The sequence below is a fragment of the Helianthus annuus genome, chromosome 13 (genome assembly GCF_002127325.2).
Source record: "Helianthus annuus cultivar XRQ/B chromosome 13, HanXRQr2.0-SUNRISE, whole genome shotgun sequence".
In the NCBI taxonomy this organism is placed as follows: Eukaryota; Viridiplantae; Streptophyta; class Magnoliopsida; order Asterales; family Asteraceae; genus Helianthus; species Helianthus annuus.
In genome coordinates this window covers 88,758,391-88,816,657 of record NC_035445.2, presented here as the reverse complement: position 1 = coordinate 88,816,657, position 58,267 = coordinate 88,758,391, and the positions used below count along the sequence as shown (strand labels likewise).

The window sequence follows — 58,267 nt, the reverse complement described above, 5'->3', positions numbered from 1 at the left end:
TCTTTCGCGGGGCGCGAGCTAGTTAACTTGCCGGCCACACAAGTCTGCCACGTGTCTAGTGACTCGGTAGGGCTAGGCCTTTGACTCGACAAGCCTATGGCCGCCTTTTAGGCTCTCGCGGGCCGCGAAGGCCTTAACCAAATCACTCGCGAGGCGCGAAAGAGTGTCCGATCAGCCTATAAACGGAGGGCTCGAGCTCATTTGTTCAGTCGTTCAGAAATCAAATTCTCTCTCAATATTTTGTAGGTAGAAATTATACCCGGGCATAATACCCACTATAAAGCGAAGCTCTACCTCGTTGTAAGTACTATAACCCTGCTATTACCCAACACAATCGATTTAGGATTCCGTAACGCATGTCGGCTCTGCCCGACTCAGTCGTTGGAATTCTGTCTCGTGTTACACTCGATTGATCTAGGGCTTCGTAATGCATGTCAAGGCTCTGCCTGACTTAGTCATTGGAGTTCTGTCTCGAGTTGTAGGGTTAATGTAATTTGGGTTATTTTACTAACACGTGTGCATTGTTTAATTTTAATAGATAATAACCAGGAGAATCACCAGGAAGCTATAGTAGTATCACCTAAGTCAACAATGTAAGTACATTCACTTTTCTCACTATTTGAGAGTACATTTTTGTGAGTCAAAATACTTTACCAAAACATCAAATGTTTTCAAATACAATTACAATGATTATGTCTTTGTAATTCTACAATTGCTGCCAGTATTATGGGGTTTGTATACAGTACTTGATAACCTTCACAATTGGGCACGGGTATCCAATGTGTGATATGACCATAGTCACAGATCCGTCGAGTGACACGTATTGACCGAGTAATTGTGTAGATATAAACATTGTAATCGCCCTTAATACTGTAATGTGTAAATAACCGATGCTTTACAAAATGGAATGTACTTGCCTGCTGATAAAATGTTTTTAAAACGCGTTTCAGGTAACACAATATGAAAGCCAACAGAAGCCAGCTGGAGAGCACTGAAGGCTTGGAAAAGTGGCTATAAAAGTTATCTAAATAAAAAGGAGTTTTTGTTTTCAATAAATAGGGTTTATCCCTATAAATGTACTGTCAAATCAACTTGGGTTTTACCGCAATGATTTACTAATATAAAAAGTCTGGTGTTTAACTCTAATAAAAATATTTCCTAACTACGGTCCTGATGTATTCCGCTCCCGGGGTAGGGGTCGGGGGTTGCGACAAACGGGTTGAGGGTAACGCTGCGTGGAAGGGGCCTACCACATTTCGCATTAATAACTTACTTAATTATCCTTCAATAATCCGACCTTGCGGACTGTATTCCTGTTGACTAAGACTAATAGGTTGAGGGTAACGCTGCCTGGAAGGGGGCATACTACTATAACTTAAAGACAAACTCTTAAAATGCCCAAAGTGCGGAAATCATTAAAAGGATATATAAAAGAGGACTTGGAACCAAGTGATTCCTTCTTGTCTATTTGTTTTTTCTTATATTTTATTTTTGCTTTTTATTTTGTCTTTTTATTGTTTTGAAACCTTTTTATTAAAGTTTGCTTAGATTAGATGTTAATGATAAGCTGGTATTAAAAGCTCTTGTGTCCTTGGACGACCACGGTATCTTGCCATCACTATACTACGTCCGCGATGGGTGCACTTGCAATAACGTGTGTGTAGAGTGATATTAGTATATCGTGTTTTATACACCCACATCCATGTCAGCCACCTTAGCGATTCTTTCCAAAATCTTTAACGGCCTAACATAACGTGGGTTGAGCTTGCCTTGTTTCCCAAAACAAACCACACCCTTCCAAGGTGAGACTTTCAATAGCACCTGGTCGCCCACGGCGTCCAAGGGTTTCCTATGCCTATCGTCGTAGCTTTTTTTTTTTACGATCACGAGCTGCCACCATACGATTTTTGATTTGAACAATCTTCTCAGTAGTTTCGAGTATGAGTTCTAGACCCGTGATTTGGTTGTCTCCAACCTCAGCCCAACAAAGAGGAGATCTACATTTTCATCCGTACAACGCCTCGAACGGAGCTGCCTGAGTGCTAGGGTGGTTACTGTTGTTGTAGGAAAACTCTACCAAAGGCAGATGTCTTTCCCAACTGTTACCAAAATCGATCACACATGCTCGCAGCATGTCCTAAAGCGTCTGGATGGTTCGTTCACTTTGACCATCCGTTTGAGGATGATAGGCGGTGCTCATGTCTAGATGTGAGCCGAATGATTTGTGCATAGCTTACCACTAATCGGACGCGTAACGTGGACTGCGATCAGAGATGACGGAAGTCGGCACCCCGTGCCTAGAAACTACTTCCTTCAAGTAGATGCTGGCAAGTCATGAAAACTTGTCAGTTTCCTTTATCGCAAGGAAGTGTGCAGATTTGGTCAGACGGTCAACGATCACCCAAGTGGTATCGTTTCCGTTTTGAGTTTTGGGTAAATCGGTGCTGAAATCCATGGAAATTTGTTTCCATTTCCACATGGGTAGCTCTGGTTCCAGACGATTTTTGGTATTCCACTTTTGACTTTCGTGCAAGTCAAGCATATGCTCACATATGTCGCTATGTTAGCTTTCATGTTCGGCCACCAGTACAAGATTTTCAGATCCTGATACATCATATTAAAACCCAGATGAACGGAGTATCGAGACTTGTGTGCTTCGTCCAACACAAGTTCTCTTAGATTACCATGAAAAGGGACCCATATTCGCTCCATGAAATAGCGAATACCGTCAGACTTGGCTACAAGTTGCTTCTCCATGCCCCGCATGGATTCAGCTTGAAGGTTCTCGTCCTTGAATCTAAAGAACATTACAAATATATGTAACATGTATAATAAGTTATGTGTTTTCCATACACGAGTCTCGTTTCAAAATTTAAAATGTATCGTGTTCACGTATATATATATATATATATATACATATATATAGTGTAAAATACAATATTACTTAACATACCAGCGTACGCTGTAAAATTACACATTTTGAAAACATAATCACACCTGTTGAAGGAATGAAGTCTTTCGAGTATGTGAAGTCTTCCGAGTTTGTGTGATATCCGTGATTTATGTTTTCAACATGCGGGATTTATGGGTTTCAACATGCGAGATTTCGTTTTTGAGGTTTATAACGTGCAGAATTCTCATCGCGTATGCATCGTATGTTAAGGCCCATTGGACGTTAACAAACTCCTATATATATATATATATATATATATATATATATATACACATATAGGATGAGGATCATGACAGAACAGTAATTATTACGAGAACAAAAAGAGCAACTGTAAATCACTAAATTTTGGGATTTAAGTTTCATGTTTTTTAAATTTTATGTTTCTTACATCTGTATGTGTATTATATATACATAAAAACCATATATTTTTACCTACACGTATCCAACATACATGTAGGTAATTTAACGTACACATAACCTACATATGTGTAGGTTATATAAAAACTGAAAAAATTCCATATTTTGTTTTGATTTATCGCGTGAAAAACAATAAATCTTACATTGGTAATATTTACATTTACTTTTTAGGTTTTCATGGTTGGAAAAATGGGTAATTTATTGTGTTTTGCATGTTCTCGCAATATGTAGTTTATTGTATAGAACCTTCCCCTATACATATATATACATGGCAATGAACCCCTTTTACTGCGAGAACCAATGTGAACACAACCAAAACTACTTAAAAACACACATTTTTTTTTAATTTTTCGTTAACAATCGCAACTTTTTATTTATAATAAATTTTTTGTTGTTGTTAAAGTCACGATTTAAGTAAAAGAAATAATTTTTTTAGCATTTAGTTGTGTGATTTAGCTTTAGTGTTTAGTATTTAGCATTTAGCTTGGGTGGGGTGGGTGGGCGGTTTAGGTTTTTGGGGGGTGGGGGTTTAGGTTTTTTTAGGTTTTTGTGGGTGGGGTGGTGGTTAGGTTTTTTAGGTTTTGGGGGGGTGGGGTTTAGGTGTTTTTTTTTTTTTTTTTTTTTTTTTTTTTTTTTTTTTTTTTTTTGGGGGAAGGAGGGTTGTGTTTAGGTTTCTGGGTAATCATAGTATGGGTTTATTTTGTTGTGTACTAAAACCAATTCAAGATTTGCGGACTACTATATTGTAATGGACTTTTAAATAAAACAACATATAATAACTTTAATTTCTAAAATAACTAAGCCCAAAACATTGATAATATAACAATCCAGTTGTTAATTACAAGGCCATATAAATTATATAGATAATAAACTCAAATAATACTAGGATTAGTTTGAATTCGCATTCCCGCGTCACATAACTCGTTTAATCTCTAATAGTACTTCGTTGATGAACAAGTTATTTCAATACCCTAAAATACATGTCGGTAACACTAAAATTACTAACATATTTCCACTGACACATATCATATAGTAATCCATTCAGAGTAGCATGTTTGGACCAATTATAATGTGATTAACTGTTCTTACACATAAATGGAATATATACAATACATCTCGAGCATCTTCTCATCTATGCTACTTAAATAATTCACATCTCAAAGGTTAAAAAAATGCTAGAGGAACAAAAGTACTAGTAATTTAGAACCTTTGTTGAAACAACACAATCCATCATCTACGTTGTGTTGGGAATATTAATCACCCTTTAAGACCATTTATGTCTAAAATATGTTCTATCAGCGCTTTATTAAGCTTTATGTTATGAAGTCCTTGTGAATTACATACGTTGCATCTCAGATATTTACAAGCATTTATTATTATTAAAGAAGAGTTGGTCAAAGAATTTGTTTAAATTCTACCACAATCTTTTGTGGTAGCTTTCAAGGCACAAATCAGGATACAGAAGCCTCTTTCCCAGCTTTGAAGAGACTTTGAAGAATATTGATAAAGAGCTTTTTTAGTTTCTTGTCTTTTGTATGTTTTACCTCTATTCATTATACCTTAATCCTACGCTGGATCTATATACTAGAGCATCTCCAATTGTTGTTGGACAATGTACACTACAACAATCAAAGCCTATAGCGACAACATTTGTCATCGCTACAAGTGCATATGTCGCTGCGATAGGCTGTTGCAACGACAATGCTTCGCTATAGGGGCGTTCAATATCAGATTATCCAGTTTCGGATAATATCCAAATGTTTCGGATAGTGAAGATTAATATCCGAATCCGTACGAAATTTTCGGATATCCGATTTTCAGATATCCGAAATTTCGGATACGGATTCGGATATCCAAACAGATATTTAGGGGGTGTTTGGGATTGCGTTTTCAACCTGATTATTTGATTATTGTGTTTTGAAATCGTAAAAAATCTATTTTGAGTGTTTGGTAAAAAATTAATAAAAAGTGATTTTTTACGTTTTGTAGAGTTCAAAACGTGATAATCCATAAGTAGGTCACCCCTTGCTGCAGGAAAACGTGATAATCCAAAAACTGATTTTTTACGTTTTCACTTATTTATTTTTTTGAAATATATATACTTGCCAAACACTCAAATAGTTGATTATCTGATTATTGTGATATCAAACAACATAATCAAATCCAAACAATGTTGATTATCTGATTATTGTGATATCAAACAACATAATCAAATCCAAACACTATCTTTCTGCAGCACGTTTTGTTACAGCTAATTATCTGATTATGATTATTCAAAACGCATAATATATTTTCAAAACTCAACCCCAAACACCCCCTTAAACTTATAGAAAAAAAATCCTTTCGTACATACATTAAAACTAAACCTCTATTCGATTTTCTAAATTTTTAACATTCAAAACAAAAAAAAATCATTAATAAAACATACGAAACCCATTATTTACTACTTTATTACTATTTTTTATTATATTTCAAAATAAATATAGTACTCATATACTATATATACATTTTAGAAAATATTCAGTTTTCAGATATCGAATAATCCGATTATCCAATTTTAAAAATCCATATCAGAACCCAAATCCAAAAATTCGGATTATCTAGTTTTCGGATATCCGAAATTCGGATATTCTAGATACGGATTTTCGCATATTTCGGATTCAGTTTTGGATCCATATTTTTTTGAACACCCCTACTTCGCTAACAAGGTCGTCGTCACTAAGTTGTGGTTAAACGGTGAACAGGGTTGTCGCTATAGGTTATGCTTATAGTGACAAGGCGTCCATAATGTTTTTAAATGTTATTTTATTTTTGAAATCCAAACTCACAAAGCGGACAAGTTGCATTGTTGAAGACATGGACTTGTCCGTTCCAGAATTTTAAGGGTGGATCCCCTTGCAATCTTAAACGTTTTTAAAATTAAAAAAATGGGTAAATTGGTTTAATATTTAAAGAGTTAAATGTCATTTTAGTTTCCATGGTTTGGGTCATTTTACAAGTTTAGTTCAAAGGTTTCAAATAGTGGTTCCTGAAAAGTTTCACTGTTATCATTTTAGTACACTAAATTAACTTTATCCATTTTTCTGTTAACGAGAAAGATAATTCAGTCATTTTAAGTTAATATTTTTAGCGTTAGAAATCTATTGTTAGATTTGTTACTTAGGTTTTAGTTATGGGTGATGTGGTGGGTTTAGTAATAGGTAATTTTAATACTTAGTATAAATTTTGAAAATAATTTATAGTATATCTCAATAAAAGTTTTATATGTATTATATATAAATATAATAAACAAAAATGTATAATTTTATTGGAATTTCAAATCAAACCGAATTTGAAATTATAAATTCGTATTCGATTTACTTGATTCGAATTGCATCGAATTCGAATTCTTATAATCAAAATGAATATTTGATAATTGAATCGAATTTCGAATTTTTTGAATTTGAAACCAATTCTAAACAGCCCTAACTGCTATCAGATATCTTGAAATCAAACAATAAAAATATACATTGTATTATATTATATTATATAGATTAACAAAACACAACCATGAACTTGGTTAAGATATATCTTTTTAATTTTGTTTTCAATTTCACTATTTATATTATATATAATATAATTTTTTAACCCACTTAGTTTTAAAGGGATTTGATTTTTGTCACTTCGAAAGCTAACATTAAAAAAAAAAAAAAAAAAAAAAAACTTAATAGGCAATTGTGTTTAATTTTTTCTTTAACATTCTGGTTTTTTTATTAAAAACGTAATTGTATCCAAAATATAGTATTTCTTTGATATCCTAAGTTATATAGAGTATTTGTATGATAAATCACGAATTTATCATTTTAATAGAGACAACTTTAGTATAATGAAATCAAATAACCCTTTAAACTATACCAAGCACATTTGGGTTATGTGAGACAACATCTATTGTAAATAACACTGCAATCTATATTGAGCACATTTGAGTTATGTGAGACAACCTTTATGTACTAAACTATAATACACACAATTTTTTATGGAACTGAACGGAAATGAGCCGATACCACCCGCCGCATTGCGCTAAAAATCTCACTAGTCATCATACAAAAAAATAAAAATACTAACATATTCTCAAATACACAGGAAGCTAGGGGCAGTAAAACATTAAGTAGATTCACCTTCAATGGCTTTCAAAGGAATGGTAAGTAAACCAAACCCCTACATGGAGTCATATAGAAGAAAGCATTAAAAATACCAGATTTACTACGCTTACAATACTCATTGTCATTCTCTTTGCAGGGTTTCTTGGTGGTAATCTTGTTGAGCTTTTGTTACGTTTTGTTTAGCCCGGAAAATGCAAGTGCGGCTACTTTCGACGTAACATCTTTGTTGGTTCAGTTCTGTTTGTGCATGAAGGAAAACAAATAAATCATACCTGTCACAGCAGATAGTGCAGAGGAGAATCCTGTGAGAGATTTCGACATGCCTGTCATCTTGATTTGGTTCCTCCTTAGGGTGCTGACTGATGATGGTGACTTAGAAAACCGAAAAGGGTATCGGTTAGGAGAGGAGGTTTCGTGATGATGTTATGGCTTATGGGGTGTGAATTGTGAAACTGAGTAACCCTTAAACCTCCACCTTATTCTCCTTATATAAGCACCCAGGAGGAAACCTAATTAGTTACTAAGGGTAATATGGTCCATCAACAATTACCAACTAATTAAATAATAGGTTCTAATATATTTTGATCTCTATAATGTAAATGATTAAGATGGCTATAGATTAAATATTAAACATAATAATATTTAATCTTACATTCTCCCACTTAGCCGAGTAATCATTTACTATGAGTATTAGATAAGCCTGATCAGGAGTTAACACTCATTTTAGCCTTAAACAAGTACTATAGCAGAAAAATACAGCCGTTGAATCATTATACGACTCAGGACCCCCATTAATCATACTATAGCCTTAATTTAAAACCTAATCATCATGATCAAAATACGCGTAACCCCTTTGTTTGATTTGTAACTTTTATTTGTCTATATGCCATTATACCGGTTGAACATATTCTAACAGACATACAAAATCAAACTTGAGGAAAATTAACTAATACTTAGTCATTCATAGTACGATATGCGGTTGCGCATGGCCATTAATTAATACCCGTCTATGAGCTCTCTTAATAAGACTTATGGGTAATAGCCCTTCAGTTATAGGATCCTTAAGCATATCATGAATGTATTCGATACAAAACTTAGTTTCCTCAATTCGTTCATAAACGAATAATTAATTGCGTATCGAAACTTAATGCAGCACCTCTTGAACTGTTACTGTTCAAGGAGTTATGGTAGCTGACTTTATCACACTAATTCTTCAAAACATTATATGGAGTTAATAAACTTATGAGTCCACTGATTAAATTTCAACAACATTTAGTGACCATGTTATGTCATTATAACTTAGGTTGTTAATATCAGTGCATTATGACTCCTCCATGAAATAGGTTTTGTCTGCCGACATAAAGATATACCCGAAACTGCATTTTTATAATCTTTGAATATCTCAAAGTTAGAGTAATAAACCGGTTTTAATTCTCACTTCTTCTTTAAATTGTAGTCTCTCGTTTCTTTTAAAGATATTGTAATACTCCATTAGATGCTACACATTAATCTAGACATATCTAGTGTGTTGCAATATGAGTAATATCTAAACGAGTATAGACTTAAACTTACATAAGGCTTCTAATTAATGAAGCGTAAATAAATAATCTCATTTATCCTATTATCCTCTAAAGGAGAGCAATATTGATTGTTACATATGTAAGGACCCATTTAATGTTAAACTTATGGAACGAAACTAATATCCCATTGGGTCTATCTCAGTATGTTATGATATCAATCACGTAAGAGATATCTCTGAGTTTTATTATATCAAAGTTTGTGTTAACAATGCTTTGACTTATGTAACATATGCTTGTCAAAGAATGTCATCTATATAGACAAGTTTATTTTAGTTGCTCCCACTCATCTTGAGGTAGGTACATTAATCCACTTGATTCTTGATGAAAATAATTACGTTAGCTTTTCATCACATTATGATGTTTGCATTAACCCATACATGGATATTATTGGCTTACAAATAAAGTGTTCTTTAACCTTCAGTTTGAAACTTTAGGTTGTTATCTAATGAACATGTAAATGTGTCAGCCATTTATTAGGGAAAATCGTTTTAATGTTTATCTAATGTAGCTTAAAACTATTATAAGCTACTAGAACAGTAATGATCCTCAAAGAAATCTTTTGTTAGATATGCTATAAAGAGTCTTTAATAACTTATCTCTTCCTGAGTACAACCTTTGACAATCAATCATGCTTTTGAGTGTCTTAACGCTTATATTAGGATTTGGTTTAGTCATGAACACTCTTAGGTAACTTAATCAAATCCCAACCGTTATAAGAACACACAAAATCAGTTTTACTAGAAAACTGTTTTATTCCATTCAAATGATTGATTTACACTAATGGCTTAATTTGAAGAGATAGGATCAGTAAGCATTTCCAAAATCCATTTCAACTTCAATTAGGGAGGTTATGTAATCATCAAAGTTAGTAGGCTTTTAAACCTAGATGACCTCCTGAGTTGATTATTGGGTTCATTAGAAGTTTCAATTTTATGAATTAGCTCTTGGTTAGGTTGCTATCATTTTCATTCTAAGTTTGTAAGAGTTGGTGCAGTATAGTGTACAAGAGGTGTAATCGGAGTTAAATTTGGAGTGAATTTAATGACACTCTTCCCCCCGCCTCTTGTATTCCTTGCAAGTCATAATAAGGACTTTGACTGCTCCCACTAACCTTAGAAATCTTTTAGGAACTCAGCATGCGTAGGGTCAATACTTAACGACCAACAAATTCTAATAGAGAAAACAAATTAATGACATTAGTCATTGTAGTTTCTCTTGTTGAGGATTATGTTAGTTTAGGTAAGAAATCTAAGTGCGCCCACAATTAAGCAACAATGAAACTTTTGTAAGAGTAGCATTAGATTTAAGGAGATAAGGTTTGATTGAACAGTGTCGTGATGGAGCGATGTCTTGTACAAGAGGTGGAAATTTAAAATTTTCAATCCCCCATCTCTTGCAACTATTGCAAGTTATTATTAAGACACTTAATGCTCCCACTAATCTTTAATATCTCTAGAATGCTACAAGAGAAGTTTCAATGAGCTACGTGACGTGGGAACCTATCACATATACGTTAGACTTTATTTGATTTCTTTAATGTCCAGATATCATAAGAAACTTTAAGGACATATTTAATAGAAATCTTATAAAGTATATGTATGAATAAATTTCTTCTAAGACCGTGGGCCATATGTGACAAAATTTAGATACAAGTTGATAGTCTGTTAAATGATAAATGAATTATGTCTGAATATTCCATTTGGAATAAGCTCCACGAATGTCAATGAATGACTTATGATGGACCCATATTTATTCCTTAAGCCAAGTAATATTTAGGGCTGTAACGTCATGATTTAGAATCACTGAAAATGAGATTAGGTAAAAAAATCATCCTCATTAACCATGTTATGATTTCTCATGAATTTTGGTTCTAATGGATGAAATTTATAAGTCTCATTTTCCTTTTGTCAAATTCTCATTTGCATGATGACAAAGTTGTGAAAAAGTAAGGTATCATCTAGTTTCATCACAGTAATGTTTCTATCCAGATATTTAGAACAAATAAGATGAGAATTTAAGATAAGTGTGACTTTATGTTGACTATGCAAACCTCACAACCTTCATAACATTGCTTAATTATGATACTATATTCTGATTAATCAGAATATATAAGGTATCGAAAAGCGTTGTTGGAAGACTGTTCATTATGGTTCTTATAGTCTTAGCATTTAATTTTGTCACTAACTCTCATGTTAGTTATTTGTCGAGTTCTGGTAAGGAAACGTATGGAACTAGAGTCAACTAATCATGTGTTAATTGGAATATTAAAATTATCAGACTTAAATATCATTAGTAAGTTACTATCTAATCAATTTATCCAACTGCTCTTTAGAATAATGGATAGTCTCGTTGCTTATGCCTAGTCTAATGACATAATTATGCAGTGAGATTTTCCCTTGAAGAACCTTAACGTTGGGATTAGCACTTGTAATTTGTCTATGGACTTTAGAACAATCCTCTCTTAAGGTTTTAGTGGTTTTAAGGTGAATAACATCTTATTTTCCAGTTTCAAACATTTATTTTCTATGTACATATGTTGCTTATCAACACACTCGTTATACTTTGGTACTTTTGAGTGTTATAGCTGATTTATAATGCATCAAATTGTACAAATGAAAACTTAGTATGTAATGTACTGGAAAATGTACTTATTTCCATGCGTAAGCCCTTAACTTTATGGGTCATGGTATTGTACATTATAATATATTCACATATACCACTTAACCATATAATTTATAATTAGTTAAATGAAGACATGCACCTTAGGAGTTCTTGTAATTATTCCACAATTATAGATTAGTCTTAGGAAAAATTAATCTGGAATAACTTTAGTGATAGCAATTATTTTAGATAGTTCTTGATTATCATAAGAGACATCATGTTCGATTTATCCTAATCATCATGCTCTACTTTTCTTCTGTAGTGCCTTATCAGAAGAGAGCAATAAGGTTATCTTGTCTTAAGAGATAATCAAGGATTTAATTTAAGAGCTAATTCTTATAGAAACTTTAAATAAAGCAAAACATTTTAGGCTTAGGAATTAGAGTGGATGAGATATAGATTTATAGAAGAAAAATTATAGTGAGTAAAATTATGGGTACTAAGAATAAGGCAGACAAAATGATCACAAAAATTAATTGAGGATCATTAATATAAGGATCATTATGTGAAGAGGTTGTGATACGTCTATTACTAACATCAAAATAATAGACTACTTAAAGTTCTACTTAAACGAAGACAAAACAGCTTTGGCCAGAAGTGTAATCATTTAAGCATATGTGCAAAGTGGTTGTAACAAATCAGCTTTGGCCAGAAATTGAGACAAACACTTTAGTTATGCACTTGTTGAGTATGCCATCTATGAATGAATTAAATCAGCTTTGGCCAGAAATTAAGACATTCATGCTTATGATGCACACACAACATAGCTTTCGTAATACTTGGATGATAAGTAGATGCATCAAGTCAGCTTTGGCCAGAAATGATGCATCAGAAGCTCATTCAAGTAAAGCCATTTTGGTTTTGTAAAACATTATTTGATCCTCATTAATTAACTAAATAATTACAAAAACCAATAATTTAATAGCAAACCACCCGTTAGCGCGGATCGAACTAATGAGATTTTTCTTTAGTTCACATTTAAACAGCTTAAAATAATGAGATTTCGAGTCGCAACCACGATTTCGACTAATGACGTTATGGTTGCGAGTCGCAACTACTGTTTCGACTAGTCACGTTATGGTTGCGAGTCGCAACTACGGTTTCGACTACTCACGTTATGGTTGCGAGTCGCAACTACGGTTTCGACTACTCACGTTATGGTTGCGAGTCATGACGTTATGGTTGCGAGTAGCAACCTCATGGTCTCGACTAATGACGTTATGGTTGCGAGTAGCAACCTCATGGTTGCGAGTAGCAACCTCATGGTTGCGAGTAGCAACCTCATGGTTGCGAGTAGCAACCTCGTGGTCTCGAGTAGCAACCTTATGGTTGCGAGTAGCAACCTCATGTTCTCGAAACTTCCTGTTACAGCTGTTAATTGTGATGACATAACTGAAAATTCGAAATCTAAGGGATTATGGGATATTATTTCCTGTTTTAAAGTGATCTAATTTTATCAACATATTTCGAAAATAATAACTGTTTATCTAATAACAGTTTCGAATAAAAATTAAAAGATAAAATTAGATCAAACATGGAAAAAACACCCATTAATCCTAAATCATTCCAAATCATAACAGAATTTTCGAATTTTCACATGAACATGATGAACCCTAATCATAAAAAATAAAATTCTGGAACCCGAAACCTGAATTTTAATAGTTTTACTAAACAGATTTCGGCTAAAATTATAATCCAGTTAATTCGGTGAACAAAACAATTAATCTTTTCATCGAAATCATGATTTCGAGTCGATTCTTATGACTCGAAACCGGCTGTTAAGGTCATACGGTTTTTAAAGAAAAATTCCGTTTTCCAAGTTTCAATCCCAGAATTATGGATACGAAAACAGAACTGACTAATCAACATATGCTCTGATACCACATGTTGGTTCAGTTCTGTTTGTGCATGAAGGAAAACAAATAAATCATACCTGTCACAGCAGATAGTGCAGAGGAGAATCCTGTGAGAGATTTCGACATGCCTGTCATCTTGATTTGGTTCCTCCTTAGGGTGCTGACTGATGATGGTGACTTAGAAAACCGAAAAGGGTATCGGTTAGGAGAGGAGGTTTCGTGATGATGTTATGGCTTATGGGGTGTGAATTGTGAAACTGAGTAACCCTTAAACCTCCACCTTATTCTCCTTATATAAGCACCCAGGAGGAAACCTAATTAGTTACTAAGGGTAATATGGTCCATCAACAATTACCAACTAATTAAATAATAGGTTCTAATATATTTTGATCTCTATAATGTAAATGATTAAGATGGCTATAGATTAAATATTAAACATAATAATATTTAATCTTACAATCTTATGGTGCAAAAGGCGATGGGACTACAGACGACTCTCAAGTAAACCATGGTTCCACGCAAAAGAACAACATTTTAACCAGTTATTAGCTGTTTTGTAATTAATTATGTGCATCTTTGCAGGCATTCCTTCAAGCATGGGCTGACTTATGTGGTGATGCTTCTGGAGACCCAACGTTAATCATACCATCAGGCATGACATTTTTAATAAGCCCGCTGAAATTCGTTGGTTCGTCATGCAAATCCCCTAATATAAATATCAAGGTAAAATCAGACTCCATTTAAGATTATATCATATAATTAAGGGTGTTTGTTATTCGGTTTCAAACCAATTAAATCTAAATTCAAATCAACATTTAAGATTATATCATAAAATTAAGGGTGTTTGTTATTCGGTTTCAAACCAATTAAATTAAAATCAAATAAAAGTTGTAATTTAAATTAAACCAGACATAATTATATAATCAGTTTTTAGTTCGGTTATGAACTGAAATCAAATTTACAGTTGTTTTCGGCTACTAAAATCTGAATTCGGTTCTAGCCAAATAACAAATAGTGGTATAGATAACGGTATATATGTAGCCCAAGTCCCCAATTAATCCGAACCGGACAAGACTAACACGTGGGCTTCTGAAGTAACCCGTTCCTACTATATTTGTTAGCATAATAAAGAATATAAAGAAGTTTATTTTAAATGTGAAGTTTGCCCGTTAACTAGTAAGTTCGTAGCCGAACTATATAATTTCTCTTTCATTGTTCTTTACATTTTTCATCATACAATAAACTCTTGCCACTTTTGCTACTTTTCCTCTGTACATGTTGTCCTTCAACACTAATTGTTATAACAAGCCACACCAAAAATGATTAAAATTTTTCGGTATATACTTGAACAAAACTAGTCTCACTATAAATAACACTTAATCTAGTAAGCAAACTAACTCTTAATCAATAAACTTAAAACATTTAAAGTCATGGTGAGAAAATTCTCATCCATGAGAAAACTCGAGAAAACTCTCATCTATGAGAAAACTAAAAAAACTCCATATTACATATATGCAAGATATATTGTATCTACGTAGTATACGATATAGTGCATATATGATATAGTATGGGGTTTTTTGGTTTTTTCACGAAAAAAGAGTTTTCTCGTGAAGTTGTCCTTTAAACTTGAAATTCAAACTCTATCTTTTTGTTCTTCCGATTTTGGATTCTTGGCTCCAATCTTTTCCACCCTTGAAACTCTATCGGAATTATGCCAACGATATAAGTCCAACATTATTTAGCCCAATCCCATAAGAAATTATGGTAAAAATAAATTAAAAATTATATTCAGGTTATTCTGTTGGAGCGAAAATCAAAAATGAACTCAGTAACGATCCTCAAACCAAAATCGGCGAACACCCCTAAATTGTTTATAACTTCTATAGAATCTGAACATGTTATTTTTCTTTTTTGACTGGTAGCTTTTGGGCGCTATCACGGCCCCAAAAACACTCGATGGATGGACAGATTGTATACAGAGACGGTTTTGGATATATTTTGTATCTGTTAAAGGACTCACCATTGAAGGACCTGGCCAATTTGATGGGCAGGGCTTGGCCTGGTGGGGAATAAAGGTTAAGTTTCTTATTCGAGTTTGGTTTCATTAATATCACATCAAGTAATTAGCATAAAAAGATCTGGACTCATTGTTTCTTCATGCAGGAGAAAACTGAAACTTGTGATCGTCCAACAGTAAGATATCTGCCTTTCCCATTTTAGTGTTGAATTATAATGAATGTTATTAGAGATAAACTTGAAAAGAATTGTCATTTAAAGCATTTGTTATGATTTTTTTATTCTCAATAGGAGAATGTATCTGATTAGGTTTCTTTTTATTTATCTGGAATTATAACCTTATAGATACTCATTATACATTTTAGGCTTTACATTTTATCGGGTGCCCGGGTCTTCGTCTGAAAGACACAACACATATTAACAGCCCATCTCTTCATATTAGTATTAAGGAATGCCAAGATGCTGATATCGGAAATCTTCAAATCATAGCACCCGAAAACAGCCCCAATACTGATGGGATTGACATCAGTGCTTCCTCACATGTTAATATCCATGACTCTAGTATTCAAACTGGTACAGAATTTATACGTCTTACTTAATAGCGACTAACATTCATCTATGATCGATGTACTGTTTAATTATTGCGAGACACATAAATAGGTGACGATTGTGTGGCTATCAATGGTGGCGTTGTTGATATTAATGTGACAAATGTGTTCTGTGGACCTGGTCATGGCATAAGGTACCAAAATCTTTTTAGCTTGATCATCATTTTAACACAAATTAGATTGAATACATATGTTAGCGGAGTTTATTATCTATTATAAAAGCTGGTGTTGTATATACCCGGCTCTATAACTTGATCCATTCTATTGATCCTTCACACATGACCCGTATGTTGGACCCATGACTCAATAACGTGCCGACCCGTGACCCGTAAACGAACCGATTAACCCAACAATTTCCTGCTATTCAATACGTATCATGATATTAGGAATCAAGACAGTACCGATTAACCCGAAAGTTTTTAAGCTTGTCTGAATTATTTCATGGTTTAGAGCATCTAACGATCCTTGGTACCAATGTATGTGTTTTGGCAGCATCGGAAGCCTTGGGGAAAATGGGGGTCATGACACCGTTGAACAAGTACTAGTACAAAACTGTAACATCACAGGAACGAAAAATGGATTACGAATCAAGACAGTACCGGTAATATTACATATAATTTGATACATCACTCTAATAAATTTTAAAACACCATTTTATATAATTTCTTTCTTTGTATCGTAGAATGGGACCGGGTATGCTAAGGGGATCCGATTTCAGGACATTAATCTTGTTAATGTCAAAAATCCAATCATAATTGATCAACATTACTGCCCCCATTCTGAAAATGTTGTTTGCCCACTACAGGTAAGTCTTGTATTCTATAACAACAATCTAGTTCTTAGTTCGTAATGGACATGTAATTATTTATTCTTAACTGTATTAGCCATCGGAATTAGAAGCAGTACAAGTGAGCGACGTGACATATACGAATATATACGGATCTTCAGCATCAAAGCTTGGGATTATTTTCAATTGCAGTGAGATACACAAATGCACTAATATCGTGACAAACAACATACATATTACTGGAGGTGAAGATCTTGCTTACTGCAAAAACACTCAAGGAGAATTTGTTGATACCACTCCAAATATCAGCTGTGATTAGATTCAGGCTGCCACATACATCGGAGTAGTTACAGATTTTTGATTTTATAAAGCTAGCTAGTTACTTTGAGAAATAAGTTGTTTAGAGATTAAAGCTTTAAAAGCTTCTAAAAACTGAGAAACTTTGGACAACAGAAATGAAAAATACATATATATCTCTTTAGATATTATCACAGAGGAATATAAAGGCCTTTTCCAATCTCTTCTCCAATTACTAGAAGTAAGTGTTTGTTCAAAATCTGGTAAAAGTAAATTCAGTTAAAAGGATACATAACTCTGCCTAATAATTATATATATAATATGTGAGGTTGGTGATCATTTCAGAACCACTAATATGTAATATGTTGAGAACCTCATAACGCATTTTATCTATTGTTTTGAATATGATACACAAGACAGGTATGTTGTTGGTATAATCTTGATGTTTCGGACTGTTTATGGGTCACGGTTTAGCACTACGGGTTTGACGTGTCATGGGTGAGAAGTTGTATATGATTTGACCGACTTTTTAGAGATTGAATGGTGTCGTTGGTGTGATGCAAAAGAAATGGAGAACGTGGGTTAATTTAATGCACGTTAGCCGTAATGTTAGAATTAGGTTGTTTGTTATTTACTATTTAAATTCATGTATGCATAGGTTTCTGTGTAACCGATTATTCATTCTAATAGAACAGTCCGTTCATATATCTTCTTCCAATTATACACATTTTATACGTAAGTATTTGTGTGTGAATTAGAGTGTGTAGTGAGTGGGGCCTGAACCAACATATGTAACCATATGTGTTTCTCTCTCCACTACTTTTGATTATTTTGCAACGTAATTAACCAGTAATTAGACAATGAAATTGCCTACGTCAAAACTGGGCTTTAGCCACATTTTTTCCAAAACCGCCCTGCCACACATATGAGAAAATGTGTGACTAAAGGTCATTTATAATATTTTAAAATACTTCTAGCCACACAATTTATTATTAACGTGACAATTGTATACCGGTTCGAAACCTTTAGCCACATTTTTAAGAAAATGTGTGACAGTTACTAGCATGTCTAGCCACAGCTTAAAAAATGTGGCCAAATATAACCTATTGTCACGGTATTTGTTTAATTTTTTAATTAATGTGACGGAAACACATTTTTTTTAAAACCTTTAGTCACACTTTTTATAAAAAAATATGACAATCACTAGCCACGATAGAAAAGTGTGGCCAAATATTACTAACCATCATAATAGGTTTTTAATGATATGGCTAAATGATGATTTATATAAACCACTTAAAGAGTATTGGTTATTTAGTCACTTATAAGTTTTTTTAAGTGGCTAAACATTATCAACTGTGACCGTAAAAAAATGTGGCTATACTTATTCTATAGTCACACTTTAATTTATTTAGTTTACGTGACCAACCTTTTCACTTCTTTACCCCCTCCATTTCTCCTTCCCCAACCATGTTCTGTGTTTCAACAAAGCTACCCAGTCTCTCTTTCATCAAAAACCCTAATCCCCAAATCCCAGTTTCACCCAAAATTCAATATAATAAGCCATTTATTCGATGCGATATAACAAGGTCTAAATGAGCATATGCCAATCGGAGAAAAGGAAGCTTAAATCAATATAACATATTAAGCCATTTATCCGAGGTCCGTTTCGAGGTGTCTGAATGGTGGTAATTCGGTTGTTGTTTCTGGTGGTGGTGATAGTGTGAATTTGTTCTAAGAGGCGTGGGAGGTCTGTGTCTAAGAGAAATTACGGTGATGATGTTGGTAGTGCAGCAAGGGTTGTTTCGGATAGTGATTGAGGAATATGCGGTCTATTTCGGTTGTTCAGCATCAGATTAGTGGCTCCGAGGTATAATTTGATACTTAATTAGTTAATTGTATTCTGTTGCCATGTTTGTAGAGTGTTTACATGAAGTGTTAGTGAAATTAAGTGTGTTTGTTTAGTGCTTTTGGTTTAATGATTAAGAATAATGCTAAGTTTATAAGAGAATTTCATGAAACTAGACCTTATTGAAGGATTAGTGAGATACTGGATTTTTTATTAGAATTTCAAGATTAGGATTTTGTTTTTGTTTGCTACCATGTTTCCAGTTTTAATCAAGGTTAGGTTTTTATGTTGTTTTTGAAGTTTATATGGTTGAATTATGTTCTGTTAATGGTGACTTTCAGTTTTATAGGCTTTTTAAACTTGGTGTTCTTGTGATATATCTGTAGCATGATTTTGATCATCATTTTCTTTTGGAAAAATCTACAGTTATCATAAAAACCGAAGGCAATCGCTACTTCTGCGAGTTCTTCTGTTAGTGAAAGAGAAGTTGTTCTCAAAAAGCCTGTTAAATCTACTTCTCAAAACGGGTTCGGGTCAAAACGGGTCAATTCCAATAAAGGGTTGTTCTCTAGGAAGAATTCTCCCGGTTCGTTTTATTGCCATTAGGGGTGCAAACGAGCCGAGCTACTCGAGCTCGGCTCGAAAAAAAACTCGAACGAGCCGAGCTTAAACGAGCTCGAGCTCGAGCCCGAGCCTAAAAACAAGCTCGTTTAGTAAACGAGCCCGAGCCCGAGCTTCGCTTATCGAGCTCGAGCCGGCTCGCGAGCCTAATCGAGCTTTCTATTTATATATATTTTTTATTAATATATTAAACATATATTTATATAATAATAATTACCATTTATATAAATATAAAAAATAACTAAATTATATATATAATAATAATAATAATTATTATTAATATAAATTAATTAAAAATTACTAAACGAGCCGAGCTCGAGCTTGAAGAATTACATTCGACCCGAGCTCGAGCTTCAGAAATAAAGCTCGAATCGAGCCGAGCTCGAGCTCGAGCTTTCATATGTTAAACGAGCTCGAGCTCGAGCCTGGTCGAGCTCGGGCTCGTCTCGGCTCGTTTGCACCCCAGGGGTCCGGGTCGGAATGGGTTTCGGGTCGGAACGGGTTTCGGGTCGGAACGGGTTTCGGGTCGGGTCGAGTCAGTTTTTCTTTTAAGACAGTCAAGAGATAAGCATTCAAAGGGAAAACAATGCCACAAACATTAACTCTGCACAAATATTATTAGTTTAAATGTATAATCTTCGTTACAGATAGTGACATATGTTTTGAAATTGTGACGAGTACTACAAAATTTGAATGTCAGATCACGAGTCATCCAAATTGGCTTTAACCGGTGTCGTTTTACGCCTTAGGTTAACCCAAATTGGCTTTAACCGGTGTCGTATTAATAAATGTTTAAGCGCAATTGATCAGGATCAAGTGATTTCATAAATGTTTTGCGACTCGGTAGACCGTTCCTTTCATGTAACTTGGCCTATACAAAGTACACAGAAATTTCTTTTAAATCTCAGATAGGTGCGTTTCATGGCAAGGTGGTTTAGAGTACGCGGGGATCAGCTTGGGAACCAAAGTCATGGATTCGGATGGCCTTATGGCCCCGTAAGACACCCTTCACTCATTATTATTACTTTCAGTTTATTATTTATTAACTCTATTAATATTTATTTTCTTCATGCATGTTAAATTTTTAATTGCAGGTGGCGTTAGTTACACCATTCAGTTTTAGTTTTCCTGTAAAGATCCCGGCAGTCCAGCTGATGGGAGCTCTTTACATGGGCATCAAACTGGTCCTTAGAGTTGATAAAAAACAGTGAGTTTTTAAGGCACATAAATAACTAATATTTATACCTGGGGATCATCTATATAGGTTTGCGTCTGTTCTCATTCTTTTTGTTTATGTATTTAACAATATGTTCGTACTGTACTGTTTGGCAACAATGTTTTTATCACAATAATGACCTAAATATTTAAACGAAACCATTTACCAAAACCGCAAAATGTTTTGACCCGTTGGACCCATTTGAAAGCATTTGGAATAAAACAAAAACAAAATGGGTTAAAATCGACAACTCTACATTCTCGATTGTTTATAGGTTGTATATAAGTTACTTAGCTGAGGTGAAACAAGTGTCTTGAACATCCACTACCAACATATTAGGCTGCAGAAAAAAGATGAGATTTGACTTTCTTAGGTCAAATATGGTATTGCTAATTTGACCTTATTTGACCACATGGTAATGCAGGTGAAAACTAACTTCAATGCACCAAAATTTGAATGTCAGATCATGAGTCACCAAAACAGTATTATATGCATTCTTTTTATAGGTATGCAGAGTATTTGCAGCATGATCGCAGCCGATCTGCAGCATGTTCGCAGCCGGCAAACGATTAAGCGGCCAATTTAGGGGTGCAAACGAGCCGAGCTACTCGTGAGCTACTCGAGCTCGGCTCGAAAAAAAACTCGAACGAGCCGAGCTTAAACGAGCTCGAGCTCGAGCCCGAGCCTAAAAACAAGCTCGTTTAGTAAACGAGCCCGAGCCCGAGCTTCGCTTATCGAGCTCGAGCCGGCTCGCGAGCCTAATCGAGCTTTCTATTTATATATATTTTTTATTATTATATTAAACATATATTTATATAATAATAATTACCATTTATATAAATATAAAAGATAACTAAATTATATATATTATAATAATAATTATTATTATTATTAATATAAATTAATTAAAAATTACTAAACGAGTCGAGCCCGAGCCGAGCTCGAGCTTGAAGAATTACATTAAAAATTACTAAACGGGTCGGGTGGTTTTGATAACGGGTCAAAATGACTATTTCATGTGTCATGCTAGTAAAAGTTACGATGGGTTGGGTGGTTTTGATAATGCGTCAAAGAAACAATTCCGGCCGGTACCTAGCACTGATGTGCAATTCTTTAGATACCAGATTTGAGGACAGATGTGTAATAATCTTGATTCACTTTTTTTTTGCAGTCTGTACCAAAGATTGGTATCAGGGTACTGGTACCAAGCACTGATGAAGGTGGAGAAATGGCTATCATCTCTGCGGCAGCTAGATATCACAGCTTGAGAATATGCTGAAGCAGAAAACTTTTACTATGTTTGTTTTTTGCACCAGTTGTTAATCTTTTCTATGATCTGTGATGTAAGTTTGACAGCTGGATATTACAAAATTTGACAGTAATGAGCCGAGCCCGAGCAAGGTCAGCTCGCTCATTAGTTGGCCCGCTTAAATTAAAGTCCAAATTTGACTAAGTGACCCACATCCTAGCTCATTGTCGCAGCCTGGGAATGGAGGCAAAAAGGAGAAGATAATTTATGCAGTTTTTTTGCTAACTTGTCGGAAGCTTTGGCGAAACAGAAACGAGAGTATTTTCGATAAAAAGTTCACTTCAGTAGCGATCTTGGTCGATGACATAAAGGTTGAATCCTTTCGATAAAAAGTTCACTTCAGTATCGAGTGATTGTTTAAAAACCTACTAGATCTGGTCTGTATTATGTAACATGACTACATATATGTTTTATGGTTAAACGTCTACTGAAGTTATGTTCAGCTGCTGGAGTTTGTACCTGAAATTTCCGGATACAAACTTTATAGTGGGACCTAGGGAAACTGAATTTAACAAGAGGCATTTAGCAACCAGGTTAGTCTCAACCCGAACCAACCCGGAACCATTTTAACCCGACAAAATTGCCCCTTGATGTACATTCTCTTTAAAAAAAACTTTATTTTAACTAACCTGACCCGATCCGACCCGAAACCTGTTCTGACCATTCAGACAACTGTAGGCAAAGGTTCTAATATTATCATTCAAAACATTAAAATTCAGCATTTTTACATATTATTCACTAAATAAGAAACAAAGAAAATGACTAATGTAATGATAACAATGACATGCTTCAATCGGCATTACGTAAAACTATACCGTTACAGTCGGTTCTGTAATAATCATCGCGGGATTCATTACCCATGTCAAGTGGATCTACACGTGGCAATATATTATCATTGTGAGGAAAAATTACAGTACTAAATTCCTCATCAACGTCGTCATACGAATCTCTATAGTTTTTGGGAGGTGTCATAAAGACAATAGACATTTTTTTATCCAGCTGGTCTTTAACATAAAACACCTGTCGTGCTTGTGAGGCCAAAATGAACGGATCATCCTTGTGGCCTAATCTGTTAAGTTCAACCAACGTGTAACCAAGACTATCTTGTTTGACCCCGTTTCTATTTTCAACCCAGTCGCACAAGAAAAGAGGAATTCTTTTAATATGATAATCTAGTACCCAGATCTCTCGTAATACCCCATAATAGAAGTTTTTTCTGTAGGTTACTACTTCTTTAGAAATGTGCATGTCAGTTGCCTCTACACCAACCCCACTGTTTTGGTAAACTCCACCGTCACGAGCTTTTGTACGAAATGTATATCCATTGATTTCATATACATCGTATTTTAATACGTTGCTGTGTGCTCCATGTGAAATCCACTTTACGGTTTCTGATATACTTTCAGTGGAAACCGCTAACTCTTTTTCAACCTAAATTTCATTACTAGGATGAGATTCACCTTGCACAAACTACAATAAAGGAAAAACTAATATTATGCTAAAATTTAAATTACCTTGTTACGTAACCAGTGACCAAACGTTGTGTTATGCTCTTTCTCCAGCCACGCTTGTGGTTTACCACCATGTCGGTTTTTCAAAAAGGTCATGTGTTGTCTACAAGTACATAAATTAGTATCATATTTGATAGATTCTAATGTAAAAAAAAAAAACATGTTAGTTATACTTACTCAATATAAGGCACAATTTCCGGCGTATTTTGCAAAACATAGAAATGTGCTTTCAAGAAGAGTTCCGGAGAAACCAGAACTGGTTTACCGGCTGACAAAGGATTTCCTTCCCCGTTATCATTTTCAGATGTCTTATACTTATATGGTGGAATGCCAATAGTCTTCATGTTTTTTTGGTATTCGCTGAAAAACTCAATTGTTTCTTCTGCAATATTCTCCTCAGCAATGCATCCTTCTGGATAAGTTTTGTTTCGCACATGCCCTTTAATAACCTTCATGCACCTTTCAAAGGGATACATCCACCGAAAGCATATTGGCCCGCATAATTTTACCTCCCTAGTAAGGTGCACAGTTAAATGAATCATAATATCGAAAAAGGATGGGGGAAAATATTTCTCGAGCAGACACAGTGTCACACAAAGCTCTTCTTGCAACTTATCTAGTTCTTCTACCCTGATTTCTTTGCTACATATTGATTTGAAAAAAAAGCAAAACCTGATAATAGCATATCTTGTGGGTTCCGGCATGATAGACCGTATTGCAATGGGCAAAAACTGTTGCATAAGCATATGATAATCATGTGATTTAAGTCCCACAAGTTTCCTATCCTTTCGATTCACCAAACTAGAAAAATTAGAACAATACCCTTGTGGAACCCTTAAGTTGTATAATGTTTCAAAAAACTTGTCTTTTTCATCTTTCGTTAATGTGTAACATGCTGCAGGAAGTATTGTTTTGTTGCCTTGTTTTTTAGCCTGCAACTCTTGTTTTAACCCAAAATGCGCCAGATCCAATCGAGCATTCAATCCATCTTTCGTCTTTCCTGGAACGTTTAGCAATGTTCCGACAATACTCTCAGCCACATTCTTTTCAATGTGCATGAAATCAATACAATGTTGGACACAATTATACCGCCAATACCTAAGTCGTCGATACCATATGTTGAATTTCTTCCAATAGGTCGGTTCTTTATGTCCGGAATTTGAACTATCACACTCTTTTGATGTGTTCCTTTTTCTCTTAATTGTCTTCCCCCCTCTTCCAGTAGAAGTTTCTAGGATTCCTGATACTTTATCCTTAAATCCTTTCCCCCATATATTCTTAACGTATTTAACCTCGCTGAATATTTCTTCCCCGGTCATAGGATTTGTAGTAGTTCCCCATTCTTGTTTTCCATTGAACGCCTTCGTTTGCTTTCTGAAAGGATGGTTATATGGTAGATATCTTCTGTGACCAGCATAACTCTGCTTGGATGAGAAAGGAAGTCTACAACATTGAGTTTCTTTTCGACACACTACACAACCATGGAATCCACTATAAGGGCAGCCACATAGTGTACCAAGAGCAGGGTAATCATTAATCGTCCATAAAACAACTGCACGTAGGATAAATTTTTCTTGTGCATAGGCGTCATATGTTTCAACTCCTTCTTCAAATAAGAGTTGTAGATCATCAATCAAAGGATCCAAAAACACATCAATATCGTTTCCAGGCGTTCCCGATATTAGTACCGAAAGCATGATAAACCTTCTTTTCATACACAACCAAGGCGGAAGGTTGTAAATGACAGCTAAAACCGGCCAAACACTATGATTTCTATTACCTCTATTTACGTCAACCCCATCTGTGGAAATGCCAAGCCGAAGATTTCTTGGATCGTCAGCAATTTCGGGAAATTGGTTATCTATGGCTTGCCATGCAGGTGAATCTGATGGGTGGCGTAAAACACCGGGTTTTTTGGAACTGGTGGCGTGCCATAATAAATCTTTTGCTATACTCTTAGCTTGAAAGAGTCGTTTCAATCGTGGTATTATGGGAAAGTACCACATTACCTTTGCAGGAATATTTTCATACATTATTTTAGTGTTCTCATCCACCTTCCACCTTGACTTCCCACAAGTTGGACATACAACCAAGTCTTTGTACTCCTTCCTGTAAAGAATGCAGTCGTTGATGCATACATGTATCCTTGTATATCCTGAACCCATTGCCTTCATTGTCTTTTTTGCCTCATATGTATTGTTAACCATTTCGTTACCTTCAGGTAGCATCTTTTTCAACAAAACTAGAAGTTCAGTAAAGCACTTATCTGAGACTCCATGCTTACTCTTCAAGTTGACTAGTTGAACTAGTGCGGACAACTTTGTGAAGTTAGGACATCCTTTATAAAGGGGCTTCTCAGCATCAACAAGTAGTTCCTGAAGCTTCTCATAGTCCTCTGTGAAATTATCTTCTGTGGCATTTACCATTTCTATTGTTTCCGTGGCATCTGTTGGAATTTCGGTGTCAAAATACTCTGTATGAAGCACATTTTTAACTGGCTCATCTTTTTCTCCATGTTTTATCCACCTTGTATAATTTGGATCAATTCCCTTATTGAACAAGTGATGATCCACTTCATCCAAAGGAAGAGAGTAGTGGTTTAAACAATTTATACATGGACATGGAATTTTTGTTTTTTGTTTAGTTTTTTTTGGGTCGATGTTCGTCGACATCTTCAAATTGCGAACTGCGTAATCTAGAAATGCTGCAACTCCATCCATATATGGTTTTTTGGTTCTATCGGTTAACATCCAAGACTTATCCATCCTTTAATCACGACCTGGTACATAAGCATAGTAGAGTAAAAACACATTAGAATAAAAATACGACAAGGTATGTAGAGAAACATCATATAATACACGCATCCTTATGATTGTCAAATTTTATTGCCTGATCACCGACCAAGCAATAAATACAGGGTTGTATTAAATTAAAGAATAGTAAGGTTCCATAGTTCAACAAATCGTAGTTCAACACATCATATATCTATTGAATATGTTTAAACAATATTTATTAAAGAACATGCATAAATTAGTTGAACACCTTTCAAAATTGTGGAACAACAGCCTTGTAGTTTCGTATGATGCAGCCTTCTTTTCGTAACAACAGGGTTTGTATATATGCAGCCTTCAAAATTGTCGAACATGCAGCCTTCTTTTCGTAACAGCAGGGTTCGTATATATGCAACCTTCAAAATTGTCGAACACTAGGGTTACGTATGATGCAGCCTTGTAGTTCCATATTACTTCAAAATTGGTTATTTTTAAATAAAAAGGACGATGAAAGTTGGTTTTTTATAAATTAAAAACGGATTATTTTTCAAGCTGATGGAGTGGTGGAGTGGTTCTGGTGCGTGTGAAGCAATCAAGGGGTCGTAGGTTCGATCCTCGTTTATGCCTGGATTTTAGGCTATTTTTTTGAAATTTTAGTTCTTGTATTTTGCAGTTAAATTGTTCAAATTATCTTTTTTTTCTTGTTGGTCAAGAGACCTGGCAAACGGGTCGGTTCGGGTCAGGTCGGGTCATGGGTTATAACGGGTTCGGGTCAAAACGGGTCAATTCCAATAAAGGGTTGTTTTATGGCCGCTTAATCGTTTGCCGGCCCGATGAAGGAAAGATCATCATTTAACAGTTTACCAGCTACAAGTCGAATATTAATAAATTACTTATGATTTTTATGGCCGCTAGGGGTGCAAACGAGCCGAGCCGAGCCCGAGCTCGACCAGGCTCAGGCTCGAGCTCGAGCTCGTTTAACATATGAAAGCTCGAGCTCGAGCTCGGCTCGATTCGAGCTTTATTTCTGAAGCTCGAGCTCGGCTCGAATTTAATTTTTCAAGCTCGAGCTCGGCTCGGGCTCGACTCGTTTAGTAATTTTTAATTAATTTATATTAATAATAATAATAATAATAATAATTATTATAATATATATAATTTAGTTATTTTTTATATTTATATAAATGGTAATTATTATTATATAAATATATGTTTAATATATTAATAAAAAATATATATAAATAGAAAGCTCGATTAGGCTCGCGAGCCGGCTCGAGCTCGATAAGCGAAGCTCGGGCTCGGGCTCGTTTACTAAACGAGCTTGTTTTTAGGCTCGGGCTCGAGCTCGAGCTCGTTTAAGCTCGGCTCGTTCGAGTTTTTTTTCGAGCCGAGCTCGAGTAGCTCACGAGTAGCTCGGCTCGTTTGCACCCCTAAATTGGCCGCTTAATCGTTTGCCGGCTGCGAACATGCTGCAGATCGGCTGCGATCATGCTGCAAATACTCTGCATACCTATAAAAAGAATGCATATAATACTGTTTTGGTGACTCATGATCTGACATTCAAATTTTGGTGCATTGAAGTTAGTTTTCACCTGCATTACCATGTGGTCAAATAAGGTCAAATTAGCAATACCATATTTGACCTAAGAAAGTCAAATCTCATCTTTTTTCTGCAGCCTAATATGTTGGTAGTGGATGTTCAAGACACTTGTTTCACCTCAGCTAAGTAACTTATATACAACCTATAAACAATCGAGAATGTAGAGTTGTCGATTTTAACCCATTTTGTTTTTGTTTTATTCCAAATGCTTTCAAATGGGTCCAACGGGTCAAAACATTTTGCGGTTTTGGTAAATGGTTTCGTTTAAATATTTAGGTCATTATTGTGATAAAAACATTGTTGCCAAACAGTACAGTACGAACATATTGTTAAATACATAAACAAAAAGAATGAGAACAGACGCAAACCTATATAGATGATCCCCAGGTATAAATATTAGTTATTTATGTGCCTTAAAAACTCACTGTTTTTTATCAACTCTAAGGACCAGTTTGATGCCCATGTAAAGAGCTCCCATCAGCTGGACTGCCGGGATCTTTACAGGAAAACTAAAACTGAATGGTGTAACTAACGCCACCTGCAATTAAAAATTTAACATGCATGAAGAAAATAAATATTAATAGAGTTAATAAATAATAAACTGAAAGTAATAATAATGAGTGAAGGGTGTCTTACGGGGCCATAAGGCCATCCGAATCCATGACTTTGGTTCCCAAGCTGATCCCCGCGTACTCTAAACCACCTTGCCATGAAACGCACCTATCTGAGATTTAAAAGAAATTTCTGTGTACTTTGTATAGGCCAAGTTACATGAAAGGAACGGTCTACCGAGTCGCAAAACATTTATGAAATCACTTGATCCTGATCAATTGCGCTTAAACATTTATTAATACGACACCGGTTAAAGCCAATTTGGGTTAACCTAAGGCGTAAAACGACACCGGTTAAAGCCAATTTGGATGACTCGTGATCTGACATTCAAATTTTGTAGTACTCGTCACAATTTCAAAACATATGTCACTATCTGTAACGAAGATTATACATTTAAACTAATAATATTTGTGCAGAGTTAATGTTTGTGGCATTGTTTTCCCTTTGAATGCTTATCTCTTGACTGTCTTAAAAGAAAAACTGACTCGACCCGACCCGAAACCCGTTCCGACCCGAAACCCGTTCCGACCCGAAACCCATTCCGACCCGAAACCCGTTCCGACCCGAAACCCGTTCCGAACCGAAACCCGTTCCGACCCGGACCCCTGGGGGCCCGGACCCGTTTTGACCCAGACCCGTTTCGACCCGAACCAAAACAACCCTTTTTTATAATTGACCCGTTTTGACCCGAACCTGTTTTGACCCATGACCCGACCCAACCCAACCCAACCCGACCCGTTTGCCAGGTCAAACAAATACTAATTGCAAGTCAAGATGGAGTAACAAAAGTATATCCAAGCCTTCTTCACATATATACAATCATAATTCAAGTGATTTAGGACATAGAGGTGTAAACGAGCCAAGCTACTCGCGAGCTACTCGAGATCGACTCGAAAAAGAGCTCGAACGAGCCGAGCTTAAACGAGCTCGAGCTCGAGCCCGAGCCTAAAAACAAGCTCGTTTATAAAGGAGCCCGAGCTTCGCTTATCGAGCTCGAGCCGGCTCGCGAGCCTAAACGAGCTTTCTGTTTATATATTTTATATTATTATATTAAACACATATTTATATAATAATAATTACCATTTATATAAATATAAAAAATAACTAAATTATATGTATCAACAAATCATGCCCCGATCACCTTGTCCGCTGCGGATCGGGGTGTGAAAGATTTCCTACCTTAGCTTTCCTATTGATGGGATTTACTGAGTATGATGATGATGCGACAAAAATCTTACAACAAAAAGTCATATATGGCTTAATGGACGATATTGGGCCTTATTGGATTGCAATAGACACTAGCATGTCATACAGTTGCATAAATCGGTTCGGTTAATTCGTATAACCGGTCAATTAGATTAGTCATTTGGGCCCATGATGGTTATTTGGGTTCTTAAAGGTCAATTAGGCCCAATGAAGGTCAGTTAGGGTTGTTGAGCTCAATGATTGTCAATTAGGCCCAATGACGGCCAATTAGACCCAACGATGGTAAACTAGGTTCAATGAAGGCCAATTAGAGTTGTTGAAGCTTAGTGATGGCCAACTAAGCCCAGTGGTGATCAAATAGACCCAATTATGGTCATTTAGGCCAAATGATGGTTAATTGCGGTTTTTGAGCTTAATGATGGTCAGTTAGGCCTAATGAAAGTCAACTAGGTCTGATGATTGCCAGTTAGCTTCAATGATAGTTAGTTGAGCTTAAGGAAGGTCAATTAGGCCTAATGAAGGCCATTTTGGGTTGTTAAGCTCAATGATGGTCAATTAGGCCCAATAAAGGTCAGTTAGGGTTGTTGACCTAAATGACGCTTAATCAGGGCCAATAAAGGTGAATTACTTGTTAGAATGCTCCAGTGAGTAGAGTGTGAATTCTCACACGACCCGAAAAATAACACGAACCTAATGTAGTCACTTAGAGGCAATTAAGGTGAATTACTTGTTACACTGCTCTAGTGAGTATGGGTATGAATTTCGGACACGACCCGAAAAACAACATGAACCATAGGAAAATTGACCAATAGGGACTAAATTAGTATGATCATGACCCAAACTTTTGTGGGTTGACCCGAACACAACTCGTTTAACCCGAGTTTTTTAATTTTTTTTTCTGAAATTAATATATTAAAATTAAAATTTACTTAAAAAACACAAATGTATATAATAATATCATATATTTATTGTTATTTTGTGTAATATATGATAAATATACCTTTAATTTTCGTTTCCCACCACTTCCCCTAAAAAATTCTAATTTCCCTCCTCTTAAGTTTTATTTTCCCCCTATATTTTCATTTAACCCTAAATAGATTCCCTCCCAAAATTCATACCCAGATCTCATCTCATCTCGTACTGATACCCCTCTTCTCTTTTTGTCTAATCTCTACTCTGATTGAACGCGAACCGAAGGAAGAGGAACATAAATCTGAAGCCATCCGATTTTAGACGTTAATCGGAGCTCTGAAAACCAATTAAGGACTGACGTGGTTAAGGTAAGTGCAAGAACCCTATTTTCTTCGTATTTATTGGACAGTATGCGTGCTTGTGTTGGTTGGTTTTTCGAATTAAAATCTTGTGAAAAGTCTGAGAATTGATGAGAGGTTTGCGAATTGAAGGTGTAGATCTGAGAATTATATGAAATTGTGATAAGTCTTGTGAACTGATGAGAGGTTTGCGAATTAAAGGTGTAGATCTGTTATATAATTGGACAGTATGCGTGCTTGTGTTGGTTGGTTTTTTTCCTTTGGAGTTGCTGTTGGCGAAATAGGAATAAGGGAGGTAGTCTATGTGGTTTAACAGGACAAATAGAGGATGTGAGTTATTAGTGTCTGGATCCTTTCAGAATAGGTTGTTGTAAGTTCTTCAGAAAATTGCAGGCCATACTCTTGTTAGTTGTTACATGTGCTTATGTTGTTACTGGCTGCTAAATGCTTGTATTATTTTATTACTGCACCTTCATGCTTCTCTCATAACAGGCATTGTTGTATCCCATATAATGTTCAGGGCCTCTAAATTAGCATCATAGATGTATTATACATAACCATAACCATAACCATAACCGAGATGTCGGTTATTGAAAAGTCATAACCATAACCGCTCGGTTATGGCGGTTTCGGTTATGGCGGTTTTGATGGTTATGATGGTCGGTTATGGGTCGGTTAACCATGAACTTGGGTCTAGCTAAATTTAGCTCAATATTTAAGAGTAGTAAAACAATAGTTAAATGATGATAATTTATTATTATTCAAAGGGTAAAAATGAGATGGTAAAAAAAGGTTTGATAGTTAAATGCTCTGTTTTTAAAAGTAAAACACATATTAGAAAAACACTATAGTTTGATACTTTGATTTGTTTATGGAAAACTAGCAGCAGATTCTAATTATAGAATTAGGGGTGCAAACGAGCCGAGCTACTCGTGAGCTACTCGAGCTCGGCTCGAAAAAAAACTCGAACGAGCCGAGCTTAAACGAGCTCGAGCTCGAGCCCGAGCCTAAAAACAAGCTCGTTTAGTAAACGAGCCCGAGCCCAAGCTTCGCTTATCGAGCTCGAGCCGGCTCGCGAGCCTAATCGAGCTTTCTATTTATATATATTTTTTATTAATATATTAAACATATATTTATATAATAATAATTACCATTTATATAAATATAAAAAATAACTAAATTATATATATTATAATAATTATTATTATTATTATTAATATAAATTAATTAAAAATTACTAAACGAGTCGAGCCCGAGCCGAGCTCGAGCTTGAAGAATTAAATTCGAGCCGAGCTCGAGCTTCAGAAATAAAGCTCGAATCGAGCCGAGCTCGAGCTCGAGCTTTCATATGTTAAACGAGCTCGAGCTCGAGCCTGGTCGAGCTCGGGCTCGGCTCGGCTCGTTTGCACCCCTATATAGAATAAAGTGATGGAATTTAATTATTTTGAATAAATGTCGATTTTATCATGATTTATTTATATAAAAATAGAGGATTATACGTGACCAAAGATGATGAATTAAAGTACAAATCCACAAACCTTAATATGGAAAAAGAAACCAGGAAATATGTACTCCTTTTACTTTATCAGTTAATTATGCAGTCGATAAACAAACAGCAGTTTATTATCAGGAAATAACACCACAAACATCAGTTTATTATGCAGCCGATAAACAAACGAGAACAAAATCAGTTAAAGGTGCAAACGAGAATAAAATCAGAAACAATACGTAATCGATACGACGGAAGACAATACGTAAACGAGAACAAAGTCAGAAATTATACATAAACGTAAACAAAATCAGAAACAATATGTAAACGAGAACCAAATTATTTTATTGGTTTAATTCAATGTGGTCCTTTGGTATTCTTTCAGGCTCCAACATATAAGATTGGATCGGTTATGTATATGGGTCGGTTAACCATGACTTTACTAACTAGTGGGTCGGTTCGGTTATGGCGGTTATAGAAACGTACAAAACCATAACCGACCCATGATTATCGGTTTTCAAAAAATTAAAAACTGTCGGTTTTCCATTCGGTTCGGTTTTTTCGGTTATTTCGGTTATTTCGGTTATGGGTCGGTTAATTCGGTTTTTTGCACACCCCTAGATGTATAGAAAACATTTATGTTATTTCATTATCATGTCATTTGGACACACAATACTTATTTTTTTATGTTTCATAGAACATTACCCCCCATGTAAAATGTAGTTCTAGTGGTCTTTGATAATAAATTCAAAATTGCTTGCATTAGTTTTGACATCAAACCGTAGCTTCTATGCACAATCCCATTTGCTGGCGATTAAGTTTTATTTTCTGGTAATGGTTGCACTTATTTCTAGCAACATCTTAGTTTTGTGCCCAAGTTATTTCATGGCTCAAAGGAGTTCTACTGTTTTGTTCTAGTATGCCATTTTCTTTGATTTTTCCGCATGGTAGCTAGTTCTAATCAAAGGGGTGTAAATTAGTTAATTTGAGATTTAGTTGACAACCCGTTCTAACAAGAATCATTTAACCCGGTTCCAAACCAGTTTTAAATGGTCCGGTTCCAGTTCTCATTTCTGGAAAATTTATTCATTCTCTTTATTGTATATAATAACAACTTTTGTCAAACTCATTTCTAGCATCATGGAAGTTGAAGAAGAAAGCGATTTCTCGGATAGGGATTTGACAGGTGAATCTGAAAGCGATTTCTCGGATATGGATTTGACAGCACACAAAACAAAAACACCAAAGAGGGGGTTGACCAGGTTACCAAAAATGCGAACAGCATTTACAAACTCGGGTGGAAAAAAACACAAAGTTACATTTGATGAATTGCAGAAGTTTTCTGGGGAATACAGATCAGAATTTTCAAGTTTTTTCGGAGACCTAGTAAGAGAACATGTCGGATTTAGGTTTTTAGCATGGAAAACAGTGCCAACAGAAGTAAAGGATAAACTGTGGGAGGAAATAACGGTTAATTCTTTTCTCTTAATTATAAATGTATTTTTACATTTTCATGTGACTAACATACAACTTGTATTATATATTGCAGCGTTTTTATGACATTGATGCATGTCGTAGGCGTTTTGTAATGACTCGGCTTGGTGACCTGCTTCGAAATTTTAGAAGAAAAGTATATGCGGGATACATAGTACCTAACTTAGGTAAACCAAAGAAACTTGCACGAATTCCTAAGAGGTATCGTTCAATGGTGGAGCAAACAGACTGGGACAAGTTTGTAACATATACACAATCAGACGAGTTTAAGGTTTTAATCTTTTATTCTAATGTTCATCATTATTTTATGTTAAATATAATTTTAAACTCTAATGAAATAATTACAAATTTGTTGTAAGGATGTGTCAAATAAGAGAAAAACAGCACGATCAAAATACGTTTATGATCATCACTTGGGACGAGGAGGGTATGCTTATCTAAGAGAAAAACTGGTAACTTCATTTCTTCAATTAAAGTTTGTTTTTTTTTTTTTTTTGTGCTTATAATGATTTTTTGTTTGTATATCTGATGTGTGTGTCCGTTATTTTTGTTGTATATATTACAAGGTACAAAATAACGAACTTTCAGTTGATGAGATCCCCTCTCGTGCTTTAATGTGGAGGAAAGCAAGGGAAAACAAAAATGGAGAATACAAGAATGTTGATGTAAAAGACATAGCTGATAAAATAGTAAGTTCAACTTTAAACTTTTTTGGTTTATTTTTAATTACTATAATACATGTTTATTTGTTAACAATTTCTACAGATTGACACTGAAACGCAAATTAAAGATGGATCCGTGAACCTTGATCCGGGCACGGATGCACTCACATTAGTATTTGGCAAAGAAAAAGGTGGGTATTTAAAAGGTGTTGGTTATGGAGTGACTTCTAGTAGATATTGGCAGAGTCCTCGAACAAAAGGATCATCAAAAGAACGAATTGCACAACTGGAGTTTCAACTACATAACGAGAGACTTGAGCGTGGGAAAAAAGATGAACAAATTAAGACCCTTTCGATGCAGATGGCAGAAACAAATAACACACTTAATCAAGTTTTAGCTCATCTGGCTGCACAAGGACAAACATTACAAATATGTTCATTATCTGCAGACAAAATGTCACAAACACAAGTAAGTGACTTATTTTATTAGCAAATTAATACCTTAATAGTTTTCAAATGTTAACCATTGTTAGCTACCATAAATAGCAACCTATTTATATAAATTTACCATGTGCATTACAATTTTAGAAATTTTCCCTGTTTTATCGAATCGTATTATCTGTATTGCTTCCTTGTTACATTTTGTAGGTAAATTCTTTGGATAAACATGACAGATCAAAGCATAAGGCCAATGCTACCGCATCTAAAATAGTGCAAAAAGAAATGGCACCAACGGTAAGTATGATAATTTCATTATTTTTTTTTATAATTTTCCATGTAATTATTGATATTTCATAACACATTTATTTGAATTGTAGGTAAAATCTATGAACAATAGTACTGGATCAAAGGACAATACTAATGTTACCACATCTAACATATCAAGTAAAGTAGTGCAAACAGAAGTCACTTCTCATGCTAACACTTCTAAAATGGTGCAAAAAGAAATGATAACGGTAAGTGTTTGACAATTTCGTATTTTTTATAGTTTTTATGTGTGATTGTTGATTTTCTATAACTTAATTAATTCAATATTTTTAGGAAAATGTGAAAACTAGAAAAAAAGGTGTTTTGTCTACGCAAGAGACTTCACTTCTTGGGACATCATCGCAGTTGGAATCACAAGAAAATATACATAATACACATTCAACAAATGTTCTAGAGGTATGTGTTACGAGATACATATTTATATTGATTTTAACCTTAAGATGTTAATATAAAATATTTTTTTTTTGTAGATCAAGTGTACTCTATATACTATAAATATGAACAACTGTGTGGCTTATGGTACAATTCATTTGTCAACGGGAAAACAAAGCATTCATGGAGTTCCACTACAAGATAATTGCTATAGAGTTTCTATTGATAAAGTTGTAAAAGAAGCAACATTTCTACCGGTAGAATCATGTGAGGTCAAAACAGTTGGGGATGCACTAAATACTTTTGTTGCTTGGCCAAAATACCTTGTCAAAACTAGCCAAAAGGTTTGTTCTTTATTAATATATGATTAATTACTCTAGCTATTGATATTTGTTTTCATGTTTTTTGTTTCAGATACCAAATCTATCAAGCATTCAAACACAAAACACTACAACTCAAGTCGCTAAAAAGCAAAAGATGTGTTTTACAACGCTAGATGACATCAAAAAACAGGGAGCAAGAAGAACAAGAAAAACACTTTAAACTAGTACTTATTTTATGTTTACAATCATTTCCTTTTGCAACATTTGTAGATAGTTTTTTATTAGAAGTTTAGTTTTTTATTAGAAGTTTAGTTTTTGGTATTATCGTGCACATATTTTGGTTTATTAATTTTAATATTATTTGGTTTTAGGTTTTCTCATGTTTATTATTGTTTTTTATTATTTGGATATACATGTGTGGCTAAAGGTTAGCCATAAGCCACACTTAAAAGCACAAAAGTTCATGTGGCTTTACATAAACATTAGCCACACCATTGTCATTTTATCTTTTAGTGTCACAAAATCATAGTAAACGTTATGTAAAAACAAATTATGTGTGACCAAAGATTAAACAATAGCCACATAGTAAAATTACAAATTTTCATGTGGCTTTATATAATTACTAGTCACATCATCGTCACTTTGTTTATTTTGCCGTGACGAAATGTTAGCAATTGTCATGGGTAAAAAAGATTATGTGTGACCAAAGGTTAGACAATAGTCACATTTAAAATTACAAAATTTCATGTGGCTTTACTTGATCATTAGTCACACCATCGCCATTGTGTTTATTTTGGTGTGACGAAATATTAGCAAACGCCATGGGTAAAAAATATTATGTGTGACTAAAGATTACACAATAGCCACATTTAGAAAGAAAAAAAATTTCATGTGGCTTTACATAACTTTTAGCCACACCATTCTTATTTTGATTTTTTATTGTGACAGAATGATAGCATCTATAATGCACAAAATGAATTTGTGTGGCCAAAGGTTAGATGATAGCCACACATAAAATCATAAAGTTTTATGTGGCTTTACATAATCATTAGCCACATTATCCTTACTTTATGTGACGAAATGATAGCAAATGTCATGAGAAAGTAAATTATAAGTGACCAAATATTAGCCATTGCCACACTTAAAACCACAAAACTTCATGTAGCTTTACATAAACATTAGCCACGCTATCATCACTTTATTACTTTTGTGTGACGGAATAATAACATATGTCATGTGAAAAAAAAAATGTGTGACCAAAGGTTAAACAATAGTCACACTTAACATTACAAAATTTTATGTGTGACTAAAGGTTAGACAATAGTCACATATAAAATTACAAAGTTGTTTTTAGTGTCTAGAAATATTTTTTAGCCACAGTTATAGTAAACATATGTGACTAAATAATAAAACGGTCACACTTACAGTGAGTTTATGTGGCCGTTCCAAACATTTAGTCTTACTTAATAAATGGAATGCTTAATTACAACAACTCTTTTTGCCACATTTTTTTTTAATTGATGTGGCTAAAACAAACTTTTAAGTGACTTTATAATAGAAACAACCACATTTACAATAAATTCATGTGGCTGTTGTTACCCTTTAGCCACACTTATTGTACATAATGTCTGATTTCCAGCAAGAGATAGTGGTACCCTTTAGCCACACTTTAAAGTTGCTACGGCCACTAAACGTGAATGTGGCCGTATGATACCTATGATGACTGGACCTTTGGTCACACTTGAGTTGAAAAAAAAAAGTGTGACAAAAGGCGTATGGTCACTCTTTTTTTGTGTGGCCGTAAGCCTTTTTTGGCGTAGTAATGAGATAAATCATGCAAGCTCTAAAGTTCCATACTTCAGCAGTTTTGGTATAATGTGTGATTGAATGAATACTTGTGTGGACTTTATCCGCTTTGGGTTGGAGTCGTTGAAATTCTTTATCCATGTTGTTTCACAATTTGTAAGAAACAGAAAACATAAAAATAAACTCCAAATAATCTATTTCTATACTTCCTAATAAATAAAAATCTTAGGGACACATACCCTTATTATTAACAGCAGAAGTCGGTGATACTTCTATCATCGGAAACATGATCATCGTATACGTGTTTGAATGTGCAACTGTGTTTGATAGGAATGTATACGTACAGAGAAATAGAGAAGTTTGCATATGGATATTATATTGAAAATATCTTGGTGAATTATAATGTTCATACAGAGATTACATTTATACTCGGCCAGTTAGTTTGATAACCGCCTCTAACTATGCTAACATAATAACAATAATAGTAGTAATATTAATAAATTCCTAATGCTATGTTTATATAATGCGTCCATAGATCTGCCATGAATTGTTTTGTGATGCCGAGTTAGTTTGACATCAACTTAGCATCCGTAATGACTCGTCTCGTCTTCGTTGATTTGTCGATGATAAAATGCCTTATCTTTGAATTTATCATAATGCGTCCATAGATCTGCCATGAATTGTTTTGTGATGCCGAGTATAGTAATATTGTTGCTCATTTCCCATTTTGTTGCTGAAAGTCTTTGAACCGTCGGTAATGCCAATTCAGTGCAGCTAAATCGTTCTGTCGCTAATATGTCTTTTGTTGCTAATAATCGTTCTGTCGCTAATCGGTCTTCTGTCGCTAATAATCGTTATGTCGCTAATCTATCTTCTGTGGCTATCTTTCTTCTTTTGTCACTAACTGCGGTTGCTAAATCTGGATATTCTTTCTTTCTTTTTTGATCCCGCCGTTTTGGCATCATTCTTTTCTTCATTTTAACATCCGATGTCAATTGTGATTTCCTTTTTGTCGCTAACATTCATTTTTCTGTCGCTATAACCATCTTTTCTTGGTTATTTTTTTCATCCTTTTGATGATCCTCTATTTCCATTCCATTCATATCTTCATCCTTCATCCCTCTCTTGATATCTCGGTTCTCTTTCTCTTTCGACCATTCCTGTTCTCGTTCCTTCTCTCTATTCTCATGATCATCAAACATCTCCTTTTCTTTCATATCTGCATTACCGTGAGAATTAAACTCCCCCGTTTCTATTTTCGTTGTTTCTTCTTGTCTTTCTTCCGTCTCTCGTTCCAGTAACTCGATTTCGATTTCTAATTTCATTAGAATATCTCGCTTCATTCTTGTAAATATTCGTGATCGCGGAGTTGTGCGATCGGGGTTGAATTCGTCTCCGTCTTCGTATCCTCTGTTTTTGTTCTTCATCCGGATGTGCCCGGAATCGTATAATATTGATCGATCTTCATCGATTTCCCACCATGGCTCTGATACCACTATATTAACAGCGGCAGTCGGTGATACTTCTATCATCGGAAGCATCATCATCGTATACGAGTCTGAATGTGCAACTGTGTTTGATAGGAATGTATAGGTGCAGAGAAATAGAGAAGTCTGCATATGGATATTAAATTGAAAATATCTTGGTGAATTATAATGTTCATACAGAGATTACATTTATACTCGGCCGGTTAGTTTGATAAACGCCTCTAACTATGCTAACATAATAATAATAATAGTAGTAGTAGTAGTGGTAGTGGTAGTGGTAGTGGTAGTGGTAGTGGTAGTGGTAGTAGTAGTGGTGGTAGTAGTGGTGGTAGTAGTAGTAGTGGTGGTAGTGGTGGTGGTAGTGGTGGTAGTGGTGGTAGTGGTAGTAGTGGTAGTAGTGGTAGTAGTGGTAGTAGTGGTAGTAGTAGTAGTAGTGGTGGTAGTAGTGGTGGTAGTAGTGGTGGTAGTAGTAGTAGTGGTGGTGGTGGTGGTGGTAGTGGTGGTAGTGGTAGCAGTGGTGGTAGTAGCAGTCGTAGTGGTCGCAGTCGTAGTGGTAGCAGTCGTAGTGGTAGCAGTGGTAGTGTAGTGATAGTGGTAGTAGTGGTAGTGGTAGTGGTAGTGGTAGTCGTGGTGGTAGTGGTAGTGGTGGTAGTAGTGGTAGTGGTGGTAGTAGTGATAGTGGTGGTAGTAGTGGTAGTGCTGGTAGTAGTGGTAGTGGTGGTAGTAGTGGTAGTAGTGGTAGTAGTAGTGGTAGTCGTAGTAGTGGTAGTGGTAGTAGTAGTAGTGGTAGTAGTAGTAGTGGTGGTAGTGGTAGTAGTGGTAGTGGTGGTAGTGGTGGTGGTGGTAGTGGTGGTGGTGGTAGTGGTGGTGGTGGTAATGGTGGTGGTGGTAGTGGTGGTGATGGTGGTATTGGTGGTGGTAGTGGTAGTGGTAGTGGTAGTCGTAGTGGTAGTCGTAGTGGTAGTGGTAGTGGTAGTGGTAGTGGTAGTGGTAGTCGTAGTGGTAGTGGTAGTGGTAGTGGTAGTGGTAGTGGTAGTGGTAGTGGTAGTGGTAGTCGTAGTGGTAGTGGTAGTCGTAGTGGTAGTCGTAGTCGTAGTGGTAGTCGTAGTCGTAGTGGTAGTCATAGTCGTAGTGGTAGTGGTAGTGGTAGTCGTAGTGGTAGTCGTAGTGTTATTGAGTTTACATCCTTCAGCCAACAATCTTGACTTTCCAATGAACGATGATTGATTTTTTTAACTTTTTGGCGTTTTACCGAGGAAAAGAACGCCACTAAATAAAAGTACCTTAAACCTCTAAATTTGATCATGCTAAAATCAATAATGTTTTGCTGTATGAGATGGACAACATTGTTAATCCTCAGTTAAGAAAGATGTCTGACAATGTTGTCCACCCCATATAGCTAAACTTTATTGACAACAAACCTCAATAATGTTTTTGTATGTTTTGGCGTTATAAATTGGAGGGAAGTTGAGGATAAAGTCGATAAGATTTTACTCAATGAAATGGACAATATTATCACTTAAGGATTTTGTCCATTACATTGAGCGAAACCTTACCGACAACTAAAGTGAATTTCAAATAAACGTTTTGGTTTAGAGGATATTTGATGTTTGGGTTTTTTTGGCATTTCTAAGATGAATGGTATATATTAAATATGGCGTTTGGGTTTTTGTGTGTTTTAATGGAAGGTCTGAGATGTTGTATATATAGGATATTTTTTTGCGGTTTTTTAGACGGGATTTTATTACCATTAAGTTTGGCGTTTTATATCTAATGGATCTTTTAGATTTAGGATGGTGTGTGCTATTGTAGGGTTAAGGCGGTAATTTTAATGGCGTTTTATTTCATTAGATGACGTTTTGTGTAGAGATGTCAAAAGACTTTTTTACCCTTAATGAAGCGCGCCACAGTAATAAAAGTGATGTTATTTACAAAAACGCCACCGCGTCATCTAGTCCATAGATTGTTTAAAACTGACGATCCATAACTGTTCTCACACTTTTCACCATTTTCTCTAAATCCTGAACCTATATATATATATATATATATATATATAGAGAGAGAGAGAGAGAGAGAGTAAATTACAAGTTTTGTCCTTTATCTTTGGCGTTGTCCTTTAGGCAAAAAGTTGACAGGTGGTGTCCTTTATGTTTCAAAATCTTGCAAGTTTTGTCCTTTAGGCCAAACCAGGTTAGAATTCTTAACTAAAATACCTCATGTGCAAGGCACATGAGGGTAAATGGTCATTCCCCCTCACCCCTTTCAATTCCCTCTTAATTTCATATTGCTTCACCACCTGCTGTCGTCACTACCACCAACCCACACCATTTTCAATTTTTTATTTGGATTTCAATTTCAATCTCAAATTCAACTGTTATGTTGTAACTTCTAGAATCATGAACATCTATATCCATAAAAATATATATTGTTTAATTTCTTGTTTTAAATTGCTTCTCAATCTACTATCTAGCCTTTCTTTGACTTCTCTAGCAGCCCTTTCTAACTTGTGTTCATCTAATCAGATTGATCACCACATTTCTCTACTACAAAAAATCAAAATTATTCAGATATACACACCAATTTTGACACCCATGTTCAGAGACTTTATGATTCTTACTAGGAACAAAGTGTGTGTGATATAGGTATCATGGAGAAGCCTAATCCTTGCAGATTCCAAACAGAACCAACGATAGACGGCGGATCGGACCAACCACGACATATTCGATAGAGACGGAGCCGGATTTGAACACCGAGTGTGAAACGGAATAGACAAAATTATTTCAAATGAACATAGATCTGTTTCAACTTCGTCTCCGGTTCCGGAAATCCGTTGAAATCCAAAACACCGTCTCAGATCTGAGTCAATTACCCACTTAAAACCCACCATCACTACCACATCCATTGTATCAAGGTAGGAATGACGTAGTGGTGGTGGTGGTGGTGAGAGGGGAAGGTTGTTTTCCGGTGTTGGTAGTTAACGTTGATGGCAGGTGAGAGCTGGTGGTGGCGGAGATCGGCGGCAGGTGGGCGGTGTTGGTGGCGACCGGAAATTATGTTTACCTTGGAGAGAGAACTAGAGGGGGAACAGAGATAAGAGGGGTGTGTGTATTTAGGGAGAGATTGTTTTTTAAATTTAATATATATATATATATATATATATAGGGCAAAAGACTAAATTACCCTCATATGCATTGCATATGACTTAACATAACTGTAAAATTTAACTGGGTTAGGCCTAAAGGGCATAACGTGCAAGATTTTGAAACATAAAGTACAAAACTTGTCCACTTTTGCGCAAAAGGACACCGCCTGAAAAATGGGATATAGGTAAAGGACAAAACTTGTAATTTACTCATATATATATATATATATATATATATATATATTAGATACGGATGCATAACTACTAGTATATTTGAATTCCAGTTGTAGTATGTAACTGATGCATATATGTATAAAAAGAAAAGAGTAAAATTCGCAATGATCGACGTTTTTGATCAAATTGTTTGCGTGATTATGTATAAATATTGTACTAAATTTATCATGTGATAATTAATACTTGCTAAATATTTCCAATTCAGATGGACAAGGAAGTAAATAAGAAAAACCAGAATAATGAGGATAACGGAAACCAAATATATAACAGTGCCATCCAACATATAGTAACACAAGGAATTATAGATGCTATGCCTTATATTATTAAGACTGTTAAGGAAGCAGAAAATAATAAATCTGCAAATGGAAGTTAAACGCCAACACACTGAACCAAGTCACAGTATGAACGATAATAACGGACCTATTATCCAAGCTCCAATTCCTAAAAGAAGAAGAACCGTCTCTTACGGTTGTTCTTATAAAGAATTCTTGGCTTGCAAACCAATAGAATTCTTAGGCAATGAAGGAGCCATTGCAGCCTTATGTTGGATAGAAAAGACAGAAGCAGTCATAAAAATAAGTAAATGTGCAAAGGAAGATAAGATTATGTTTGCTTCTAATCTTTTCAAAAAATGCAGCCTTAGAATGGTGGAATACTATTCCCCAGTCTAGGGGAAGTGACAGAAGAAAATTTTGTCCTCCTAATGAGAAAGAACAAATCGCCAATAAGTTCCTAAATCTTAGAATGACTTGAATAGACTGCAAAGGTTACACTACCATATTCTTCGAATATGCTAGGATAGTGCCAACTTTAGCCTCACCTGAACCAGTGTTAATCTCCCATTATATTTGGGGATTAATTAGTGAGATTAGACACGTAGTCAAGGCAGCTAGTCTCTAAACCATAAAAGAAGCAGTAGAACTAGCCAATACCCTGACTGACGAATTGGTACGTACACAAGAGGAAAACCAGAGAAAGAACCTAGCTCAAAAACTTACCCAGGAATTTTTCTACGATAATTCCTACCGTGGAAAAGGAACAGGTTCTTCGGCACCCTACTGTAAGTTTTGTAAAAAGCACTCAGGAAAGTGTGTTGTGTCCTGCAACTTTTGCAAGTACCCAGGACAAAAGGAGGAAGATTGTAGGAGAAAGGCTAATGCCAGGATATGCTACAATTGTAGAGAGGTTGGTCACATCAAACCAAACTATCCGAAACTAGCTCTAGCCACAACCAAAAGGCTAAGACAACTGAAGCTCCTAAGAAAAATAAGAGAGCATTTGTTCTAACAGCTGAGGAAGCCAAGATGATTCCGGATGTGATTGCCGGTACGTTCTTAGTTAATAATATATTTGCCAAAGTATTGTTTGACTCTGTACTTCTTTCTACAAACTTCTCAAGCAACCCTTAGCCAAACTTCAACAAGATTGTCTGGTAGAGACAGCAAACGGAGAATCCATTAAGATAAGTGAAATCTTGCAGGGAGCAAGAATAGAAATTGTAAACCATCATTTCTTTGGTAATCTTTACCCAATGAATCTAGCTGGATTTGATGTTGTATTAGGAATGGATTGGTTGGTAGCCAATCATGCCAGTATTCTATGTGATCAAAAGTCAGTACAAGTAAGTACACCAAATGGTAAAAAGATCACAATCAAAGGAGATAAGCCAACCAGATCGACAAAATTCATCTCTATGATGAAAGCCACAAGTTAAGAAAGGAAAGGAGGAACAGTATATATGATTTCTATAATCATTAATACTAAAGGAAAAAAATTAAAAGATATCCTGGTAATATCTAAATTCTCGGACGTTTTTCCGGAAGAGTTACCTGGATTACCGCCTGATAGAGAGATAGAATATAGAATTCACCTAATACCAGGAACGACACCAATTGCCAAGGCACCATATCGATTAGCACCAACGGAGATGCAGGAACTAAAGAAACAATTGGACGAACTTCTTGACAAAGGTTTTATACAACCAAGTTCATCACCGTGGGGAGCACCGGTGTTGTTCGTTAAGAAAAAAGACGGATCGATGCGTATGTGCATTGATTATCGAGACTTGAACAAGGTTACGATTAAGAATCGGTACCCACTACCGAGAATCGATGACCTGTTCGATCAACTTCAAGGAGCTCGATTCTTTCCTAAGATCGTTTTACGCTCAGGATATCATCAACTGAAAGTACAGGAAAAGGACATTCCTAAAACTGCTTTCAAAACTAGGTACGGTCATTATGAATTTACCGTCATGCCATTTGATTTAACCAATTCCCCAGCCGCATTTATGAACATGATGAACCGGATATGTAAATCATACCTGGATAAATTCATAATTGTCTTTATAGATGATATTCTAATTTTCTTTAAGAGTAATGAGGAACATGCAGCGCATCTGCATACACTTCTAACATTGTTGAGAAAGGAGAAGCTTTATGCTAAATTCTCAAAATGTGAATTTTGGTTACAAGAAGTGCAATTCCTTGGACACCTGGTTAATCATGAATGAATTCATGTGGATCCCACAAAGATCAATGCAATTACTAAATGGAAAGTCCCTGAATCACCAACGGAAGTAAGAAGTTTTCTTGGACTGGCAGGATATTATAGACGGTTTATCCGAGATTTTTCTAGAATAGCCGTTCCTTTGACTAAACTGACCTGCAAATCAGTTAAGTTTGAATGGGGACCAAAACAGGAAGAAGCTTTTAAGATTCTTAAGCAAAGGTTAACCAACACACCCATACTCGCATTACCAGAGGGAACTGAAGACTTTATAGTCTATTGTGATGCGTCTAAGCTAGGATATGGATGTGTGTTGATGCAACATCAAAAGGTTATAGCTTATGCCTCTAGACAACTTAAGAAACATGAAGAGAATTATACAACCCATGATCTAGAATTAGGAGCCATAGTGTTTGCCCTAAAGATTTGGAGACACTATTTATATGGAAATAAATTTGTTGTCTTTACCGATCATAAGAGTTCAAGGTATATTTTTGGGCAAAAAGAATTAAATATGAGATAGAGACGCTGGATGGAAATTCTTAGTGATTATGATTGTGATATCCAATATCATGCTGGGAAAGCTAATGTAGTAGCTGATGCTTTAAGTCGAAAGTGTCATGAAAAGCCGAAACGAGTACGTTCTCTCAGGTTAAATCTACAAGTAGATTTAAATGATCAAATTAGAGAAGTACAGGAAACAACAATCAAGGACGATGCTAAAAGTTTAAAAGGAATGATTAAGTAATTAAAACAAGGAACAGATGGAATTTGGAAGTTCCATAAGAAAAGGATGTGGATACCTAAACAAGGACACCTACGCCATAGAATTCTAGAAGAAGCTCATAAGTCGAAGTATACGATACATCCCGGAAGTAATAAGATGTATCAAGATCTAAGAAAGAATTTCCGGTGGATAGGAATGAAAAAGGATATAGCAAACTATGTTGCTAAATGTTTAACTTGTTCACAAGTTAAAGCTGACCATTAGAAACCCTCAAGACTATTCCAACAGCTAGAGATGCAAATATGGAAATGGGAATAAATAACAATGGACTTTGTTACTATATTACCCAAGACAAGAAAAGGAAATGATACAATCTGGGTGATTGTAGACAGATTGACCAAATCTGCTCATTTCTTACCAATGATGGAAACTTTCAGTATGGAACAGTTAGCCAAGCTATATGTAAATGAAATAGTTTCATTACATGAATTCCTTTATTTATTGTATCTGATAGAGATAGCCGTTTTACTTCTCATTTTTGGACAAGTTTCCAAAAAGCAATGGGAACCAGGTTAAATTTAAGCACAACTTATCATCCACAGATGGACGGACAAAGCGAAAGGACAATCCAGACGATGGAGGATATGCTTAGTGCCTGTGTAATTGATTTCGGAGGAAATTGGGATGACCATTTACCGTTAATAGAATTTTCCTACAATAACAGCTATCATACTAGCATTAATGCTGCACCATTTGAAGCACTTTATGGATGAAAGTGTAGAACTCCAGTCTGTTAGGCAGAAATTGGAGAGAAGCAATTATCTGTACTAGAGATAGTACAAGAAACAACACATAAGATAATTCAAGTCAAGGAAAGACTAAAAGCAGCACGAGATCATGGAAAGGAGCAGTCATATTCGTTAAAAGAGGAAAGCTAAGCCCCAGGTATGTTGGTCCTTTTGAGATTTTTAGAAGAATAGGACCCGTAGCCTATCAGCTACAACTGCCAGAGAAAATGGCAGGAATACATGATGTGTTTCATGTATGTAATCTCAAGAAATGCTTAGCAGATGAATCATTAGTGATACCTCGTAAGGACATAGAGGTAAATGAGAAACCTAAGTTTATCGAGAAACCCGTTCAGATTGAAGATAGAAAAATCAAGAACCTCAAACACAAGAGACTAGTTCTGGTCAAAGTGAAATGGGATTCCAAAAGAGGACCAAAATACACTTGGGAATTCGAGTCAGAAAGGCAAAGGAAATATCTACACCTGTTCTAGTAGACCTCGAGGACGAGATCTAAAACAAGGTGGGGAGGATATAACAAACCTCCTAGAACCCTTAATGTGACCCTAAACGTTCCTAAATATACCTCGCACGCGAGAAACGAGCCCGAACTACCCCTATACTTATAAAATTCATGGAAAACCAAGTTTGGGAGTCGCTCACGGGCCGCGACCCAGACCCCTTGGTCTTTCGCGGGGCGCGAGCTAGTTAACTTGTCGGCCACACAAGTCCGCCACGTGTCTAGTGACTCGGTAGGGCTAGGCCTTTGACTCGACAAGCCTATGGCCGCCTTTTAGGCTCTCGCGGGCCGCGAAGGCCTTAACCAAATCTCTCGCGAGGCGCAAAAGAGTGTCCGATCAGCCTATAAATGGAGGGCTCGAGCTCATTTGTTCAGTCGTTCAGAAATCAAATTCTCTCTCAATATTTTGTAGGTAGAAATTATACCCGGGCATAATACCCACTATAAAGCGAAGCTCTACCTCGTTGTAAGTACTATAACCCTGCTATTACCCAACACAATCGATTTAGGATTCCGTAACGCATGTCGACTCTGCCCGACTCAGTCGTTGGAATTCTGTCTCGTGTTACACTCGATTGATCTAGGGCTTCGTAATGCATGTCAAGGCTCTGCCTGACTTAGTCATTGGAGTTCTGTCTCGAGTTGTAGGGTTAATGTAATTTGGGTTATTTTACTAACACGTGTGCATTGTTTAATTTTAATAGATAATAACCAGGAGAATCACCAGGAAGCTATAGTAGTATCACCTAAGTCAACAATGTAAGTACATTCACTTTTCTCACTATTTGAGAGTACATTTTTGTGAGTCAAAATACTTTACCAAAACATCAAATGTTTTCAAATACAATTACAATGATTATCTTTGTAATTCTACAATTGCTGCCAGTATTATGGGGTTTGTATACAGTACTTGATAACCTTCACAATTGGGCACGGGTATCCAATGTGTGATATGACCATAGTCACAGATCCGTCGAGTGACACGTATTGACCGAGTAATTGTGTAGATATAAACATTGTAATCGCCCTTAATACTGTAATGTGTAAATAACTGATGCTTTACAAAATGGAATGTACTTGCCTGCTGATAAAATGTTTTTAAAACGCGTTTCAGGTAACACAATATGAAAGCCAACAGAAGCCAGCTGGAGAGCACTGAAGGCTTGGAAAAGTGGCTATAAAAGTTATCTAAATAAAAAGGAGTTTTTGTTTTCTATAAATAGGGTTTATCCCTATAAATGTACTGTCAAATCAACTTGGATTTTACCGCAATGATTTACTAATATAAAAAGTCTGGTGTTTAACTCTAATAAAAATATTTCCTAGATTAGATGTTAATGATAAGCTGGTATTAAAAGCTCTTGTGTCCTTGGACGACCACGGTATCTTGCCATCACTATACTACGTCCGCGATGGGTGCACTTGCAATAACGTGTGTGTAGAGTGATATTAGTATATCGTGTTTTATACACCCACACCCATGTCAGCCACCTTAGCGATTCTTTCCAAAATCTTGAACGGCCTAACATAACGTGGGTTGAGCTTGCCTTGTTTCCCAAAACAAACCACACCCTTCCAAGGTGAGACTTTCAATAGCACCTGGTCGCCCACGGCGTCCAAGGGTTTCCTATGCCTATCGGCGTAGCTTTTTTTTTTGCGATCACGAGCTGCCACCATACGATTTTTGATTTGAACAATCTTCTCAGTAGTTTCGAGTATGAGTTCTAGACCCGTGATTTGGTTGTCTCCAACCTCAGCCCAACAAAGAGGAGATCTACATTTTCATCCGTACAACGCCTCGAATGGAGCTGCCTGAGTGCTAGGGTGGTTACTGTTGTTGTAGGAAAACTCTACCAAAGGCAGATGTCTTTCCCAACTGTTACCAAAATCGATCACACATGCTCGCAGCATGTCCTAAAGCGTCTGGATGGTTCGTTCACTTTGACCATCCGTTTGAGGATGATAGGCGGTGCTCATGTCTAGATGTGAGCCGAATGATTTGTGCATAGCTTACCACTAATCGGACGCGTAACGTGGACTGCGATCAGAGATGACGGAAGTCGGCACCCCGTGCCTAGAAACTACTTCCTTCAAGTAGATGCTGGCAAGTCATGAAAACTTGTCAGTTTCCTTTATCGCAAGGAAGTGTGCAGATTTGGTCAGACGGTCAACGATCACCCAAGTGGTATCGTTTCCGTTTTGAGTTTTGGGTAAATCGGTGCTGAAATCCATGGAAATTTGTTTCCATTTCCACATGGGTAGCTCTGGTTCCAGAGGATTTTTGGTATTCCACTTTTGACTTTCGTGCAAGTCAAGCATATGCTCACATATGTCGCTATGTTAGCTTTCATGTTCGGCCACCAGTACAAGATTTTCAGATCCTGATACATCATATTAAAACCCAGATGAACGGAGTATCGAGACTTGTGTGCTTCGTCCAACACAAGTTCTCTTAGATTACCATGAAAAGGGACCCATATTCGCTCCATGAAATAGCGAATACCAGCGTACGCTGTAAAATTACACATTTTGAAAACATAATCACACCTGTTGAAGGAATGAAGTCTTTCGAGTATGTGAAGTCTTCCGAGTTTGTGTGATATCCGTGATTTATGTTTTCAACATGCGGGATTTATGGGTTTCAACATGCGAGATTTCGTTTTTGAGGTTTATAACGTGCAGAATTCTCATCGCGTATGCATCGTATGTTAAGGCCCATTGGACGTTAACAAACTCCTATATATATATATATATATATATATATATATATATATATATATATATATATATATATACACATATAGGATGAGGATCATGACAGAACAGTAATTATTACGAGAACAAAAAGAGCAACTGTAAATCACTAAATTTTGGGATTTAAGTTTCATGTTTTTTAAATTTTATGTTTCTTACATCTGTATGTGTATTATATATACATAAAAACCATATATTTTTGCCTACACGTATCCAACATACATGTAGGTAATTTAACGTACACATAACCTACATATGTGTAGGTTATATAAAAACTGAAAAAATTCGATATTTTGTTTTGATTTATCGCGTGAAAAACAATAAATCTTACATTGGTAATATTTACATTTACTTTTTAGGTTTTCATGGTTGGAAAAATGGGTAATTTATTGTGTTTTGCATGTTCTCGCAATATGTAGTTTATTGTATAGAACCTTCCCCTATACATATATATACATGGCAATGAACCCCTTTTACTGCGAGAACCAATGTGAACACAACCAAAACTACTTAAAAACACACATTTTTTTTTTAATTTTTCGTTAACAATCGCAACTTTTTATTTATAATAATTTTTTTGTTGTTGTTAAAGTCACGATTTAAGTAAAAGAAATAATTTTTTTAGCATTTAGTTGTGTGATTTAGCTTTAGTGTTTAGTATTTAGCATTTAGCTTGGGTGGGGTGGGTGGGCGGTTTAGGTTTTTGGGGGGTGGGGGTTTAGGTTTTTTTAGGTTTTTGTGGGTAGGGTGGTGGTTAGGTTTTTTAGGTTTTGGGGGGGTGGGGTTTAGGTGTTTTTTTTTTTTTTTTTTTTTTTTTTTTTTTTTTTGGGGGGGGGGGGAAGGAGGGTTGTGTTTAGGTTTCTGGGTAATCATAGTGTGGGTTTATTTTGTTGTGTACTAAAACCAATTCAAGATTTGCGGACTACTATATTGTAATGGACTTTTAAATAAAACAACATATAATAACTTTAATTTCTAAAATAACTAAGCCCAAAACATTGATAATATAACAATCCAGTTGTTAATTACAAGGCCATATAAATTATATAGATAATAAACTCAAATAATACTAGGATTAGTTTGAATTCGCATTCCCGCGTCACATAACTCGTTTAATCTCTAATAGTACTTCGTTGATGAACAAGTTATTTCAATACCCTAAAATACATGTCGGTAACACTAAAATTACTAACATATTTCCACTGACACATATCATATAGTAATCCATTCAGAGTAGCATGTTTGGACCAATTATAATGTGATTAACTGTTCTTACACATAAATTGAATATATACAATACATCTCGAGCATCTTCTCATCTATGCTACTTAAATAATTCACATCTCAAAGGTTAAAAAAATGCTAGAGGAACAAAAGTATTAGTAATTTAGAACCTTTGTTGAAACAACACAATCCATCATCTACGTTGTGTTGGGAATATTAATCACCCTTTAAGACCATTTATGTCTAAAATATGTTCTATCAGCGCTTTATTAAGCTTTATGTTATGAAGTCCTTGTGAATTACATACGTTGCATCTCAGATATTTACAAGCATTTGTTATTATTTAAGAAGAGTTGGTCAAAGAATTTGTTTAAATTCTACCACAATCTTTTGTGGTAGCTTTCAAGGCACAAATCAGGATACAGAAGCCTCTTTCCCAGCTTTGAAGAGACTTTGAAGAATATTGATAAAGAGCTTTTTTAGTTTCTTGTCTTTTGTATGTTTTACCTCTATTCATTATACCTTAATCCTACGCTGGATCTATATACTAGAGCATCTCCAATTGTTGTTGGACAATGTACACTACAACAATCAAAGCCTATAGCGACAACATTTGTCATCGCTACAAGTGCATATGTCGCTGCGATAGGCTGTTGCAACGACAATGCTTCGCTATAGGGGCGTTCAATATCAGATTATCCAGTTTCGGATAATATCCAAATGTTTCGGATAGTGAAGATTAATATCCGAATCCGTACGAAATTTTCGGATATCCGATTTTCAGATATCCGAAATTTCGGATACGGATTCGGATATCCAAACAGATATTTAAACTTATAGAAAAAAAATCCTTTCGTACATACATTAAAACTAAACCTCTATTCGATTTTCTAAATTTTTAACATTCAAAACAAAAAAAAAATCATTAATAAAACATACGAAACCCATTATTTACTACTTTATTACTATTTTTTATTATATTTCAAAATAAATATAGTACTCATATACTATATATACATTTTAGAAAATATTCAGTTTTCGGATATCGAATAATCCGATTATCCAATTTTAAAAATCCATATCAGAACCCAAATCTAAAAATTCAGATTATCTAGTTTTCGGATATCCGAAATTCGGATATTCTAGATACGGATTTTCGCATATTTCGGATTCAGTTTTGGATCCATATTTTTTTGAACACCCCTACTTCGCTAACAAGGTCGTCGTCACTAAGTTGTGGTTAAACGGTGAACAGGGTTGTCGCTATAGGTTATGCTTATAGTGACAAGGCGTCCATAATGTTTTTAAATGTTAATTTATTTTTGAAATCCAAACTCACAAAGCGGACAAGTTGCATTGTTGAAGACATGGACTTGTCCGTTCCAGAATTTTAAGGGTGGATCCCCTTGCAATCTTAAACGTTTTTAAAATTAAAAAAATGGGTAAATTGGTTTAATATTTAAAGAGTTAAATGTCATTTTAGTTTCCATGGTTTGGGTCATTTTACAAGTTTAGTTCAAAGGTTTCAAATAGTGGTTCCTGAAAAGTTTCACTGTTATCATTTTAGTACACTAAATTAACTTTATCCATTTTTCGGTTAACGAGAAAGATAATTCAGTCATTTTAAGTTAATATTTTTAGTGTTAGAAATCTATTGTTAGATTTGTTACTTAGGTTTTAGTTATGGGTGATGTGGTGGGTTTAGTAATAGGTAATTTTAATACTTAGTATAAATTTTGAAAATAATTTATAGTATATCTCAATAAAAGTTTTATATGTATTATATATAAATATAATAAATAAAAATGTATAATTTTATTGGAATTTCAAATCAAACCGAATTTGAAATTATAAATTCGTATTCGATTTACTTGATTCGAATTGCATCGAATTCGAATTCTTATAATCAAAATGAATATTTGATAATTGAATCGAATTTCGAATTTTTTGAATTTGAAACCAATTCTAAACAGCCCTAACTGCTATCAGATATCTTGAAATCAAACAATAAAAATATACATTGTATTATATTATTGTAGGTCCCTTTTGTCGGAGGATGACGAACCTCAAACCTTGTTATACTAACCCACTAGCAAGTGCGGAATCCAAGCTAGTAGGCAAACCGAGAATAAGCAAGTACAAACACAACACACACGGGTTCACCGATTAACACAACTTGTATTAATGCAAATGAAGGTTTCGGTTACAAGCACAATGTTTACAAACCTAACTTGTAAACTCTCAAAGTGTGTGTGTGAGTTTCGGACAGAAAGCTCTCAAAGCTATCTCTCGGATGTGTGTGTTCTATCTGTCTGTCTCTCTCTGTCTGATGAACTCAACACAATGCATGGGTATTTATACCCATACACAGCAGGTCATGTCCGAAGGATCCGATAGATGGTCCGAAGGATCATCTATCGATGACAATATGTTCGAATGATCAGCAATGACCTCGAAGGATGATCCTTCGAGGTCTAACAATCGAAGCATATCTTTCGAGTACCTCGAAGGATCAACAGTATCCTTCGAGGAGCTATCCTTCGAGACAGACAACTACTTTCTAACTGTTTGACCAAGTCAAACCGGAGGATGGTTGACTTGGTCAACTTACAGACTTAGAACATCGTTTATATATACAGACCGAATACAGACAAAGTACAGACACAAGTGCACCAACAAACTCCCCCTTGGCTGTAGCTTTGTCTTTATCTTCTATAGTTGTAGACTCGTCTCGAACTTCGACGGTCTTTGGTCTTCGAGTTCTCAAAACTCTGATGTCCTTTCAGGTCTTCATTGTCGGAGGATCTTCAAAGTCTTCACGTCTTGAAGGCAGAGAGTGTATCAACAAACTACCCGTATCATGTAGGAAGTGAGTTGACAAACTCCCCCTTAACATAAGCTCCCCCTTGAGTTATGCTCGTGAAAAGACTTTATCTTTATGAAGTGAGATCCTTGTGGTGTTGATGATGGCCAGCGGCAACTCGATCATCTTCATCTTTTGAGCGCCTTCTCGTCGTGTCTTCATTCCAAGGCTTGTCATCGACCATGTTCTCCTAGCCTTTAGAATCTGCACATGCAAGAAATCTAAACGCGTAATGAGAACAACTGCTTGGAATAGTATAAACAAATGACACACGAATGACCATGTCAAAATCAAACACCGTCCGACAGTTTGAAAGTTTAATAAATTTATCAATTTTCAATTCTAACTTTCAAAATCTGCAAATTTTGACCGTTTATGAAGATTTAGTCAGTTCGGTTTTCAGTCAGGTTTCAGGTAACTAAGACTTGAGCTCCAACATCGTACGATCGAAAATAAAGCAGAAATAAAATCTTTTTGGCTTTTATAAAGTTTATATTAAAACACGCCTAAAATCTTTTTGGTATTTTTGAAATTAAAAGACAACAATTTAAAATCCTTTGAGTGTTATCAAACAACATCACCGCTAATGTCGTGCTGATATGCACCAAACGACGAAACTGTTTTAAAAGAAAAACAATAAAAGTTAAGCAGTAAATAAATATATACAAACATTCTTTTTGTGAGTTTCGAGGGTAAGAGAATCATATCAGTGTACGGTCATGCCAAAACACTCTTGTTGTTCAGTTAGTTAACATTAAGATAAGCATCCTATAACAATTATCGGTATTGTTGTCCATTTAAGCTCAACTTATCAGATGTAATCATGGCGAGGGGATACGTTAAGGTATGATTTATACTTACCGACCGGTGTTCATCCACATCACGACACATTCCCGTATCAAGGTATGCACGAGAGTTCATCTTACCGGTGAGTATACCGATTATCATCTGTTTGACCGTATAAATTGTGAGATACTCACTTATTTTGATTTGAAAACAAGCCCTATGTGATATAATCACTTATTGATGAGGAATTTGATTTTCATATGCATGAGGGCACAGGTGCAAGTCCGTGAACAGGTCAGTACTTCCGTACAGCAGAGAGACGAACTTGACACCCGGATAAATGTGATATTTTTATCACTTATTTGTTTGGACATGTGATTGTTTATCACTTATTGAGGTCGAATGCAGTATGTAATATGTACACGTATGTATAGTATCATGGAAGATCTAGACTTGCGTCCCCGTTATTTTTCGGTAAAAGATACAACCATGATACCCAGATGATAAGCAGCATAAAGACCGAATATCTCAGAACCTCGGCAATCTATCAAACGAAATTTCGGTACTAAGACCATATGCCAATGAATGGTTCCCACCTGGTCTTCAGTCGATTAAGATTTATATCACCCTGCATACTTTAAAATGATTGTGAGCCTACCGATACATCTTATATAGAGCTGCTTATCGTTTTTCATTTAAGGTTTAACGGGGTTTGGATAGACCACTGATGTACTATCATTTTCTCTTTTGCTCGCCAGGAAACTCATTTTTGTTTTTCTATTGTTTTTGTGTTTTTGAATTTTTCGATGTTTTTGGATTTTCAGATTTTTGGATTTACTCCCCCTAAAATCAATAAACTAAGACAAATTTAAAACACAAAGGTATTTACAAAAATGATTTTCCGATGTTGGTGTTACTCTTGCTTGACCTTAATGCCGTTTACCAATAATAAAAAGTCAAATCTTGATTTGTCAAAAGCTTTGGTAAATAAGTCGGCACGTTGGTCATCGGTGTGGACCTTAACAACATCGATTAGCCTTTTCTCAAAGCAATCACGTATGAAGTGATATTTGATGTCGATGTGTTTGGTCTTTGAATGCTGCACAGGATTTCTAGTGATATCTAAAGCAGCAGAATTATCAACGTAAATAGGAGTAGTTAGGAATTCAAAACCGTAGTCCCGCATTTGTTGTTGGATCCAAAGAACTTGGGAGCAACAACTTGAGGCAGCAATGTATTCAGCTTCGCATGTTGATGTAGCGACACACGTCTGCTTCTTGCACTGCCATGTGACTAGGCGATTTCCTAAGAACTGACATCTAGCCGTTGTGGATTTACCGTCGATTTTGCATCCGCCAAAATCAGAATCACTGAAAGCTACCAATTCAAAGTTATTATCCCTAGGGTACCACAGACCAGTGTCAGGGTACGCCTTCAAATAACGAAAAATCCTTTTGACAGCTGCAAGATGTGAGGCCTTCGGGTTAACTTGATATCTGGCAAGCAGACACGTTGGGTACATTATGTCTGGCCTTGATGCTGTGAGGTACATAAGAGATCCGATCATGGCGCGGTAGTTTGAAGGGCTAACAGCTTCTCCCTTTAAATCTGGAGTAATTCCGTGATTAGTTGGCAATGGGGTACCAATGGGCGTTGCATCAGACATCTGGAACCGGCTCAAGATGTCACCAACATATTTAGTCTGATGGATGAATATCCCAGACTCCGTTTGTTGTACTTGTAGGCCCAAGAAGAAAGTCATTTCCCCCATAGCACTCATCTCGAATTTATCCTGCATAATGCGCTCGAATTCCCTACACAAGACATCATTAGTAGAACCAAAAATAATGTCATCAACGTATACCTGTACCAGAAGAAGATCTCCATCTTGTTCCTTGATGAAAAGAGTACAGTCGATAAGACCTCTACGAAAACCGTTCTCCAGCAGATAGTGTGATAAGGTTGCATACCAAGCTCGCGGTGCTTGATGAAGACCATAAAGAGCTTTGTTAAGCAACCAAACCCGACCGGGATGGATAGGATCTTCAAAACCTGGAGGCTGTTCGACGTACACCTCTTCTTCAACCACACCATGTAAGAATGCACTTTTCACGTCCATCTGATAAACCTTGAATCCTTTGAAGGACGCATAGGCAAGAAAGATTCGAATTGCTTCGAGACGTGCAACAGGTGCATAGACTTCGTTGTAGTCGATCCCTTCAATCTGACGAAAACCTTGAACGACTAAACGTGCTTTGTTTCGGATAACAACTCCGCGGTCATCCTTTTTGCATTTGAAAACCCAACGGGTACCAATCTTCTTGTATCCAGCAGGTTTCTCTACGAGTTTCCAGACACCCAGCTTCTGGAATTGTTGCAGTTCTTCCTGCATTGCTTCAACCCAAGCGTTATCTTTCAAGGCTTCTTTCCACGTTCTTGGTTCTTCTTGTGAGACATAACACGCGAAGGACCAATCGTTTTGTTGCCCGGACTCTCGAATAGCTGCATACAAGCCTGCATTGTTGTTGTTTCGCAACATGTTTCTTGTTTGAACGCCACTTTGCACATTTCCAATGATGTTTTGTTGAGGATGGGTATTATGAATCCTTGTTTCTGGATTATCTGGAACTGGAACATTTATACCCAGGTTGTTCAGATTAAGATCAACAACCAAATCAAGGCCCGGAATTGACGAAGAGGATGATGCAGTAGCCTCAGCTGTTCTATGGGCATCCACTGGAGGAGTACCCTCTGAAGTACCATGAACTGCTGTTGTTGGGGCTTCTTGATCTGCATCTAGAAATTCATCATCCTCTGAAGATTCGTTCAATTCGTTTGCATCATGAAAATCCTCATTGTTGAGAGTATTATTGTTCACCGAAGAAGATGGTTCTTGATTAACAAGAATCGGACGAACCACCGGTGAAACTGTTGCATTGTCACTCTCGAAAAACATCCTAGCCGCAGCATTTTCTTCAACGGCTTCAACATTGATCGAATTGAAGAAATCATCGTACTCGAACATCCAAGGTTGACCCGG

The 58,267-nt window shown here is 35.7% G+C and overlaps 4 protein-coding genes across 18 annotated transcripts; 3 read left to right on the top strand and 1 right to left on the bottom strand.

Moving 5' to 3' along the window:
• Positions 1-14,071: 14,071 nt before the first annotated feature.
• On the top strand, positions 14,072-17,339 carry LOC110901227 (probable polygalacturonase At3g15720; the record flags this gene model as incomplete). Its single annotated transcript, XM_022148067.2, has 7 exons — positions 14,072-14,110; positions 14,192-14,332; positions 15,991-16,198; positions 16,286-16,367; positions 16,726-16,834; positions 16,916-17,020; positions 17,118-17,339. Coding segments are annotated over 7 exons (906 nt in total), but the record flags the coding sequence as incomplete, so codon positions are not given.
• A 1,379-nt stretch (positions 17,340-18,718) lies between these two features.
• LOC110898537 (delta-1-pyrroline-5-carboxylate dehydrogenase 12A1, mitochondrial) lies at positions 18,719-22,751 on the top strand. Of its 14 annotated transcripts, XR_002569478.2 has the most exons (6): positions 18,719-19,184; positions 19,590-19,723; positions 20,693-20,780; positions 20,879-20,991; positions 21,425-21,506; positions 22,172-22,751. XR_002569478.2 is itself a non-coding variant. In XM_022145331.2 (4 exons), exons 1-4 carry the CDS (start codon positions 20,706-20,708, stop codon positions 22,351-22,353), a joined length of 276 nt encoding a protein of 91 aa, XP_022001023.1. In that variant the 5' UTR covers positions 20,130-20,705; the 3' UTR covers positions 22,354-22,751. The 14 variants fall into 14 exon arrangements, 2 of the variants coding, with proteins under 2 accessions (XP_022001023.1, XP_022001022.1); XR_004877450.1 differs by lacking the exon at positions 21,425-21,506 and having other exon boundaries at positions 20,723-20,780; XR_004877448.1 differs by lacking the exon at positions 21,425-21,506 and having other exon boundaries at positions 20,714-20,780.
• Positions 22,752-22,984: 233 nt separating this feature from the next.
• On the bottom strand, positions 22,985-29,368 carry LOC110901226. Of its 2 annotated transcripts, XM_035982049.1 has the most exons (7): positions 28,828-29,368; positions 28,617-28,729; positions 28,102-28,183; positions 26,863-27,007; positions 23,998-26,599; positions 23,824-23,923; positions 22,986-23,740 (listed from the first exon to the last, which is right to left on the bottom strand). In XM_035982049.1, exons 5-7 carry the CDS (start codon positions 26,583-26,585, stop codon positions 23,099-23,101), a joined length of 3,330 nt encoding a protein of 1,109 aa, XP_035837942.1. In that variant the 5' UTR covers positions 26,586-26,599; positions 26,863-27,007; positions 28,102-28,183; positions 28,617-28,729; positions 28,828-29,368; the 3' UTR covers positions 22,986-23,098. The 2 variants fall into 2 exon arrangements, with proteins under 2 accessions (XP_022003758.2, XP_035837942.1); XM_022148066.2 differs by having other exon boundaries at positions 22,985-23,740; positions 28,102-28,729.
• Positions 29,369-31,084: 1,716 nt separating this feature from the next.
• On the top strand, positions 31,085-36,709 carry LOC110901225. The gene is made up of 11 exons (XM_035982048.1): positions 31,085-31,289; positions 33,906-34,239; positions 34,319-34,534; positions 34,623-34,715; positions 34,830-34,952; positions 35,029-35,394; positions 35,574-35,660; positions 35,744-35,881; positions 35,967-36,089; positions 36,164-36,409; positions 36,480-36,709. The coding sequence occupies exons 2-11, from the start codon at positions 33,910-33,912 to the stop codon at positions 36,606-36,608; spliced, it is 1,851 nt and encodes a 616-aa protein (XP_035837941.1). The 5' UTR covers positions 31,085-31,289; positions 33,906-33,909; the 3' UTR covers positions 36,609-36,709.
• The last annotated feature ends 21,558 nt before the right edge of the window (positions 36,710-58,267 follow it).

What these genes read in the sequence shown, in the direction of transcription:
- LOC110898537 (XM_022145330.2), top strand. Translation starts at nt 20,706, where the DNA reads ATGGCAAGGTGGTTTAGAGTACGCGGGGATCAGCTTGGGAACCAAAGT. An exon ending in TCGGATGGCCTTATGGCCCC is followed by an intron (nt 20,781 to 20,878) that starts GTAAGACACCCT and finishes TTTTAATTGCAG; the next exon opens with GTGGCGTTAGTTACACCATT. An exon ending in CTTAGAGTTGATAAAAAACA is followed by an intron (nt 20,992 to 22,171) that starts GTGAGTTTTTAA and finishes TTTTTTTTGCAG; the next exon opens with TCTGTACCAAAGATTGGTAT.
- LOC110901226 (XM_022148066.2), bottom strand. Translation starts at nt 26,585, where the DNA reads ATGGATAAGTCTTGGATGTTAACCGATAGAACCAAAAAACCATATATG. An exon ending in GAAATTGTGCCTTATATTGA is followed by an intron (nt 23,924 to 23,997) that starts GTAAGTATAACT and finishes ATGTACTTGTAG; the next exon opens with ACAACACATGACCTTTTTGA. An exon ending in GTCACTGGTTACGTAACAAG is followed by an intron (nt 23,741 to 23,823) that starts GTAATTTAAATT and finishes AATGAAATTTAG; the next exon opens with GTTGAAAAAGAGTTAGCGGT.
- LOC110901225 (XM_035982048.1), top strand. Translation starts at nt 33,910, where the DNA reads ATGGAAGTTGAAGAAGAAAGCGATTTCTCGGATAGGGATTTGACAGGT. An exon ending in CACAATCAGACGAGTTTAAG is followed by an intron (nt 34,535 to 34,622) that starts GTTTTAATCTTT and finishes ATTTGTTGTAAG; the next exon opens with GATGTGTCAAATAAGAGAAA. An exon ending in TTGTCAAAACTAGCCAAAAG is followed by an intron (nt 36,410 to 36,479) that starts GTTTGTTCTTTA and finishes TTTTTGTTTCAG; the next exon opens with ATACCAAATCTATCAAGCAT.